A 72089-nucleotide genomic window follows, 5' to 3' on the forward strand; every position below is an offset into this window, starting at 1 on the left:
GGGAGACCAGTAGTAAATGGAAGTCAAAGGAGAGAGTGTCAAGAAAGAGATGGTGAGTAAGTATCAAAAGGCGCAGAGAAATGAACAAAGATGATGACTAAAAACATCCATTAGCCAAGGCTGCCAGGGAATTGGGATCAGAAGCCTCAGTGTCATAAGAAGCAATAGAAAATTTTATGTTATTCATTTGGGAAACTTGTTTCTTAGGTAAAGGAGACACAAGGCAGTTTAAAAATAGCTAGATGTCAATGAAAGACTGCATTCAAAATAATTTTTTGAGATGAAACAAACTTTAGAACACTTCTAGATGAAGGTGTAAATTAGAAAATCTGAAGGTGACCAGCAGCCTCTTCCAACCATGCTTCTTTGAATAATTATATTATAGTTTAATGACATTTTCTCTATTTATATTGTACCATATAATGTTTAAGTGTCTATAAAAGAGTTATCTTACCTTGTCTTCTCTCTTTCTCTCTCTCTCTGTCTCTCTCTCTCTCTCTCTCTCTCTCACACACACACACACACACACACACACACACACACAGAAAGCTAGCAATTTAGAAGTTTCAAGGGGGATATATCCACTTTACAGGCCAAAGCCGGGACTCAAACAAGGCCCCTACTCCGAGTTCAGAGCTCTCAGTACCATCCTGCAGCTGGCCTCTGAATCACTTTTTATCTATCTTCTTTTGCCTCTTGGTTGATCTTTGCTGTTAAGAATTTCCTTTATTCTTACTTTTTTGGCAAGGCTTATCTGTCCGTCTGCCTGCTGCTTTTATTTCCTTCAAATCCACAGCTATATCATGTGTTGACTAACTTCATCACACCATAAAGCTGCTGTTACTATTAAATCATACACAGATCCAGACATTTTGCAATGGAAAGAGATTCCCTACAGTTTCATAACCTATTTTGAGGACATATTTTTGTTTGACTGTCACTAGAAACACCATTATCTTAAACAACATGTGGACTTAGAGCCCTACATCAGGTTAGATGACAAAACCATTTTATGTAATTGGTGTTTAACATGGGTACTGATGATCTTTTGGTGCTAAGCTCAACCTGAAAATCTCACTAGGAATATATTTACCTCTCATTTAACTTTTTAAAAATGACTTTGGTCAACCAGAGCATGAATGGTTAGTTTATAAATTAAGTAGTGGAAATCAGTGATGGTTTTCAGTCATATAATTATTAATGAAAATATTTGATGATGTGTAGGTTTCTGGAGTGCAGGGTGATACATTCTTCACTCACTCACTCATTCATTCAGTCAGCCCACGAAAATTTCCTGAGAGTTTACTATGTGCCAAGAACTATGCCAAATGTATTTCTGCCTCCAAGAAGGTCTTAGTCTTATAAGAGAAACAAAGGAAGCAGGAAGTTGGATTTTAGAAAAGTTTGGGAAGTCACAAAAGGGCTTTGAGCAAGAGAGCCACATAATTCAATCAGTCTTTTAGAAACCCTAATCAGGAGGATGGATTGGTCACAAGACTGGAAAGCCAGGTGAGAAACTGCTCGAGCTGCAGCTAACATTATGTGGATGGGTGAATAGGAGGAAAGATAAGACAGACATTAAGAGAGAATCACCTGAGCTTTATGACAAATGTGGAAGAGAGAAAGAAGCCTTGTGAATTATGATGGCTTCTTAGTAATACCTCTTGTGAATTCCCAGAACGAATGTGCTGGGATGTACTCTATGGTAATCTGAACAGCTGTTTTGTATACATAGAAGTATACACACACACACACACACACACACACACACACACACACACGATTAATGAATTTCTGAATGACAATAACAGTGTCCAGTTAGCTAAAATATGTTAAATCCAATATTTTAAATCCAAAAATTCGCAAATTACTGTTGTGTTATCTAATGATACATATATATATATATTTGAGATGGAGTTTTGCTCTTGTTGCCCAGGCTGGAGCGCAGTGGTGTGATCTTGGCTCACTGCAACATCCACCTCCCGGGTTCAAGAGATTCTCTTGCTTCAGCCTCCTGAGTAGCTGGGATTACAGGCGCACGCCACCATGCCCAGCTAATTTTTTGTATTTTTAGTAGAGACAGTGTTTCATCATGTTGGCCAGGGTGGTCTCGAACTCCTGACCTCAGGTGATCCACCCTCCTTGGCCTCCAAAGTGCAGGGATTACCAGGTGTGAGCCACCATGCCTGGCCTATCTAATGATATCTTTAGCACTGCTGGATACCTAGATTAAAAAATCCTAATCTCCATCTGTATTTATGGCTGATGATTAATCGTATGCAAATGCTGATGTAAATCTGAAGTGAACTTTCTTGCTATTCTGTGAAGCAGCAATGCTTTGAATGATCAGGGATGCTCTGCCCCATGTTTTTGAAATGTATGTAAAGATATATTGATATATATATTGGACACTTTCTTTCTTTATCCACGTATAATATTTGATCCTAGAAATTGAAGTTTTTCATAAGTTATAACAATGTGAATATTTCAAACTCATCAAAAATTAAAAAAAAACCCCTCACTTTCTAAACTCTAAGCAATTGACCTTGGCATCCTGAAAACTGAACCAGACAATTATATTTGGTTTCTGCATCTTTGAGAATAGAATGACTTTTTAAAATTTCTTAGAGATGAAAGTATTCATATTTTTTGTTTGCAAACTTAATAAATGCTCATTACAAGCAACAGAGAATTAAATTAGAAATATATAAAATGGAAAATGAAAAGTGCCTTACAATCTGCCATAATCTCATCACTAGAAACAGTAATTAAAGTTTAGGGTGTATCTTCCAGATATACAAGCATACATATTTTTAATATTACCAAATTATACATAGTTTTTCATAACCTGCCTTTCTTAATAGTGTGTCATGGTTTGTCATGGGCATCTTTCTAATCAAATATATAGACAGCTGTTTTTCTATTGTGTTTTTAGTTATATGTATGTATAATTTATTTAGCCAGTCCCTTATTATTTTTCCCCAACATTATTTTCAGCTGACAAATAATGTTGCTATGAATATTCTTTTACATATATCTTTGTATATTTTTTCAATTTTTTCCCTTTGATACATTTCTGAAACAGAATCATTTAGTTAAGGTTGCACATATTTTAAATTTTAGTAGATATTTTCAAATTAATACCTAGAAGTTGTACTATCAGCTAAATTCCGGAGCAAACCTTTTCACATACTGTTACCTACCTTGGTATAATAAACTTTTGATTTTTTTTCTCTATCAGAAAGGAAAATAAATTCTTGTGACTATGTTAATCTGAAATTCTTTTATTTTTAATATAATGCTGTGTATCTCTTATGTTTATTATCCTTTAAAATTTTCTCTCTTATAAATTATTGTTAAAGTTCTTTGCTAATTTTTAAATTATGTTATTTATTATGTATTTATTGATTATTAAAAGCTCTTTGTATAGTGAAGTCAAACTTTTTCTTGTCATTTATGATTTGGAGTTTGCTAAGACCTCCTCTGCCAAGATTATAAGCAGAGTAATTTTTAATTAAAAACAAAAAACTAGGGATAAAAGGTCAAGTGAAAAATAAAAAGTAATTAGGGATTTATTGACAAAAACATACGCAATTGGAACAGATGTAGGATGGTCTCTAGAGAAGGAGAAACTTGCTCAATTTCCGAACAAAATAGAAATGAGAACTGGAATACAAATTGGATGAGGCGAGTAACCTCTGTCTTGTTCACTGCTGTGTCCCCCCATGGCAGCACTCAGAACACAGAAGTTGCTCAATAATATTTTTGGAAATAATGAATGAATGTATACATCTAAGCTTATATATAAAAGAATACATGAAAATTTGAATTAATAAAGCTCTAAAAATCAGTATGACTTCTACAGTTACTGAGAAGATAGGCAACACCACCATTACAAAGGCAACTTTACTCATCACTGTGGAACTGGTAGTGGAAGGTTTCAAATTCCTTTGTTTATTGAGGCATTGGTCGAAGATTCCCAGTCTTCCTGTTTGTGAGGACACTAAATTTGTTCCTTTTATACACTTAATCTTAGAATAATATAACTCCTAAGGAGCTTTGGAGAATTGGAAAAGAATCAACACTATGCTATGGAGTCATGGAAAAACTGGGCTGGTCATTAGAATATTTATGATTTTGTGATTTATTCCCAAATAATGACAAAATTGTCTTCATTTAGGATTCTTGAACACGTTTCAATATTTGACAAAAATGTACACTGTAAAAAGTATAGAAGTTTATCTAAAGAATTAACTTACTTTTAGAAAAGGCAAGTGAAAGAATAACTTTGTTTTTATCTTAACCCACTGTTTTGTTATCTTATTATTATACATATTTGTGCCTAAATTCTGAGTTCCAACTTATGAAAAAATAGAGTAACATTCCTTGTTTTGTTTTTATGTTTTTCTGTTTCTGACTTTTCTTGAATGATAGAAAATAGCTTTTTATAGGCTGTGTTCTCTAGCATGTTTTCCCTGAAAGAATAATCTATTTTTATTAGTATAATAGCTAATTTTAATTCTATGTGAGAGAAACCCCTTTTACTTTATATGGTATTTTATATAGTAATGTTTATTTTCTATACAAACTCGCTAGGATGTTTTATCTGTTTTATATCCCATTGAATTCTCCCTGAAACTGCACTAGTTTACAATAATTTTATTACTTTATTAATTAAACGTTTTCCAACAAGCTAGCTATGGCATTTCTTATCATCAAGGGTTCCATTAGTTTTTAATGGTGTGAGACAAAATTACCATTTACCCACACGCAATTTAAGAAGCATCATTAACACAGGAAAAGCACCAGGTGGGATTTCTAATAGTTACTGTTTCTCATTTTTGTTTTTATTTAAAAGGAATCACTGGTTTTGAGGTTTTGTTGCTATATTGCCAAATCTTCACTTGGATTTTATGATCGAGATAATTTAAAATAATGTTCTTCTATTTCCTTAGGCACTATTCAACAATATTTTACTTATGTGCACACAGCTTCAGTCTAGCACTTTTTTTCTACACAGTCGAGTGAGCGTTGTCTGCACAGACAACAGAACAAAGAGGGATCTTCACGAACTCCATCAGATAGTTCGACCAAGGGTTTGGCAGTGCCAGTGGTTTGGCCATAAACTGTCTCTGTTTTCAGAGAAGTACGAACACCAGGACTAAAAAGATCCAGGGGTCCTGGAAACCAAAATAAACTCTAGGACTCTTGCAAAGTAGACACTCGTTAATTTTTTTCCTGCAGATCATATGAACTCTTTCCAAGAGTTCACATGTCATACGGTAGATAATGCTTATCCTCTTGCGGACTGGAAAGTACTCATTCCTGTAAAATGAATGTAAGAGAACCAAGCAGGAATATTCAGGCTGCGAAGTTTGTAATAACACAGATACTCTCAGAAGATTGGGAAAATACTGATATCTTGTAATTCAGTGTATTGTAAAACACATAGAACATAATACAAACCCCAATTGCCTATAAACCCTCACTAAAAGAGGCCTATTCATTTAAGTCTTCAGAAAAATTCGTATCAGCCATTAACAAAAAACAAAACAAAACAAAACCCAGATTTGCAGAAAGGGGTGTTACAAATCTATTTTGGGCAATTATTTCAGCTTTTGCTTTTATTGGACAGTTACTGTTCTGGCATATAAAGGAACTGGGATAGAGAAGGAAAATTAGTTTCACAAAGTTAGGGTTTGGATAATACTTAAACTCTTGGACACAAAATAGAAAAATTTAGTAAAACTGATTAGTATTGCAAGATTTTTTTTCATGCAAGGGTAGGATATATCAAACAATAATTTACTCACTTGTCTCAGGAAAGGCAGATTAAAACATCTTTAATCATCTCCTAGAATATGTTCTATGAATTGTGTTATACCTGAATAATCTGCTGCAAAAAATTAAGGGAAACTGTTGACCTGATAATATCACCTTCATGTCTCCTTTCTTTCAAGTGGTTTCTAAATGAAGAGATTGATATTTTGAATTTAGTACATTGCAGGGGAACGCTGTTTAATCTACTTTCAAATAGAGTGGTTTATTTTGAAAGATTTTTTTATGTGACTGTATTAAATATTAACTCAATTTAATAAATATTGATAATTTATTATAGGTTTGTTGTACAATAAGTATTATATATTGCTTAGTACACCACATTACATAAAAAATTTGTTTCATTACAAAGAGAATTGCTCTAATAAGGGAGTTTTAAGCAAAAAGTGAAGAGAAAAAATATGAATATAGTAAAATATTCTAAAAGTGGACATTTTGATACATAAGAGTTTACTTTTTAAGAGTAAGATATTTTATATTAAGCCAACTCTATACTTCCCTCTTATACCAATCTACATTTTTAGTTAATTTCTCTATAAATAAGTGTCTGTAAACAGAAAATACTCAAGCTTATTTACAACAGTATTGTATTTGTGGCTTTTTTTTTTGTCTGCACAATGATCATATGGTAGATGGTTCTGTTAATAACATATATCAATTCTATATTTGTGTTTCTACAAAAGGAAAAAAATCAAAGTAATCAATGAGCTTCTGGGTTGCATTTTCTCTGTAGTATTTGTCTATTTTGAATTCCACCTGCATCGGTTATTAAAATTTAAATGTGTCACTTTGTCCATCACTTTGAATGAGAAATGTTATTTGGATACATTTCTTTCAGCATTGGTGTATAGGAAGAATTATTCTATTAATTCTTCTCTGGAACAATTATCACATAGTTTGTTGAAGAAGTTGCATTTTATTTGGCTGGCACTTATGAACACTAGATTTGCAGGGATCCAGTAAAACATTTTTGGTGCTGCTGGATTCCTGGTGTTTGTTCTATCTCCATTCAGTATACTTTTATCGTGCTCGAAGCTGACAGAAAATTGCTGTAGCCAATCACCAAAAAGTGCTTATTTTTTTATGATGTTTTATTTTCATTGCTCAACATTAACATAATGAAACTTTAGATTTTTCTATTAAAACAATGCAGTACATGTGAAGTGTCATGATGAATGACAATTTCTTCTGATATACATTTTGGTGCCTGTAAAATAAAGATTGACATTAGAGCTTCCTGGATTGTACACTCTCCAATTTTATTTAGAGGCTTTATGAAAAGCAAACACATACTACACATGCACACACATACACACACACACACACGTGTATGTTTAAATAGTATTACTCACCAAAGGAAAAATAATAATTACTTTTTAGTGCATTGTTTTTTGTATCATTCAACATCTATTAAACTTCCATTGCCAGAAAAAAAACTAGGCCTTACTCTTTTGAATTGATATCTTCCACAGAATGGGATTCCTGCAATTTGTGATTTTATGTCTTCGTAGATTCTCACAGGCAGCACACTTGGTATGGGATTTTTTGGAAGCAATAAACCATTAATAAAATGCTTTAATTTTATTTTGTATGGATAGCATCAGGTTTGTGAACTATAAACAATTTTTTGAGTTTGCCTATGATGAGGTTTAACTGCTTTTGTTTTGAACCATTTTAGTAATTTAAGACATAAATATTATATCTTAATAAATTAAGATATAATAATGGTTATGTGATTAGGCAGGAAGAGGTGTGTCATGAAAGTCTAAAATTAAAATCCAGACTGTGTGGAATGAAACTTTGAGACAAATAAGTGGTAGATGTCAAAGAAAAGAGGCATAAGCGTTAGAGGGATGAGGACCTTAAACTTTTGCTGTTACATAGCACATCCCTTGTTTTCTGTATGCATAGTTTGGGAACGTGATTACACACTTTCCAGAGCAGGGCATATTCAAGAGGAGGAAAAATCAAAGTGGTTTAGATAGAAAGGGCTTTGAAATGAGGCACCTCTTGTTTCCTCTCTTGTCTCCAATATCTGTAAGTGATCTTTGGCGAGTCATTTCACCTCTCAGACTTGGTTAACTTTTCTCATCTGCAAACAGAAAAACAGGTTCAACTGTTGTAAGGTTCAAATGGGACAAAACAACAATAATTCTTGCCACAGGGCTGGGCACACAGTGCTAGTCAATGAATGGCTACTATTTCATAAGACATGTTTGTAGCTCCAACTCTCAGGAAAACCATAGTGATCAATTAGGTGACTTGGTTTGTGACATTTATTTGTGTATTGAATTCAATTACAGAACCAAAATTTTGATAATTACATCTATTATTCTTGGAAATAACGACTGACATTTATTGAGTATTTACTATGTGCCTGGCATGGTGCGCAGCGTGTGTGCCTTGATGCACCTGGTACACACACACACACACACACACACACACACACACACACACGCTCTCTCTCTACTAAAATCTATAATCTCATTTTATTGTCTCCCAACATCTATTATGTAGCTACAACTTTATCACCATGTTAAAGATGAGCAGTTGCAGGCCAGAGAGATTAAGTCTCTTGTCCAACATCTGATAAAAGCAGGATTCAAATCCAGGTAGTCCCAGAGTCCACATATTTAACATGAGGAAAAAAGTGCAGACTGAATGTAAAATAAACACAAATAATTCATTTCAGCGATGAGTCAACAAGAAGTTTACAGCACTGAGAAAGACGAGTCAACAACAGAAGGAAGAAAAATCCAGAGAAAATGGTACTTGGTGCATTGGAATGAAAGATAATCTGCAGAAGGTAAATGGACAGGAGAGATGTTCATCATTTTAATTTGCAATGATCATGATTTATATTAAAGTTTCTCTTCTCTGAGGCTCAGTTTTGTCAGCTGAAAATGAACTTGTTGGACAATTGAACTCTAAGGTGCCTTCTCTGGTTCTATTCTACATTTCTTCGAGTTCTTATCAGCTACCAAGAACACTTTCCACTTTTCCATGTGTGGTTCAGAGAAGATCCCAAATAATGTTTGATCATCTCTAGTCATATCTCAGAGCTGTCAGTTGATAACTGACTCCACTACCTCAGTACCCATTTTCCAAGATGTTAAGAGGAGTTTGGTGGTGCTGGAGCGAGGAAGAGACTAAGAAACTTGGAGACCAAGGGGACCTCTCATTAGCAGTGGAAGCGAATATCGACATATGTCAGCAGAATTCTTTCTCACATGGAAACTCTTCTGTGAATATCCAACAAATAAATCCATGTTAATGGAATCTTCTCATATTTAATATTTTAAACTAGTAACCTAACATTTCCTACTGAGAATTGATGGATTGGCTAAAACAGAATATTTTAGCCCCATTTGAATGGTTAGCTTAAGTCTCTGCCCCAAAAAAGTGTGGTAATCAAAATCTTATCCATTGAAGCAGCCTGTTTTTTGAGATTTAATAGCAGCCTCAGAAATTGGACGTTTTATTTTGTCTGCACAAGCTGTGTCACAAAAGATGGCGACACAGTGACAGACCTTGTGAACGTGGAGCCTGGAGCTTGGAGGAAGGGGCACTCAGTGTGTTCCCCACAATCAGGTAAGGGATGTAGTGAAATGGACCCAGAGTCACATAACTTGGGCTCAAGGTCTGGGCCCAATCTTCAAGAGTATCTCTAAGCCAAAGTTTCCCAACACGGTGATAATTCGTGGCATGTGCTATGAGGTAACACATGGTATCACATACTGTCCCGAAGAGTGAGACGATGTCATGGAAGTGCCTTGTAAACTGTAAATCACAGACGTTAAGTGGTTCTGTGGCTGGCTTCATTGTGAGAGGGCTTAGGTGAAGGCATTTTTACACAACAATAGCAGCATTGCCAAAATAAAATCTGCATAAAAGCAAAATAAGTATTCATAGAGATCTATGGGCATAAATAACAAAACAACTTGCATCAGAGTGTAGTGGAATTTAAGTGCTGGAGAGGTTATATGGGATCTTTGGATTTTTGAAAAACAGGATTTTTGGAAAACAGAAATGTAGAAAACACAATTACACTGGAAAGTGTTGAACATTTTAAATACCTGAAATTCTAAATGCTTAACTACATACTTATAATACAAATTGCCATGAACGTTACTTATGATTATGGTAGAAATTACCTTAGAACATATTACTGTCTTCCTTGTACCTTGAATAACTATCTTAAGCACTCAAATAGAAGTCAGGTAATATATTAGCTCATCTCATTGGTGGACTTTACTGGTCAAGTATCTTAGATAATATTAAGCAAAGAACCAAAGTGACTTATAGCAGAGTTTCTTGGTGCTATTGACGTTTCGGACCATGTAACTTTGTGGTGGGGGTATCCTATGCATTGTAGGATGTTTAGCAGCATCCCTGGTCTCTACTCACTAGATGTCACTTATACCTCTCAGTTGTGACAACCAAAAATATTCCTAGATATTGACAAATGTCCTCTGGAGGGAAAAAATCATCCTCGTTTGAGAGTTACTGCTCCACAGTGACAACCTTCAGCTTTCATGACTCAGAATTCCAAAATTTCTAGGTTATTAAAATTAGAGATATTATATTATAAAGAATAAATGTGTAGACATTTAAATGCTTTGCATTGCCAACATTTTGCATTTAACTCTTACTCTTTTTTTCTTTGGTTTTGTTAGGAAGGTGCACTATTCTCTCTATGGTTAGACAAGGTACTTCTGAGGGACTAGGTTGTATGTCTTTTTGTCTTGTAGCTCTGCAGTCTTACATTTTCATCTACCTTCTGTGTTTTAATATACGTTCTCAGGTGCCTCCCAAAGTAGACAGAAATTGTGAGTGCTAGTGAGATAGCCATGCTTGGCTGTCTCACGAGCACTTTGAAATGATTTTGTCCCATCCAAATTCATCCACATCTGCATCTGCATCTACCTCTGACCTCCTCTGTTTTTTCTCCCTCGACTGATTGATTGATTGTTGTTGCTAGCTCATTGTCTTCCATATACCCAGGTACCTCTTAGGGTCAAATTTATTTCCTTGTAAGTCCACAGCCTCTCCCTAATTATTCATTTGAACCAACACTCTCTCTAAGAAACGCCCCTCCCCACTTCAGACTTTTCTGGGGCAACTATTATTACCTTCCACCTGCCCTTCCTGCCTCTGGTCTTTCTATATAAGGTACATTTTATTCTGTTACATTAATATCCCTGAAGCATTCCCATCCCAACAAATTTTTTACCCTTCTAGGGACTAACTCTTATTTCTTCAATCCTATATCTTACCACCAGAACTAAAAATAATTTCTCTGTATCCTGCACTTCTTTAGGACTTCATCTCTTAATTTCTTCAAATAATGTCCTTTGATCTAAACCTTTTTTTGGTGTGTGTTTTTGATAATTTAGACTAACATTTGAAAAAGAAACACATATCCCCTTTAATGTTCAGCGTATATACAGGAACCTGAGAATCTAGAACTTAAGTACTCTAAAGTTACTTTAAAGATTATTTTAAAGAACTACAATATGCAGATGGTTATAAAATACTTTACATGGAATTCATGCATCCCTGATGTTGATACTGTTTATTTTGCTTCTTGGAATTTAACATACAGCAGCCTTCTTTACCTCCTCATCTTATGGTGGGACATGAATATGTAAATGTAGTTTCCATATTTAAAAAAATTGTGCGTAAGTCTTAATCTGCATTCCACTTCAGTGGGTCTTACAAATACTTGCTTAAGAGAGGCTGACTCTACAAAGGTCAGATAGGGTGGTAACATAGAGAATGAGAGAGAGACATGATTATTTAGTGGCACTTATTGCCACAGGCACTGGTCCATTTATTGGAGTAGAGTGAGCACATATTGAACATGTTGTTTGCCATCAAGAATGCTGAGCAGTTCCATGGGAGAAGGTCTTGGCTTGAGCCCAGGTTGATAGTAAATGTAGGCCATTACTAGTTGATGTCTGTCTGATGGTCTGTATGAAATGAGTTGGTGGTCTCAGTCCAGTTATTAGAAGACAGGTGTCTACATCTCAGAACATCATGACAATTGGCACTAATTGGCATCTTTGTTGGGAATCTCAGCAGAGAAGCAGAGGAATAAATGGGGGAAAAGGAAAAGCTGTTGTTACCCAAGATAAAGAAGTCTTTAGGGATATAAGCAGAAAAGAATTATGTACTGCTCAAAGAATAGTATTTTCAGAAGATGACATTTCCAACATTGACAGGACTTTTTTCAGTTATTTGTCCATCATCTGTCTCTTACCTTCCTTTCCATTCCCACATCTTCTTGCATTTTGGAACTGGACATTTGGTCCCACTTTCTCCTTTCTTATCTCAGGGAACATGTTATGGGATGAAAACCTCTGCTTGGGTATCTACTATATTCTTTCATCAATGCAACCTCAGACTTCATGTTCCTGGTTTCTCCCAGGACTTATGATACCTCAGTTTTCATGCACATAGAAGAGCTGAGCATGTTGGTTCAATTGTTACCTGTTAATGAATTTTTCTTCTGTGCTGTACTTTACTTGGTGATACTGGGATACACGTCTCTTACACTCTGCTGTCTCCCTCACTGTTCTGAGCTTTCTGGGGTAGGACCCTTGCTTGATTCATTTTAACATTCCTGCAGTGCACATATCAGGTACTCAGTAAATGAATGAAAGAAACAATGAATAAATGAATGAATGCATTCTTAGCCTTTGGAGACACATACCCATATCTAGGAGTGAAGTGAAAAGTAAATATGAAAGAGACCGAGTCTAAGAGACAGAGTGGCAGGAATTCATCATTCTCTTCTCTTGGTGCCTTTGACATTCTCCCACTCTCATTTTGAATGGTTGCTTAGTGTTCTAATCTATGCAAGCCATCTTATACAATTGCTTTGTAATCGGCATAATTCAGCTTTCTAGCTGAGGAGCCTGCTCCGATGTGTGTCTATAAGGAGGATTCCGTGTTCTCTGTTAGAGTTTATAATTTCACCACTGCTATATCCAGTGTTTTTCATTGCATGTGAAATAATAATGTAATGAATGTGATTTTGATTATTTTAACCAATAAAATTATTTAACACAAAGGGGAGAATTTCTTAAACACAAGAAACCACGACTACATTTTGGCACTGCAAATAAATATATTAGAACTGTTTTGCTTATGTCTATTAGAACTGGGTAAATGTTTCTGAGTGTTTTGTTATTCTTAAAATATAATTTATTATTAAAATGTGAAACAGTACAATTTTTAAAACCATAAACCAAAAATAGCTGTCAAAATGTGTCAAAACGAGAGCTTTGATTCTCATTTTGATTATTTAATTGAATAGATCTACCAACATTTAATATAGGACTATTAAATATAGCAAATGGTGAATATAAATTAGTATATATTGATAAAATATGTGATAAAGCACATAGACAATACAATTTTTAAATTATAAAATTATTTGTTATGACTAGTAAAATGGTTTCCCTTTTTCTATATCTGTGAACTTTAACTAGAATATTTCCCTATTTTTTTGATAAAAAGTGTGTCACATGAACATTGATTAGAAACAACTTTACAAACGTGACAATTTTTATGTCAAGATATGATTCCTAAGTTCAACATTACTTGTTTTTTTTTGAACATTAGACTGCCAAATAAACAGCAAATTTTTACAAATCCTTTCAGTATTAGAACCAAATAACCCTTGTATTAGTTGTCAAGAGTGTGCCATGTATTACTGGGAATCACCATTGCAGAGTATTTATAAAAGGAAGGACAAAACCAGATACTCAGGTTTGTGACATAGGATCATGCACATTGGAAATCAAGAGAAATCAGTTCAGATATTGCAATATTTAATAGCAGAACAAGAAATGCAGAGCTACCATTGCACTTATTCATTCTTTAATTTCTTAGGTAATTTAAAATATCTTGAATTTTTCAAGTATCAACTACATGGTACATGTTAGGTAGGATTTTTACCAAGATTACAGCTTAGGGAAGCATTCACGTGCAGATCAGTGCTCTTAGGTAATGCAGACCAGTTTCAAGCAGTCAGTTTCTGCTAAGCACTTACTAAAAATTATTTTCAGTAAAGCAAATGACATTTCAAACCCAATGTAGAGTTTCTATTAACAATAAGCAATTTGTGAGCTGATCAATGTGGATTCACTATCTAAGGCATGTCAGTGTGTTATGCTTTCATGCCTCTTGATACCATCACTGGAAAACTCTTTGGATTTATTTCCTTGATGTTCATTGCAACAGTCTCTAGAAAGCATAGCTTATGGAATGGTTTTAAATTTCATCCTTTAATTCGGTTTATGGGCCCTCACCTTCAAAGTTTTTACATTCCCTTAAGACATATTTGTGCTCACCTTTCTTTTTTGATAGAGTTGCAATTAGTCCTGGGGAGCAGTTGTTTCCAATTAACCAGGAGGAGAAAATCACCACTGAAGTTTTATAACAAATCATTAGGCTTTCTGATATCAGACCAGTGTATTATGAATTTTTGTAATAAAAATCTGTTACATATTGTTAAAAACGATTCTGCCCATTCTTATTTATTTATGATCATTACATTTTAGTACTTACTGGCATTTCCTGAGAAGATAAATATTTTGGTGTTTTTGAGCTTCCCAGAGGGATAGAATTTTTACCATGCACGTATACACCATTTTCCTGGAGCTCATTTTATGTCACACAAACAATAAAATGCAAAATACCAAATACTCATTCTCACACTGTGGCTTGCACTGAATGGTCACAGCATTAATTTAAGCTAACACATTTTTCATAAAGGAAATCAAAGTATTTTTTTTTTTACAAAAGACAAGATAACTATTTTAATGAAACAAGTATCTTATTCATCTCACAATCATGGTATAGTTTTGAATAGTGGTGGTCTCTGCCTCTGTTACTTTTTTTTTTTTAAATAGATGTATTATGAAACAAAAGTTTTGGTTCCTACCATCTAAAACTAAAATATTTAATTTTTTGTCTGATTCCCTTTCTATATGACAAATAGTTCATTGTAGATACCAGTAAATATATCTAAATAGTAAGAATGTGCTAACACTTACCTTTGGTAATGATAGACTCTTTAAAGAGGAGAAAAATGAAAACTGCTATTTAGTAGCTTTTGATAAGATGCTGCAGTATATAGAGAGATCGCCTGTAGGTTCTTTTTGTATAGTTTAAAACATACCCCCTACCCCTCCACACACAGATGTAGACAATATACATTTGTTTTATAGCCCACGTTGATATTAATGGAACTTATGTAAGCATATCCAGGTCTAAAAGGTGGGCCCTAAGGGCTTTAAAAGATTCTGCTAAAGCTGAGAAGGGAAGCTAATGTTTCCTTGATTTTAGAAGTCAGGTCGACTCTTACAGTGCAAAAAGCCAGCATCATGTAATGAAAATATATCAGTAAATTTCATCCATAGGCATGTATTTTTCATGTTCAGACTTCAGATAAACACTGAACAACCTTTCGTTGAAGAAGATGGGCGAATACTGTAATTTTTGGAGAAAGTCATTAAGTAGGTTAAATAATTCCTTTGCTATTTGGGAACCAGATAAACAAGTTTCTGTAGAGCCCTTTATTAAGTGTGTGTATCTCCCTTCGTCTGTGTGTTAGTGTGTTCTGGGGAAGGGGGTGAAAAACAGAGTAGCAGGAGTTGTAAATCAGCAGTTTGTGCAATATGCCTATATGATGAAAAAATTTATGTAGAATATTACACTGTTGTTTTTCAGATATATTTCCCTCCAGATGCAACAAAAAAGTTTTCTTGATGTCTAATCAAGCAATGCTGTTTCTTCAGATTTGAAGAACTCAAAGTTTTTTTATTCTTCTTCATTTAAGTATTATTTTTTAATTGCAGCATATTAAACATAAAATCTGGTACAATCTTTAAAAATAAATAGGACCTAACTATAAATGGGCCCTGTTGTGTTTTTATCTTTGACAAGCAAGTAATTGCTTCTCAAATTTATCAGTTTGTTTATGCAAAAACCATTTACCAAGCCTAGCTCAAAAGCATCAATTTCATCATTATCATCTTATTAATTTAGCCAAGCTATAACACAGCTGATTATTCCTGAGTAATATCCTCTGCAGCACATCATGTGTGGCAAAACCATCTGTACAGTACCTATTTAATAAATAAACCCTCGGCTAAATGTCTCTGTTTATTGAGAACTAATGTTTATAGAAAATATAATGGAACTCAATAAATAACTCAGCTTCATCAACCTGCATATGAATCAGTGCGAAGAACGCTGACATCATCACCTTTCAAGTACCAGAGAAAGCAAAATTACCCAAAAGAGCTATAGAGTCAATATTAAGGCATTAAAACTGCAATGAAGGCATATTAATGCTTCAAACTTCATTGTTGGCAGTGGAATTGGCACAATGGACATATTTTATAACTCCAGGAATACTTAGGCTTTATGGCTGCTTCTTTGTTGACTGCCTTGCACTTAATGTAGTTTTCCACTTTAAATAAAAAAAACCCTCAAGATCTTAAAAAAAAAAAAACCAAGAAAATTGCTGATTCTAAGCATTCATTTTTAAAATAATGCAAACTGCTGATTCCAATTGTTCAGATTTAAGGAAAAAAAAAGCCAACTTCTTTAACTCCATGCTTCCTGAATTCATATTGGTAGCAACTAGATATTTTGTGGCAAAGGCTTTTTAAAAGTCACAAGTATTTTTTAAAAGAGATTATTCTGAGTAACATCATTAGTACTGAGAATGTGAGAATGATTTAGTCATTTTGCAAAGAAAAGTCAGCTTAGATTTTGAACCATTAGTAATATTCATGCCCAGTATATAAAAGTGCACAATTATTAACATATTCACACTGATTCTCATCACCACACGATTTTAAAAATTTGCGTTAACAACTTGAATTTTTAAGCTAGTGAGAATCCAGTGAAGCAAAGTGGATTATTTTGAAATAGATAATGAAAATGGATCCATTGGTTACAACCTTTTTCAAAAGTCTATCTGTCCTCATTTTACTTTCCAGAAACAAAAGTTCATTGAAAGAGAAAAAACATTGTCCTTATTCAAATCCAAGGAATGGACCTTATTGATTTTCGAAAGCAACTCTATTTTTGTGCATCAGCATAGCCCATTTCCACCTGGAAGCTTACTTGGCATGTAGCTTAAACTCTTCCCTTCTTCCAGTGCCCACAGGACTTTAGATTTTTACTGAGGTCCTACCTGTTATAATTCAAAATCTAGGGACTTAGCAGATGCTGACCTGTTGCTAAGGACATGTGGGCTTATTCTCCAGGCCCGGTTGCTACTTCTACTCATGCAGTTCTGAAACCCACCTGGCTCACTCTTCTAGGTGAAGATGGATATGTTCGCATTTTGAAGACATTTTTTTTAAGGCCACAAGATCTTTGTAAAGTTACAGTCAGGGAAAAGAGTTGTGAATATACCTTTCCAATGTTAATCTAAAGGCAGGGTGTTGTTTTGTTTTTGTTTTTGCTGCTTTTCAAAACATTTATTACAATGTCTCATGAGAGAAGGGGGCAAAGTGTGACAACCCAAGAGGGTAACCCCTTGTTACCCTGTAATCTGTAAACATCAGCTCGTTTTTGCCTAGATGCTGGATTCATTATGCTAGATGTACAGTTGTGTGTGTGTGTGTTTTTTTAGTGTTTCAATTTATGCAGTGGGCTCTGTGGTTTGTACAGAGACTACCCATTCTCCAACCCCAGGAAGGGTTGAGTGGTAATCCTAACAGAATCTTCATACCTCCTAAATTAGGCAAATGCCTCAAACAAAATGAATGCCACATCAAAAGAGCAGAAAGATAGTGAAATGCTGCCAGTAATTGCCTTTTGGGGCAACTCAGCTTAAACAACTTAAAGCTTGCAAACGCTGAACCCACACTACCCAGAAGAATACTTTTGTCCGAGGGTTTAAATTGCAAGCTAGGAAGCCAACAACTCTGAAATCCCTGCTTGGGAGCCAGAGCACGCAGTGTGCCTTTGACATATGTCTATAAGGAAACCTGTGTCTGGCACGTCAGCAGTTTTGAATAGCTAGGGTTTGGTGACCAAAGTCAACACCCCACATATTTTGTCACAATCAGTCCCAGATCAGCAAAAAGTCTGTTGGATTGACTAACTGGGTACATCTACTTAAGATGACCTGTGGTTTAAAAGAGGAGAAAGAAAAGAATGCTAGCCAATGCTCTGCATGCTGTCAAGTGGCCTATGCCCAGAGGACTCCTGAGACTAAGCAAAGTAAATTTTTATCTATTTGTTCTGAGTCTAATTCAGTGTCTAGCCTCCCATTGTGTAATCCATAAAGTCATTTTCATCCCATTTTAAGAAATCAATTTTAGATATTTCTGATGAGGGGTGATGTCAGACCTTAGCATTTTGAGGCAAGAAATCAAAATACCAATTCCAGTCATCCACCCTGAGATGGGTAACAGGGGGCAAGTGCATCTCTGCTGTATGTGGAAGACAGAGAGTATGTCTCCCATAAAATGTGAGTGATTTGGATATATTTGAATGCACTGGCCTAACATAGCTCTTAAATCCACCTTGGTCTAGTCCTTAGGACTCGTTAATGGAGTAGTAATTTAGTTGATATCTGTCAAGGACCAATGCTAGGGGCCACTGAATGTGACAGACCACGGTTCAAAGTTATAATGCCAAAGCCGAAGATGCAAAGATCGGCCTTTTCTATAGGCTGGCCATAGTCTTGGAGAAATCTGGGAATTGGTAAATCTGATGTATATCTGTGGAAAATTCCTGGTTTGAGAAAGGAGAAAAATTATGAAGTAGGTGGCACATTTTTTACTTTCTTGCATTCCATGGTGGTAGCAACTTTATAAATAATAGAAAAATTTATAGTTTCAAAGGCAACATTGCAATAAATACCAATAAGAAGATGGTAATATAATTGGATGATCTAAGGCACAGTAAATATATATTCATCTGTTCATTCATCTAATCATGCAACAATATTTATCAGGTGCCTACATTGTGCTAGGCATTGGGATACTATAGTGAACATAAAGAGATACTGTCCTAGTTTCACAGATGGCACGATCTGGTGAGGAATTGAAAGGTTATAGAAATAAATGCAAAATTCAACTGTGAGAAAGAATATGAGGAACAGATGCAAGATGGAGGTGTTGAGAACATTTCCAGCAAAGAAAATAGCCCCTTAAAACAACCACAGTGGTAAAGGAGTCCATGGTGCACTCAGAGAACTGAAAGAATAGTGTGAATGAACAGCAAGAGAAATCTGGCGCAAGGTGAACCTGGAAAAGGTGGCAGGGTTTGATGTTAAGAATTTAACATCTTTACAGCAATGTTAAAGTTAATCCATATTATCCACAGCTTTACTGTTCACTGGAGAATTTATTACTGAGTCCCATGACAGAAAATATTTGCCATCAGCTGATACTAAAATATTATTCACTTCTTCAACTGATATTTTATTGAACACCTATGCCATGCAAGGAACGGACATTGTTAATATCGTGTTGATGCACGATGGTCCATGCTGTCATGAAATTTTCATTCTAAGATAATTTTTTGTTTTTCAGTGACAGGGCCTCACTCTGTTGCCCAGGCTGGAGTGCAGAGATGTGATCGTAGCTCACTGTACCCTCAAACCCCTGTGTTCAAGTGACCCTCCTGCTGGAGCCTCCTGCGTAGCTAGGACTGTAGGCATGTGCCACCACACCCCACTAATTTTTAAAAATTTTTTGGTAGAGATGGGGTCTCACTACTTTGCCCAGGCTGGGTTCGAACTCCTGGCCTTAAGTGACCCTCCCACCTCCGCCTCCCAAAGTGCTGGGATTACAGGCATGAGCTACTGTGCCCTCCCAGAAAAGATAAACTTTGAATACAGGTGTAACAAGTGTTATAAAAGAGAGAGTGCAGGGTTTATGACAGGGGAGTCATTTCGATGGTGTGAGTTGGGGATGCCACCCTACAGAAGTGATTTAAGCTGACGTGTGAAAGATATATTCTGGTTAGAATGTCCACTATCAACAGTGAGAAAGTGGTAGGAGGTAAAGAGAAAGAATGAGGGGCTTAAAGCCTTAGTGACTGTTTATAGCTAAATAGTGAAAACCAATATGATTTTGTTAAATGCTGGATGTGGCAATTGCCTTTTTGACATTTTTCCTGTGAACCTGCAGGACTACATGAGTTTTGAGGAGTGAGGACGTCTTTGTGAAACTGCTCATCACAGCACACACAGTTTAACCTGGATTAGGTCCCTCAAACACACTGCCAGCCAGCAGTCACTCTGCCCCTTCAGCAGGGCTCGGTGGTAGGTATGAATGCTAAGACCTGAGAGCATGATCTTTTTTGATGAGCCTTTTTTTTTTTTTTTTTGTCCTGGGATCCCAATTAAATCCATGTGCATTCTGTCTCTGGGGTCAGGAGGATTACAGTTGGGGATGGAATGAGGCAGATAATTATGACTACTTCTCATTTACTCCTTGTTTCTCTTTTGGGGATACTCACATGGAAATACATAAGCTATTTTTCTTCCATTATCCTCCTGAGGAAAGAAGGAAAAGGAATGGGTTGGAAATCTTGGGATGAAGCAGAGAGAATTGTGGGCTGTACTGAGATGGTACTCTCTGGTTTATAGATTTCCAAAGTTTTCTAGTTCTCTTCACTGTTCTGACAAGGAGTAAGTAGCTCTGAAGCTCTCCATAATATCTGTTCCTCCTGAGTTGCAGCTCTTTTGTATCAGAGCTCGGACTAAAAACAATAGCTGTAGAAGGAGGTATTAGAATAAATGAAAATCAATCAAATACTGCAGAATCCTGAGCACTCTGCATCTGCAAGGCTCAAACACTACTGCACACCACGTAGGAGTTTGTCTTGTGTTCCACATCATCCTTTGAAAGGGAATAACTCTGCACTTCACATATGTACATGTTTATGGCCTAACATGTCTTAGGCCTTTGTCTTAACACATTACATCCATTGTTTCTGCTTTCTACTGGTTGAATGAAGAGATGGTTACATCAATGCATAGAGTACATTGATTGTGGCCCAGGTGATCAAAAGTCTTGAAAAAATAATTTTAAGAAAATGATGCATTTCATACGACCCCCCCCCCTTTTTTTTTTGACGTTCAAGAACTCTTAGTTTAGTAAAAGCTACTCAGTATTTTAAGAGTTTTCCATTGCATTCAACTGTTCGCACTGCTGAACTGAGTGACACGGGTACCACTTTTCTTGTAGAAAGGAAAATATAAGCTTTACAAATATTTTCTGTCATTTTTGATAACATGTACAACATAGTTTAGTTCAAGAAGGCATTTCTTACTTAATGCATTTTAAATTATTTGTGTTTACTTTTACTTCTTTCCTATAAATCTGTAGTCATTCTGGCAAGCTAAGTAATAGGCATCCTGGTGGTTACTTCTCATTAAAAGGGAAACACAAGTTTGACTCTAGGGAGAGGGCTTAGCTGAGAAGAGCCATTCCTTGTACAGTGACGGTCTTCACACAGTATGGTGATAAAAGCTCAGTGGAACTACTCTGGGTCATTCCTTTGTCATCATTTGGTGTCATTTTTGCTTCTTCATTTGCTGATAAAGCATATTTTCTAATGCCAAAGACTGATTACTCCTGCTATACCTGAATTACAAATACAAGGGCTGTATCAGTTGCTGTTGTTTCAGCATCAGCATAAGCCAGAGTAAGATACGTATTTAAAGATATTGCAGTAATTATCATTTATATAAAGAAAGTAGAACTTTGTTAGTGTCTCTGTGATTTAGAATTCAATGAAGAAAAGAGCTCCCAAGCTATAGAATTATTATTGCTTTTTAATAGCATCTGAGTAATTTTCACTTCTTTTCTTTGTCCTTTAACTGTAAGAAAATATCAAGTATATGTGTTCCTTGTGGGATAAATCTCACCTACATTTTTTTGTAATTTTTGCTTGCTTCTTTGGAATGTAAAAAGTCATTTAGAGAATGATCACCACCTAGTTGGTCAGAATGTTCTTAGGGTGATATAGTAAGTGCTGGCCATAGTTAACTTAATTAGCTGACAAACCATGAAACCTCTTGGTCACCTAGTCGAGGAGACATGGTATTAAACTACAGACCACTATGCATATATCTGAGAACTATGTGAAAGCTTTTATTGACTAAAGGAAAGTTTACAGCACAGTCAAGAGGTCACCAGTGAAATTATATTACTTAATCCATTAAGTTACGTGTTTTTATAAATACTTTGTAAATGTCTCTCTGGTTAGTGCTAAGGAAATCTCCAAGTTAATATTAAAAAAGTCACCAAGTTAATGGTTTTCAACCATATTATACCCAATTATCCATTACAAAAATATATTTTATGATGCCCTATATAGTAATCTTAAATGAAATTAACAGATAATACTTACCTACTTGTGCACATCATTGAAAGAGGATCTATGAGGTTGTAACTGTAATATATAAGAAATACAAAAGGGAAGTATATAAGGAGATACTATGTATGTAAGCTGTAAATGCTCTGACACTACTATTCTAGTAGATGGAAATACACACTATAATTCTAAATTGCCACTTCGGTATGGGATTATCCCTCCTGAGAACCATTCCAGCACTCAAGGGGTTTCTAGTGGTCTAGAAATATGTCTCTTTTATTCTTGCTCCATATCAGTTCTAAACATGGCATTTGGCATGGAGTACATGCTCAATAAACACTTATACAATGAATGTTTAATGAGCAACAGAAACAAAACAAAACTTTCTCCTGCAAGAATTTATCTTCTGGTTAGAATGTCAGGTCAGTTCAGTAACACACAAAGCGAGGGTTCCTCGGTGCCCATGCATGCCCATGCATCCCATCCCACTGGGTGCGTGGTGCATGCTGTGGGGAACTTGAGCATGCGGGTAGCCACCCTGACCAGCTGTGAGCTGAGAAGGACTGCTACGGTCTCAGGTAATCCAGGCAGGAGGCCAGTTATGCATCTCAACTACATTCTGCTCAGTGCACTTCTGTGCCAGGTCCAGGTCCAGGTGCAGGGGGCAGATAGGTTAATAAGGCCCTGTGCTCCTGAAGCTGCCATTTGAAGGCGTTTCCAACATCAGAACGTGTCAGAAGCCCTTCAGGGATGGTTAATGAATATTCCCAGGCCCCACCTCAGAGATTCCAATCTGCATTTTAACAAGTTTCAGAAATAAATTATGATGTAAGTGGTTCGTAGACCTCACTTTAAGAAGCATCAAATGAGGTGGACAATAAACCTAAAATGTGTTCTTTATGAGAATTTTCAGTATTTGGGAAATGAATGGCAACCATGGGTGAATGTTGAGAATTCTTTTGAAAGGAAATTTCTTACATTCATTTTATAAATCAAGTGAATGCAAAAGATGAGAGTGTGTTTTTAAGACTTCCTTTATAAGACTGATGCTATTTGCAAGACATTATTGCTTTAATATTCATGTGATAGTAACAATGGTCTTGATTATAGGTGGCGCACTTATATTTGTTTTCTTTTGTTAATATTGCAGATGGAAAGGTAAATGGAAATATATTGAGAAGTATAAGATGGTGTAATAAGACAGCTTTTAAGTTTTCTAATATCTTATAACACCATCTTATACTAAGATTATTTCTAGGATTTTAAAAGAATCACCTTAAAATTTCTTTTTAAGAAACACCTTAGGATTAGCCAAAAGTGTTTATGGTTTATCTCCTTAGTTTAAGATTTTATTTTTATGTACCTTGTACCTTTTATGTACCTTGTCTGAAGTTTTTAACTGTAATCAAACTGTATGTATTAAAAACATACACTCTTATCTTTTGTGTTCACCTGATTTATAAAACGAATGTAAGAAATTTCCTTTCAAAAGAATTCTCAACATTCACCCATGGTGGCCATTCATTCCCCAAATACTGAAAATTCTCTCACAGAACATATTTTAGGTTTTTAACTGTAATCAAGTTTTAAACTGTAATCAAAATAAGAGTATATCTCATGATACTTGCCCTTTTAGTGGTATATATCTGACAATATTTTAAATATAGGTAGCTATCTTAGTTACAAACAGAGAAGCTTACATACCTAAGACTAATACTGGTTTTCTGACTATATATATTTGAATCCATTTTTAAAAAGGTAAATGGGTGAAAGCAGAATAAAAGACTTTCCAAGTTTTATTATGTATATTTAATAGCTCAACATAAGGGGGTAAATGGACAGTTACTCTGGTATAAAAAGACCTATAGCTGTGGATAATTTCATTACATCTCCCTCTAGGCAAGGTGACCCACCCCCACTGATGCCTCCACACATTCCCAGGCTTCATCCTTATGAAAACAAATCAACCAACCAACCAAAATAACCCTAATTTTGAATCACAGATCATTAGCATTACTCACAACCATATTCAAATTAATCACAAATTCACAAAAAGCAATAAATTCATAGGTCAATTAATAGATTTGTCTACATGATGTCAAACAAGGGTTTTATTATTATTTCTGAACTGAATGTTTTCTTCTTAAAAAAAGTAGTTTCAATGCTATGAATACTTAGCTTTTTAAAAGTCAAATAATTTACAGGGCCACAAAGATTATAGTTTTCTTCTTTTAAAATTAGTAATTATCTTAGCACATACAAAGTAAACAAAATGAGAAAACAATTGTTCAGTTTATTGTCTTAAGCTTACAAATGATAAGAAGGCTGCCTTTTTATTCTTTGGAGTACTTCTATAGCTTATTAAGATAACAGAGGACTAGATGAATCTTTAGTGGGATACATATTTACAGAAAGTTTTCTAAAAAATGCTTTCTATGGAGGAAATCTTTTTGCTTAGATGTGCTATTTTGTGGGTATAAATTCAATTGGGAAGAGAGTATTCTGAACAAATCCTGATTTGTTCATTTGTTAAATTTGATTTCCTCATTTTTTAATTTTATATATGACCACTGAAAAACCACAAAACAAAAATTTGGTTTAATTTCCATTTAGACCTTTTCCAAGGAGACTCAGTAATACAAGTGAGCAAAGGTCACATTTTTGAAAGAAACTTCCTCTTTCTTATGTATTCTCAGAGTGTTGCCAACATTTATAAAGATGACCCAGCACATGTTATATTCAAATAGAAAAATGATTATAAACATCAACATGTGTAGATTTCCATAGACTTCCTGATGTTCACAGGATGTGAAATACTGAAAAAATGAGGTACTGTTACACACGCACAGGCACACACAAAGGACTCAAGCACAGCAGAGTCACGAGCAGTGGACAGTTGTGTATGGGACTGACTCAAACGAAACTGATAAAGTGAAAGTGTGTGAAGGCTATGCCTGGTGAGATCGGCCCATAGTTACACCACTTACAATAATAGGACACAGGCGAAGGTCCCTTCTGCCTCGTGTTGCACTGAGAGTCCAAGAAAGTTTGGCAAGTAGATCCTGAAGTCCTGTCCAGATAATCCAAAATCATCACCCATGGAGCTTAATTCTGAATTTCCGCCCCAGACGAAACTCCGATTAAATTCAATGAGTGTTTCTCATTTTAGAAAGTTGTGCATGTGCATGCCATATTCTTTTCTTAGATAAAAACATACCCACAGCTCCTTCCATACAAAACGAAACCAAACACATTTAGAACACATGTAAGCCATTTCTCTATGGGAAAGGCCATTTGTGGTTAACACAGAAAGTATTTATGGTTTCACTGTTAATTGTGGTTTCTTTGTATTAGCCAAAAAAGGTAGCATTTTTCATGTTAGAAACAGTATGAAAGCAATAGCCTTTCTAAAAAATATCCGCATTTTCTGGGGCATGAGGAAGTAACTGAATTTATGATATCTTCTAAACGCCAAAGGAGTATATGCAACATAAAATTGTGTTTTCAATTTGAATAAAAGTTTATTCAAAATTATCTTAATTGTACTTTTGTACATTTCCACAAGATAAGACTCTATAATCGACATTGTATAATATTTAAGGCATTTGATTTTTTATTCATATTTGTTATCTAGGAATAATAACATTTATTTTGGAATCAAAGTGATTCTTGTAAATTAATTCCTTCTGAAAATTGTTAATTTTACAATGTGCACGTTTATAAATGTTGATTCATTTACCTAAATCAGTTGGCTGACTTGCCTAATTCCTTCCCTCTGTCTTCCTCTTTCTCTCTTCCTTCTTTCTGCTCCTCTCCCATCCCCTCCCCTTCCCTTCCTCTTCCTTCCTTCCAAAATGCAATACTGCATTTTGGCAAGGATTCTATAATGAGAGTGAGTGCATTCAAGAGGTTAATTACATGTAAAAACAGTTTCATTAATTCGAAAGAACTGCACATTTTGGGGGCCTATATGTTAATATTTTTTAACTAACATTTCCACAAGTACTGCATTTTAACATCTGAATGCATCACGTATATATTATTAGAAGAGGGAAAGAAGAGACAATTGTGATTATTAGGTCAATAAGCAGAACACTTAGGAAGATTAATACATCAAACAGTTTTTTTGTAAGTACACTGGCTTTTATTATCTACAGGAAAGAATATATTTTCTAATTTCATTATTATGCAATTTAAAAAATTTTAGAAGAAGCAATATATAAATATTTGATTATATCTTATTAAATTCCATAAGAAAAAGAAGCCATCAAAACATGACCCTAATTGCCTCTTTCTGAGTGTGAAAAACATTCTTTATGAAAATGCTTGGAAGTATAATTTATCAATTTAATCACATACATTTATGTATATCTCCTGAGTGTACGTGAAATTGAGTCTAAATGAACATTTTATGATGTTAAATGCAGTTTTCCAAAGATCTACATTTATTCAAAGATCATATAAAAGGCTGTTAATTTGGATAAATACTATTCTGTCCATTGGTAAGGTTTTATACAATTCTGAGTTTAACTTAAAGACATCAAACATATTGGTACATTTAAATTGCACCAGTATTAGTTTTTAAAAATCTTTAATAAAAATTTTAAAGGTTTTGGTATATATTTTGTCTCCTTTCTCTCACAAATGGAAAATTAAACTGGAGTATATTGTTATATATGAAATTTATTAACTATGATAAGGTTATATACTATATAATTTTATGCCTCTCAAATATTATTGTAATATATTCTATATAGTGTGTAATATTGAATATTAGTGTAATAATACATTTTGACATTTATATATAGATTTATATATTTTTAAATCTATTGCTAACCATAGGATATGTTTTTCATGACTTTTTGTGATTTTTAGTTTGAAAATCATTAACGTTTTAAGTGATAAAATTCATAGAAGGCAAATACTTCTCTGTGGAGTCTTTACAAAAAGGAATATAAAACCTCAAACTAGAATTCATTTACCTTCATTTTAATAGATATGTTACATTTTATTTTTGTTGCTAACATCTAATGTCAATAATTTCTGAATCCAGGTAGTTGTTTTTGCACAGCAGAATAAAATGCCTTTTTACTATTTTCATTTGTATTCAAATATTGATATGAAGTAACCAAAGAACAAAACAGACTTTACTAATACATTGTGTTTTCTTTAGTTGCAGGCAATAGGTGGTGAGAGTCAAATAGAAGAAAAGTCCAAAGGTTTTTCATTTCTTGCTGTTTACAAATATGTGAAAACAAGAATTCATAGTGTCCATATATTTCCTAGCCTTTAGTGTCACATTTTGTTCAGCAAAGGTTTCTTACCTTTTTTCATTGATGCCTTATTGAGAATCCTGAAACACTGCTGCTCAATTCTTTCCTCTTCATCTGCTTGCATTGTGCATATCAGTCTGTAGGGGGCACTCCTCAGCTACCACAAAGACTTGTGATAAGTCCTTTCTGTGGTCTGAAATGTATTTAATACTCATTATTTTATCAAGACACTTAGTTTAAAGAGAATTCATAGTTTATCTTTAAAGTATATATAGCCATAATTGAGGGAAAAAACCCCTCAGGTATCAAGGTGGACATTTTCATTTCCGAGGATGTTAATAAAAATTTACAAAACTGCATTGTACTTTGGTAAATTAGTACTTTTCAGAGCTTCCTTCTTTCTATTCTTTTCTTGGAGCTCAGGGTGGATTTTATAGTACCCAGACTTTTATTACTATACCTCGAGCCGTGTTGTCTCTTTGCCTTGAGGGCTCCCAGAGAGCAGAATGTAGAATGATCATGATTTACATGTGGAAAGAGGAACCACAGAGTTTTTACATAGAATTACATGCCCTACACTGGAGCTTATAAACAGCTTATCTTTAAGGGGAGTGAAATATTGAATTTAAGATTGTGTGTGGCCTTCTCCACTCCCTTTCCCCCTTTCCTCCCTTTCTCTTCCCATCTCCGACAGAATCTACTTGGGTGGCAATTCTAAGAACCCCTTCCATAATAATGACGTGGTCCTCTCACATGGCTGTATCTTCCAGGTTCACATCAGCTGTGGGTGCAGCTGCTTTGGCTTATTATAGATTTCCATAGTTACCTCTCAGAGAGACCAGCAGCATTAACTGGTCTAACACGTTGAGGGTTGACTTTCTTTCCACATTCAGCCTCTTACTTGCCTCTGTGCCAGTGCTTTTGCGTCCTGCTGTTACCATGGTTGTTCTCGCCTCACCGTCTCTGAGATCAGCCCCTCCTCTTGGTCAGAGAGCCCATCACTCCTCTGGAGCCTGACACTGGATGCTACTTCAGCAGTTGCTTCGTCCTTTTCCTTATCATCAAATGCTCCCTTTCTCTGCTGTAATTTCTCTTATCTCTCTTCACCCCACTTCTCCTGCAGCCTCTCCATTTCTTAATCCATTTTTTTTTATTATTTTTAATTTTTGACACTAGCTCTCACTATGTTGCCCTGGTTGGTCTTGAACTCCTGGGCTCAAGGGATCCTCCCACCTCAGTCTCCAGCGTAGCTGGGACTACAGGCGTGCCCCACTGTACCTGGCCATTTTTCAGTCCATTTTAGAACAGAGCCTCTCAAAGGGTTATCTGTATCTGCTATCCTAAGCTTTCCACCCCTCCTTCTTTCCTTTCCTGCTCCACTGATGCTCTCTTCCTAAACTCAAGGACCTCCATGATGCTAAACCTAATGGTCAGTCCTCAGCCCTCATCTTTTATTTTATTTTTTTTTATTGCTGTCTCTATATGATGACTCAGCCCTCATCTTGATTGACGTAGAAGCAGCATTTTATTTTCCTCATAGGGGATCACTCTCTCCTCTTTAAACGATTTCTTTCACATGGCTCTGGTTGTCTTCCTCCCTTACCAGCGGCTCTTGCTCCACTCCTTTGCTAGCTGTGTCTCATCTTTTTTTAAAAAACTTAAAAAACTTTTTTTTTTTAAATGAAGACGGGGTCTTGCTGTGTTGCCTAGGCTGGTCTGGAACTCCTGGACTCAAGCAATCCTCCCACCTTGGCCTCCCAAGGTGTTGGGATTACAGGTGTGAGCCACCACACCCAGCCTGTATCTCATCTTCTTGAACCCAGGGAAGCGCAGGTGTCTTTCTCTACACTTGCTTTCTAGGTTCACCTCATCTCTCAGGCTTTACATACTGTCTATATTCTGAAAAATCCCAATTTTTTCTTTCCAGCCAGGACTACTTCCCTCAACTCCTGGCATGTGTATTTAACTTTTATTTATTTATTTATTTTACTGGATATTGCTGTTTGGATGTCTAACAGGCTTCTCAAACTGATCTCCATCCCAACCTCACAAAATAAGCCACTTCTTAAGGGTCCCTCCTGTCTTAGAAAAGGGAATTTTCTCAGGATAAAATCTCAGTTTTAAGACAGTAGTCCAAGCCGCTGTCATCATTTCCTGTGTCCATTTCTCCTCACTCCAATACACCCTGACATCAAATCCGTAGAGGTTAAATATCAGTTCATTTCTGTCCCTTTCTCAAAACCTGCCAGTGGCTTTCCAGCACAGAGTGATGGCCACAGTGCTGTTAATGACCCCCGGGCTCTACTGGATCTGACCTCTGAGATACCTCTTGGCTTCTTCCCTTACTCTGATCCCTGGCTCACTTCATGCCAGCCACATGTCCCACTTTGCACTTGCTTGATAATCCAGGAAAATCCCTGCCTCCAAGAGATTTGTTATTTTCTCTTCCTAGAGTGCTCCTTTCCCTGATACCTTCATGACTCACTTCTTCATCTTTCCCCAAAGTCATCTATGTACTGGGTAGGACGTCCCTGACCACTCTTAAAAATAGCAGCCCTCAACTGGGCGCAGTGGCTCACACCTGTAATCCCAGTACTTTGGGAGGCCAAGGCAGGTGGGTTGCCTGAGGTCAGGAGTTCAAGAGCAGCTTGGCTAACATGGTGAAACCCCGTCCCTACTAAAAATACAAGAAATAGCTGGGCATGGTGGTGCATGCCTGTAGTCCTAGCTACTTGGGAGGCTGAGGCAGGAGAATCGCTTGAACCCGGGAGGCAGAGGTTGCAGTGAGCCAAGATCGCACCACTGCACTCCAGCCTGGGTGACAGAGCAAGACTCTGTCTCAAAAAAAAACCAACCAAACAAACAAAAAAGGAATCCTCCCGAGTGGACTCTGCATTTCATGCAACTTTCTGGCTTTATTTTTTTCCATTGCACTTATCACCATCTGACTTGCCGTATCTCTCACCTGTGTATCATCTCTTGTTGCCATCCATGTGTACGCCCCAAAGGGTAGGGGTTTTGTCTGTTGTGTCTGCTTTTGCTTCCCCAGTGCCCAGAGAGATAACTGACATGCAGTAGGCTCTTCATAATAGTTGCTGAATGAACAAACCCATTTTAGCATATCATCTGTGAAAGGATTTATGTCCAAATTTGGAACTCAGCCAGGATTTGAATTGTATTTTGTCTTTTCTGTTTTAAAGCTTGCTTTCTGGTTTAAACTAGTTCCTCAAAGTGATGCTACTTTATCTTGTGTTTGCACCCTTTGTTTTCTTTAATTGACTTTGAACACATTGGTCTTTTTGCCTTTAATCAATATGGGATGCAATAATTTTAATTTTTTATTTAAAAAATGTTTTATTTTAACATTCAGCCAGACAGTTGAACATGTAGTAATTTTTGGAGGCCTCGCCATCCCCTCCCCTTTTGGGGGCCATTTTTTTATGGGATTAGGAATTTGGGGAGTTTAGGAAGGTCAAACTTCTTGAGGAATTTTTTAGTAAGGATACCTTTGGGTATTTTCAAGGACTTCTCCACTTTTGGTAAAACGATAAATCTCTCCTGACTTAAACAAACTTTCTTGAGGAAAAACTTTTTTGTTTTTAATAGAGAAAAATTCTGTAAAAGGCTACTTTTGGAGTACGTGGTAGAAGCAGTTGGTCACAGGCCAACGACTTAATTTTCTTGCTCCTCTCTGCCTTCTCCCAATACCCCAATAACCTCAAGGTCATTGTGACCATACGGGATCACCTTTAAATATTTAATCTATAAGAGGTAACATGTTTAATTCTGTGCATCAAATTATATGAACAAATTGTCCTACTCTACCTAAGTAAATGTAGAAAAAGCTGTGGAAAAAGAAATCAACATTTGTTTAGGTCAAGCATTGTGCTAGGACTTTTTCATACATCAACTTATTTAATCCTATTTTTTTTTTGAGACAGTGTGTCACATTGTTGTCCAGGCTGGAGTACAGTGGCGTTATCACTGCTCATGGCAGCCTCAACCTCCTTAGGTCAAGTAGTCTTCCCCAACTCAGCCTTCTGGATAGCTGGGACTACAGATGCACACTACCATGCCAGGCTAATTTTTTATATTTTTAGTAGAGATGGGGTCTTGCCATGTTGCCCATGCTGGTCTTGAATTCCTGGGTTCAAGTGATCCTCCTCCCTTAGTCTCCCAAAGTGCTGAGATTACAGGCGTGAGCCACCGTGCTCGGCCTTAACACAACCCATTATACAGACAAAGAAATGCACATTTGGAGAAATCATATAAGCTTCCCAAGATCTTACATCCAGAAAATTAGAATACTGGGACTCAGAGATTTGTCAGTTTTTCAGACTTCTGTTTAAGAAACTACTTAATTTGCTATAAACTCTGAAATGCTTTTTAGGCAGTTTTCAGAAAGCATAATGGGTGTATCCTAAATTTTCAGAAAGTATTGTCGGTGTATCCTAAATTTTTAAACTTTCTTACAGACATTAGCTCTAATTTTTACAATAACCCCAAAACAATGATGTTATCATCATTGCTATTTTACAGAGAAGAAAACTGAGGCTTATAGAAGTTAAGTAATTTTCCTTCTGTTAAAGATGCTGATACCTGGGCTTCTACCTAGGACGATACATCAGATTTTTACATCTTTTACCCCCTCACCTTATTCAGACGTCTACTCAAATATCATCATATCAGAAGGGCCCTCTCTAATCAAGCTGTCTAGATAGTTCTACCTTTAGTGGGTGTCTTCTTAGTCTGCTTAAGTTTTCTTTAAAACCCATTACCATCTAGACATTATATATTTATTTATTTGTTGTGTGCCTTTCCCAGCTAAAATATAAGCTATGTGAAAGTAGAAATGTTGTCTATTTTTATTCTCTGCTGTATCTGCAGTGCTAGGATACACAATAGTAGACACACGATAAATACCTGTCAAATGAATGTGAACAAGCATGCCACTGAAAATGTAGGTGGTAAAATCAGATTAATGTTGGTGAGTTGAGAAAAGGAGATAAAGGATTCTCTGAACAAAAGACAGTACAATAGAGAGGACTGGAACAGAATAGAACATTCAGATAAGAAAGATTGAAGAAATGTGAGAACTTAGGTCCACCTGAAAACAAACCTTGAGAACATAGAAAGGAATGTCATCCTTTTACACAAGGCAATGGAATTTCTAGAAGAAAGTAATATATATTTTTGCATTGAAGAAGATTAATAAACCTCTCAGCATCTGTTGTTTAGAAAAGTCAGATTTCAAAGTAAAGGGGTATTCAGAGCCTGGACTGATACTTTGTGGAATAAAGAAAAAAAAAAGAGACTATTTTGGGGGCTACTTACAGGAAGAAGTTTTGGTTGTAGAGTTAATCTGAAGACATGCAGGCTACTAAAGAGTTGATGATATTTCTAATATTTTATACTTAAAGAAAATGGGACATTTTAGTTTTTAGGCAGTTGCAGAAAATGAATATTTCTTGAAAAATAACAGTTAGAAGGCTTGCCATTGACATATTGTTTTGAGAATTTTAGTGAACTACTTTGTTCATAAGTTTTCCTGTGTCTGTGGGGTGGGAGATAGATTTGAATTAAGCACAACATGATAGCACAAAGCAGCCTTTGACCGTCAAAAGCTTTGGCCGTGTTTTCTCCCTTTCCCCATTCTGGGCTTTTCTATATCTTATTTGTTTTTCCTTTTTGTCTTCAAAGCAATAATAATAAAAAATAATAATTGTAATAAAAATGATAATAACTGTTAACATTTGAGTACTTTGTGCCAGGCACTATTCAAAGCACTTCACATTATTCAATGAATTTAATTATCTCGTTAGCTCTAAGAGGTAGGTACAATTATCATACCCATTTTACAGAGGAAATTATGACACAGAGACAGCAAGTCACTTGCTAAAGGTTACACAGCTAGTGAGTGGCCCAGCCAGAATGACGAACCCCGGCAGATGCTTGCCAGGGTCCATACTCTTAGCCACTGAGTTACCTGTTTTTTTCCTGATAACATTATATTTACATTGAGCTTTTAACCTTTGTGAAATGCTGTTACATACACCAATTTTCTATTTTCTTCCCCTGCCATGGCTTGCCACTGACATTATTCAGCTCCTGCACAGCGACTAGATGATACTTGGCATGAAGGAACTTCCCTGCTGTGGCTCTCTAGGCACGAGTCATCAAGAAGTCTTTGAATGATTAAGTGATCATCATTACTTGATCATTTAGCAGAGAAAAATCAGAGCCCTTGGCAGAGGCAGCTCTTAGGATAAATATTTTAATTTTGTTAATAGGACTTAAGCGGATAGAAAGGTGTATGCATGAATGCAGAGTATTAAAACTCAGGTCTTTTATGGCAGGGAGAGGTGCAATAGGGGCTACTTGTGCCCTTTTTTAGGAGCTGAGAAATCCTGAATGTACCGGATGCATTGTGGAAGAGTGGAAGAAATGTAGCATTTGAAAATTAATAAAAGAGTAGAAAATAAAGTTCTTAAAAAATGTCAGGGAATATATTTCAGATAATAGTGGAAAGTTTGGAAATTTAAATGAATAAATATTGAGAGGCAAATATATAATTAATCACAGCTAATCATCCATCCATCCATCCATCCATTCATCCATCCATCCATCCATCCACCAAGTCACATTCTATACACTTGGCAACTGGAGATAAAAAGGAAAACAATGAATTGATCAAGAATGACATCACAGGCATCCTGTGAATCATTTACTTTAACAGAATTAAAAAGACATTTCTTTTATTAGAAATAAAATTTTCAATATTGTTATAATTTAATATACATGGACACTATCCCACATACATTATCATTGTCCAGTTTTCTTGTCTAATTTCGAACATGGGGCTCTTTCTTTTTTTCTTTTTTTTTTTTTTTTTGAGACGGAGTCTTGCTCTGTCGCCCAGGCTGGAGTGCAGTGGCCGGATCTCAGCTCACTGCAAGCTCTGCCTCCCAGGTTTACGCCATTCTCCTGCCTCAGCCTCCTGAGTAGCTGGGACTACAGGCACCCGCCACCTCGCCTGGCTAGTTTTTTGTATTTTTTAGTAGAGACGGGGTTTCACCGTGTTAGCCAGGATGGTCTCGATCTCCTGACCTCGTGATCCGTCCGTCTCGGCCTCCCAAAGTGCTCTTTCTATCCTTCATGTTCAATATCAAGAGCATGCGCTGGCTGTGAGAACTGACATGCACAAATTTGGGTCATGTTTGAGAGGGAGAATGATGACCCAACCTTTATAGGCACATACTTATGACTGATGATAATGTAATATCTGTTCCCTGTAAGTCGTATATACAGTTTGGTCTATATTGGGAACTTGTCCATAGACAGGTAGATTTCTTTTCCCATAAGCCCTCCATACTTGTGGAGAACCATTTAGGAACACGTAAAGACAACTGTGAAACTAACACATTGTAAAAGGCACTTGATAATAGTGAAACTAAAATCAAAGTCACTGCTACCTGGTGCCAAGAGCAACTTATCAACAGAACTTTGTATGTCTTATGGGTCCAGCATGTAGTATTAAGTGAGTATTTGTTGAAAGTTTGGCTATAAAAATGAAGAGATCTTTCCCTGTGCAAGAACAAGCATTCATGCATTCTGTGTCTTTTAGACCAGAAGCACGCATTTTGCTATTCTCAGCTTTACCTCTCTTCCTTTGTCATACCATTTTCTTTTGCACGTGTACACCATTCTTTGCCTGCTACATAACAGATGTGTTTCTCAGCTCATTCTTCATAGAGCTAGGACATATTTCTGAAATTGAGCTGGAGTTTATCCTTACACAGTTGTTTCTTCTTGTCTTGACTATAGTTTTTTTCCAGGACAGCATGACTTGGCAGGTATTTGGGAGTGTCCACGAGGTCTGTAGCTTTCTGTATTGTAACAAGCCTACATTGTGTATGAAGGGGCACACCTGTAGTCCAAGGCCTCTGGGTTGTTGATCTTCATTTCATTTGCATTACTTTTTTTGTGAAGGGGGAGTATTTTTATTTTTAGTTTTTTGCCCACATATGCCTAGGACTATAGACTTTTGGTTTTCTAGGCATTACAGAACAATAATAGAGGCATGCTATATATGACACCAAGACAGCATGACTTCAAAATGACAGGTGTTTTTCTTCCATTTAGGAAAAGATGTCAACTCCTTTTGGTTGCTCTTCTTCTGAATTCCATTGTGTGAAAGAAAAGTGACTAACATATAAGGATGATAAGAGATAAAGAAAAGCTCCTGAAGTAGACTGTCTTATCTAATATGATATGACACTGAGATTTAGGTGGGAGAAGAAAACAGATGTAAAATGGTACCTAGAATAACATGGGGCAGGAGCGAGAAAACTGTTCCCAACAGGAGGCAATTAAGTGTTTGCTGTATACCATGGGTCCAACTGAACTTTTGACACTTTTCCAAAGGGGAAGGCAGAAGGGAGAATATAAATGCCGACCAAAGCTAGTGGCTGGCTTTGGAATGGGCATCTCATACGGTCTCCATTTAGTAATGCTGTAATAAACCAATGAATAGCTATGACATTTTGGAGGGTTGGAGAAGTGCAACATAGAAATACAGAACACTTTGGAAGCAAAATCACCATTCATCCCAGACATGGAGAGGTGCTAGTCTGACAGAGCCTGTATCTTCCAGTGATATCCAGACTGTGGGCTGAGGATGGGTTTGCCATGGTTAAAATCAGTACTCCAAGACTTGTGTGTTTAAAATGGAAAAAAGACTGGTGGTTGGAAACCTCATTTCTCTTTGTTACTGTTTTTGAAACATCAGGACATCAGCTTGTCTCTTGGGACTGTGCCCAGGAGGTCTAATTTTGCTGAAGGATCCAGTCAAGTCTTTGGAGTTAGTTTAGTATTCTAAATTAGTTATATTTTGATTTTACTTGGATTTGTGGAAAAACTAAAAAAGTCAACATCTAAGAGAGGCAATTCCAGGTTCTTCCTACCTCCCCTGAAATTGTATTTTAGTTGTTATGTTGAACACACAAAAGTAAAAAATATCTCTCTGAAAATGTTCATGCAGCACAAGCAGTTCCTCTTTGAGAACTAACTCATATTCCCTTGGGCTGAATGGCATAATTTCATTCCTAGAAGTATAATAGGAATTTCCTTCTCCTGTTCAGCGATTAGAATGTTGAGATAAATCATTTCCTTATTGTCTCCATGGAGTGTAGGTACCTGGAATACTATACAGATTTTTTTTTTTTTTTTTAAATCACCGGTAGAGTCAAAGAAAATGGGGAATGGAGGAAAGGAAACAGAATTAGAGATTCAAGTTACAACCACAATCAGTGAAGAAAGAAACTAGTGAATCAGAGAAAGTCAAGAGATGGTCTGGATCCAGGAAATAGTCAGAAACTGGAAGTCAAAGTAGAGAAGTGAGTCAGAATCAAAATGGCAATGAACATAAACTAGAAATGGAGATAAATGAAGGTTTATAAAAGTAAGTGAACAGAAATAAATATGCTTTACTAGGTAGATGTACATAGGACTTTGACTAACCTTATCATCTTTCTGACAGAAAAAGGACCAATGACTTCTGGCTGTGGTGTCAGGAGACTGAGGGCTCAAAGACCATGCAGCCTGCAGCTGTACACTGTTACCCCAGAGGTGGGAGTTCTAGAATGCTCCAGAGGTTTGATTTTGGAAAGGATGACTATGTTGTGAATCCTTATACTTTCTGTAAATTACATCACCATTCCTTGCTCCATGCCATTCGGAAATATGTATTGCAAATTTAATTTGGTTAATTCACAAGTCTATTTTTTACCTGTTCAATTTAATACCGTTCAGATTTGCCAACAAGTGATATGCCAGTTTCCTGCCAGACTACTCAAGGCAAAATGTGAATCATCAGTGGCTAAATGGCTTTTCTTGACATTGAATAAACTTCCAATTTCCTATTTAGCAATGATGCATGTATATAACTGACCTTAATAGGAAAATAAGGTCTCTCTACACTTTATCTAGCTCAGGTCTTCACATAAGTTTGCTCCATCGTGGACATTTGTGTATGTCAGTACACAAATGCTTTCTATGGAGTGCATATGCATACTATGATATGAACACATGTAGATTTACATATAAAATATCTACAAATATGTAGAATAAAAATGACAAAACTTTTAGCTTGCTGTTTTGTTTAATATTAATTTGTGTGTCCAAGGTATAAGCAGTTTTTGAGCAGATTTCAGTTGTTCATTTTAACAGCTCTTAAGTGGGTAATAGTATTCTCATTTTCCAGTAGAAGAAACAGATTTTGAGAGATTAAATAACTTTTTGTAAAACTCTGATTCAAACTAAGTCTGGTCATGCCAAAGCCCATGCTCGCTTCCACTGTCTCACATTGCTGCCTTCTTTTTTTTTCTTGAGCTGGAGTCTCGCTCTGTCTCCCAGGCTGGAGTGCAGTGGCAAGGCCTTGGCTTGTTGCAACTTCTACCTCCCGGGTTCAAGCGATTTTCCTACCTCAGCCTTCCGAGTAGCTGGGATCAATGCCTGCCACCATGCCCGGCTATTTTTTTTTGTTTTTGTTTTTTTTTGTATTTTTAGTAGAGATGGGGTTTCACCATGTTGGCCAGGCTGGTTTTGAACTCTTGACCTCAAGTGATCCACCCGCATTGGCCTCCCAAAGTGCTAGGATTACAGACGTGAGCCACCATGCTTGGCCGCATTTTTTATTCCTGTTGAAAACATGGATTACTTTGCTTCACTATTGTAACCTATAGACCCTGAATCTTATTATTAAATTTATTTACATAACACATTCATTATAACTGCTGCCTTCTATTTTTAATACCTGGGACTGAAGGAGTGGAGGAAATTTTGAAGGAAAATTTTGCATGCCAGGTTTATCTTCCAAAATAATTTTCAAAGTATATGGATAGTACATATTAGAAATATATGCCTATGGATACTAAAACTGCTGATTTTTTTTTCTTGATAACCACATCAAAGGTAATTCTTGAGGTTTAGAAAGACAAAAATATTCCTTGGAAAAACAAAAGAAAATTAGCAAAAATTAGTACAAACACAAACACCACAAGAAAAACTTTATAACTATATGCCCTTAAGTATATGTTAATAAATTTAGCAACAAAAATATACAGTGCTTCATGATGTGACTCATTAAAAATGAATTTAACTAGATGGTGGTAGAATATGAATGCATGCACAATGGTTACAGTAAATGTGCGAGTGTAGGCTTTCTTTTAGACCAAGTATTAGGGAAGAAAATTGCATACTTGATGTCTGGTGGTTTCTAGAATGCTGTTTTTGTTTACGGCTTGGGCAAATGCCAGTGGTTTCAACAAAATAAGAATAGAAATCATACATTATTGTGGAGTTATTTTAAAACAACAGATGCAAGGGAGGTCATAGAATGTTTTTGTGACTGTTGGACATGAAAATGGAACCAGACTCTATGAAATTTTTGAAGGGCTTAATTTTTATGAGAATATCCTCAGAATTAATATTGTAAATACTTCCCCTGATGCATATATTATGGAGAAATATCAGATTATTGGAATATTTGATCTGAAGGTTAATTGAAAATGGAAAAGATTTTTTTTCCCTAGATGTAAAACCTGGGAGATTGCTTATTTCAATGAAGCTAGCATAATGTTAAAATCTGTACATCTTTTTTTACTTTTTTGAACTTTTTTTCCCCTTAGTGCTAATCTCACTAAATTTGTAGATGACATTTTAACTTTGTAGAAGCAGCTCCTTAACTCATTTTAACTATGACTGGGTGAGACCTTCTGAGTATTTGGTGATATGTGCACATTTCATCATCACAAGCACTGAGATAAAGTAGTTGTACCCTGTGAAAAAGGATTAGTCACAAAAATTATTTCCAAAAGCAAATTCTGTTGGTTTCTAGCCCATGGTATACATTGAAAAGGACTACTTTATGGGAAAAATTTATGAAACTTAAGTGGATAAGAGCTGTTCATAAACTGATGACTGGCCAACAGCAAGTGTCTCATGGAATGGTGGGATTCCTTGTATGTATATTATGGTCTGAACAATGGGTTACCGACCTGGTCATGTCTTTAGAAGCCATTTGCCAAGTTTTTAATTCACTTCTCAATTAATTTACTTACCATAATGGTTGCCTTCCAGTGAAGATAAAGGTTAAAAATATAACACGTAATTTTTATTTTTTGGAAGGATTTCCAAATGTATGTGGTTATTGCAATTTCTTTCTCTCTCATTTGTAACACCATTTCTGAACTATTATTTTGTCTTCCTCAACTCCTCTCACAAATACAACATTTAAAATTTGATTTGTCATAGTTTGATTGCTCAATATGACCCCTAACTGTTCCATGTATTTCCTGGTTGGGTCATCCCTGGTGAATGGGATAATTTTCCCCCCTCTGAAATCTGCTGTGTCTTCTTGACTTATCTGTGGAGAAGGCAGCAAATGGCAGTGCTGTCCTACCTAACTGGTTCAGGCCAAGCCAGGGTGTTCATGCCTTAATTCATTCCAGCCAATTCCCCCAAACTACCAGAATGATTGTCCTAAAACAGAAATCTGATTAAACCATTGATTTCAATAAAAGTCTTCAACAGGCTTTAGGATAAAGTATAAATTCCTTCCTGTAGGGTAGAAAAACTTCATCACCTGGCTTATAACTCTGGAATTATCTCGAGTGGTCTGAAAAACTGTCTTTGACTGCTCTGAGCTGCCGTAACTATCACCAAAGCTATCCTCTTTGTGCCACAGGGACCTGCGTTAGTGCAGCTGCTTAGCAGTCTCCACCATGATGAGCACAGAACTCTTCTCTCTCTGGGGTTACCCTCAGTAAGAGGTATCTGCAGGAGGTTTGCTTGGGCTCTGGCACGCTGTAGAGCTTATGAAGTTCCTTCGTTTCATCACAGAATTCTCCCTTTCCCTTGTGCACACACGCCACCACATTTGCTGAGTCTGGATGGGCTCAAGTACTCACCAAGATGCCTTACCTGCAAGCTTTCCTTTCCTCTGACATGCACCTTCACTAGTGGACATGCACTCTTCCAGACTCTAGTCCATATGATACATTCTCTCAGGGATACTATAATCCTGGCTCTGGATTTTGACTTCCCCCTAGGCAGGCAGATAAAACTAAACACCAATTAAGAGACAGTACAAGTTGGCTTTACCTACTTTGAAGCTCCTCAGCTACCGTGTGAATCAGTGGATACAAAACAGGATATTTGGAGAAAGGAGTGCACCTACCACCACATGCTGCTGCATAATTCTCTTACATCACACAACGCATTGCTTTACACTTGTCTACTCTCTTTCTCCCCCAGCAAGCTGTAAACTCTTCGAGGACAGGAGAATTACATCAGATTCATTTTTGTATTTTGGAGCATGATAATAATTGTATTTGGAGGTAATGAACATTGACAGAAATACTGAACTGCCTCAATATGTTAAAGACCAGAGCAGAGTGGATTACAGGGGTGGATTTGAGGTAGAGGGAGAGTATTGTACCTCTGGGAATGAATCTTCAAGGTATTTGCTAGTTCTTTTTGTTTGTTTGTTTGTTTTGCAGAACAAAGTGAAAAAATAATTTCTGTGGTACAGATCCATTCTCAGTAGTCAGAGTGTGCACAAAAGTTTATTATATTTGTTCCAATTCTATATAGGACCTACTCAATGGCAATAAACATTGGCATTCTTGGAAATGGTGTTTGCCTAAGAATCTTCTGTCTGCCTTTGTTGCTTTGGCCATATTATGATAAGGGCATGACTGGATTTACCAAAATGGGCATGATTGGATTTACTTAATCTCTCCTCAGGTAAGAAAGGTACATTTGGTGTACATTTGATCATGAAAGATTAATAATGTGTTATGGCAGCAAATGTAGACTAATGATACTTTTAAAAAAGATTAGTTATGTTAATGTCAGAGATGAGCACATATATGTATTATATATATAATATATAATATATATATGTTCTGTGCCTTTTGTCTTCATGTAGGAATGGGTTTGTCAATAATCTTATCAAAAATAAAAGTGCAGTACACCAAAAATCAGTTGACAGGAACATAAATAATGTCATAATTTAAAATAAATGCTGAAATAAGTTTATATTTTTAAAACATATAGGTCAGATTACATGCAGAAAAACATGAACAAATAGACATCATTAATTCATTGGATAGAATTATTTCCAGTCAATTAACTTACAAATTCCAGATTATTTTTTGTTTCACTGCATAATATGATGTAAATAAATACCTGCTTTTCAGAAGGCAAACAATGCGCTGTGGATATTGGCCTGAAGATGTAAGTATCTCTCTATAATTTGTGTGCTGTGTTTTTCTAGCCATATAATTTTACTTTGATAAATAACACATGATACAGTTGGGCTTACTGGCTGACCACCCCAAAGAAGATATCTAAAAGACTCTATAATATTTGCAAAGGAGTTGGGTCAGTAACCACAAAACAATGACTATTTCAAAGCAAATAAACAAGCAGAAGGCCAGTGGTGGTTACTGTCTGTGAAGAATAGGCAAGTCAATCTACAGATGATAGAAAGTAGAGAACAATGAGTAGGGAGGCCCATTCAGAAGGGAGGAGTGCTCCATCTACTGTGCCTGCCTTCTTTCCTAAGAGAAACCTTTCTTTCATTTAAGATTTAAATGAAAGGTTAAAGCAGGTGGATCTCTTGAGGCTAGGAGTTTAAGAGCAGCCAGGGCAACATAGCAAGACCCCCATCTCTATGAAAGAAAAAAAAAAAAAAGCCAGGCATGGTGGTAAAAACCTGTAGTTCCAGCTACTACTTGGGAGGCTGAGGCAGAAAGATCAATTGAGCTCAGGAGTAAGGCTGCAGTGAGCTATGATCATGCCACTGCATTCCAGCATAGGTGACAGAGAGAGCCCCTATCTCAAAAAAAAAAAAAAAAAAAAGAAAGAAAAAAAAGATTTAAAGATAGAATTAAAGTCATAATGTAAAAAAGAACAAGAAGTTATCTAGCTCTCCACTCAAATCATTGTTTTCCCAGTTTCTAGCTCTTTGACCTTGGGTCAGTTCTCTTTATGCCTCAATTTGCTTATCTGCAAAAATGAGATGATACCTAAATTTTGGAGTTGAAGGATAAAATCAAGTAACATAGGTGAAAGTACCTAGCACTTTCACCTATGTAGTAGGTAATCTACCAGTGTTAGTTTTCTTGTCTTTCCCCGTTCACGCATGCATGTTTCCATTCAATGCATTTTTACTGAGTGATAACTTGGCCCTTGGAAGCTATGGGACTATAGTCTCCAACCAGATCTTCTAGTTCTTATTATTGTAAATACCAAGCTTCTAAGAGACACTTTATATTTTTCAGCCAAATAAATGTGTGTAGCATTCCAAACAGGAGCATAAACTCTTACAACCTGGGCTTTGCATATGGCAACTGCTTCATTTTCATGGTCCTCCTCACTCTTCCCTTTGACTTCTCCTAACTTTTTATTGAGAACTCTTTCCTAAGCTCACATCTTCTATTGGTCTTTTTAGACTAATTTCACTTAAATCAGTGAGTACTGTCATTTTGGCAACTCCCTAGAATGTTGCGCCTGCTTGTGTACAACTTTAATTAGCAATACATATTCGATATGTTTTTGGCCATTTGAAATACTTTCCATTTTACATTGCATGCAGTGATGTAGAATATATTTCCTCTGTACTCCCAAACCAGGATAGCTTATCTTAAAGCAATGGGTTTTTGCAAATGATGACTGGTCATCCAATTGATTTTCCTCTACTCCTGATCTTTATCGTCATCATAATAAGAATGGGATGTTCTTACTACTCTTAAAGTTGGAGTAGTTTCTGTGCTTTCACCTTATTACGGAGCCTCCTCCTTTGTTTATCAACACACTTTGCCTCAATGCTATCCACAGTCTTTAGCTGGCTTGAAATTAGCTTTCAGCAGAGTCCTCAGCAGCCCTGAGTCAGGTTGACGGTTGTTATACAATAAATGGCCTGATATCAGTGGTTATTTTTTTTCCATCTGAAATATTTAGTCATAAATTTTAATTAGAAATGATGGCAGAGAATGATTTATTTATAAAGACAATGGCATCACATGCCAGATATATATATCATGGGATATACCTTGTGGTTGCTAATCAAAGCATTTGGAATGAAAGTCATAATTTAAGTAAATACAAACTCTGCATTGTTACATTTTAGGATTTATTACTTAAAAATAGCAAACATGCCTTTCCATTATCCATGTTAAAGTACACGGTCAAGATAGTTTATTTCGTCAGGAGCAATGGCCCACACTATTGTTCATTAACCTTCTAGAGAACCTACTTACAAGTGATCACTTCCTATATGATCTCCAAAGGAATTCAAGAAGGATTTAACAGTAAACCATGAATACTTAAGGTTTGCTCTGTTTCAAACGTGGTGATCTGATGGAAACTACTGAAAATTTGATGGGCTTCAACAGAAGAAGTGTGGGTTTTCTAACACTTAAAAAGTCATAAAAATGAGATGAGGTAGGAAAATAAGAGGAGCTTATGTAAATCCATGGAGTTGGTCAATAGAAGCACAGTCTGAGTAGCAATGAAAACAGTGATGAAACATACAAACACAAGGCCAGTTCTGTCCTTGGAAACACATGCATAGCCATCAAAGGGCAGAATTTGCCTAATAAGCAAATGTGACAACAGGCAAAACAACCAAGAAACTGACAGCTGATTAAGGAGCCTATTGGATAATGCTTTTTGAAATATTCAGATAACTGAATTATTCTCTAAGCAAACCTATGAGAGATTTAGAGACAAAAAATTAGGAGATAGGAGTGAAGGAAAAGGAAAGTCAACATATTTTTAGCAATAAAGGAGTAGTTAAAATGTTTTCTAAGTTTCTGCTATTTATATTTACATTACACTTATTTCTAGGTGACTAATGAGAAGCAGGTTTAATCTAATATTATACCCATTGAACATTATATTATCTGGTAGCATCATTTTAAAAGCATATATAGTGAATAACATTAGATTACATGCAGTATTATATGCAGCTTAGTTCTATAAAATCAATTTGATTTTCTCATACTGGTGAGAATATGTAGCAACAGTAATGTGTTTTGGAAGGCTGAGGTAGGATTATCATTCTTAGATGGAATTTTTTTTTTTTTTTGATGGCATCTTGCTCTATTGCCCAGGGTGGAGTACAGTGGTACAATCTCAGCTTACTGCAAACTCTGATTCCTGGGTTCAAGTGATTTTCCTGTCTTAGCTTCCCAAATAGCTGGGATTACAGGCATGCACCACCACACCCAACTAATTTTTTTATTTTACTTTTTTTTTTTTTTTCAGGGATGGGGTTTTGCCGTGTTGGCCAGGCTGGTCTTGAACTCCTGGGCTCAAGGGATCCACCTGCCTTGGCCTCTCAAAGTGCTGGGATTACAGGGGTGAGCCACCACACCCGGCCTGGATTGATTTTTAATATAGCGGGACTCACATTTGCTTGGCTTTGAAAGTGTGTATAAGAGAGATACATAGCAGCCAGGGCCTCATTTATTCTCTTACGTTTCCTTATGCCTTGGAAGTTGTTGGTTGATTTAAGACCTGAAGTTGGTCCATGAGAGCCAATTCTGGCATGTTAATAGCTGGGACATGATTTACCTTCTGACCCTTTGTCTTCCCTAGAGCCCAACATGTCTTCGTTTCCTAGACTTTTTGTGATTCAAACCAGACAACATTTGACTCAGAAAATTGCTTAATTAACACAGAAATACTAGTCAAATTGACCAATGCTGCTTTTCTGAGTGTTTTCAACATATTGAATTCATCTTATGTGTGTTTGTTGCAGTATGAGCTTGCGGCAAACACAGTTCTCTATTATTCACTTCCATATTCTTGCTTAGGTAAAAAACCCTTTGGCGTCATCTTTCATTTCTTTTTCTGAAGGAAGGTTAAGGTCATGTGTGGTCTCTGGTTAGAGCTACTTATATTACCTTAACTTTTTTTTTTTTTGAGAGACAAGGTCTTTGTTGCCCAGGCAGCAGTGCAGTGGCTCAATCATAGCTCACTGTAGCCTCAAACTACTAGGCTCAAGCAGTCCTTCTGCCTCAGTCTCTCTAGTAGCTGAGATTATAGGTGCACAGCATCACACCCAGATATTTTTTCTTATTTTTGTGGAGATGGGTGTCTCACTATATTTCCCAGGCTATTCTCAAACTCCTGGCCTCAATCAATCCTCCTGTCTCGGTCTCCCAAAGTGTTGGGATTACAGGCATGAGCCACTGTGCCTGGCCAGCCCTAATGTTTATACTCTCCCCCTGGATACTATCTTGTTGTTAATGTCAGAATGTTATCTACATAGCCTTTCTATTACTTCTTCCCTATTTCTAATTTATTGTTCTATGACTTCATTATCTCTCTTTCTCGTTTGTGGTTGCTGCTCTATCAGCAAGTTCACTCCTTTAATTTCATGTCTCTGTTACACAAGTCTACCCTATTAGTTAAGATTACTTGGTACAATGGTAAACAAGACATACCTGTTGCTCTCAAGGAATTTACAGTCTAATAAGGGAGAACGAAAGGTACGTAGAGTGTTATATATGTGATGAGGTGCCACGACTGTTGTAAACACAAGGTTGGAACACATATGCAAGGGTGCAAGAATAAGCACAAACTGATGCCTTTACTAGCCATGATAAGATGAACTGAGCCAAACAGATTTTTTCCCTCCAGGAATTTAACCAGAAATACTGAATTAGCCAATCAGCAGCAGGCATTTAATCAAAAAGGTCATGAAAAAAGATAAGCATTTAGGATCATTATGACAACAGATAATATATGAAAACAAAGGATACCAGTCAATGTAGGGAGACATCTAGAATGAGGAAAATCAGAATCACCACGAGTGACCACTGCAGCTCCTCCTAAAAGAAGGACTGGAAGGGCTGTTGGGATGGAGGGCACATGGGGAAGGAAGAGTCTCACTAAGGATTTCTAATTCATGCATCTTGGAGACTTTTATATTTTTCAAGATATGTTTGTCCAGTGAAAAATCAGCTGGATATAATGGTGTGCACCTGTAATCCAAGCTACTAGAGAGACTGAGGTGGGAGGATTGCTTGAGCCTAGTAGTTTGAGGCTACTGTGAGCTATGATTGGATGAGAGGATGAGATAGGAGGTAATAGGATGTAGCAATTATCATCAATTATTGTGTCTAGAATGATATGGCTATGTTGTGTCACCTTTGGCAAACTAACTGACTATTCTAACTCTCAAGTTCTCTCCTCTACATTCTATAGGAAATAATCATTGTACTTAATATTTAGGGTTATTTTAAGGATTAGATGAGATAATTTATATAAAGTGCTTAGCATAGTTCCTTGTGCATACATTCTGAAAAATGTTAGCTATTATTGTTTTGTTTTGCTTTAGTGTACTAAAAGGCACAGTAAATTGCTGTTTCTTTCAAATTGCGGGATGTAATCATGAGTATGTAACATTATAAATTTAGGGAGAATAACCAACAATCTAAGAAAAGGTATAGAATAGAGTATGTAAGAAACACTTTCTATAGTAAAGGAATGTTTTGCAAAAACTTTTTTTCAGGGGCACTTGTCCATGTGTTTATATATAACAAAGCATATAATAATTTGGAGACCACTGTATTATATGAATGCCAGATGGATAATAGATTGGATCATGATATATACAATTAGTTGGTTTTCCAATTCTTGCTCTGAGAGGGGGACATTAATCTATCCATTAGTGAGACCTAGGCCATGTGCAGGGTTGCTCCAGACTTTCATGTTTACATGTGTGTATGTGAATGCAGTTATCTATAACTCTGCGCCTCTTGCTGTAAGGTTTCTGGGATCCTAATGATTGCACTTTCTTCTACTTGAAGAATTTTGATATTTCTGTTGGGATTCCTCCTGTGCCAACTCTCTATGATATCTTTTCGATAAAGAAATAAAGGTAGATATATTGAAGAGTGTCTATTTCTGTTCCTTTTATAAAATGTGCATACAACAATACGATGGACATCAATAGTGAAACCCTAAAATCCCAAACCAAGCACAACATCATTGTTTTATCAGAGCAAAATATAGACAGGTGCAGATGTAAGTAATTTAGATAAAAGATTAACCAAATACCTGTAGTCAAACAACATATGTGTTGATAAAAACAGAGACCCTGAGGTAAGGTAAGGTGAAGATAAGAGGAAATGTGTAAATTTTTTTCTTTTTGAGACTAGGTCTCACTCTGTCATCCAGGTTGGAGCGCAGTGGTGCAATCTTGGCTCACTGCAACTTCTGCTTCCCAGGCTCAAGCGATCCTCCCACCTCACACTCCTGAATGACTGGGACCAGAGGTACATGTCACTGCGCCTGGCTAATTTTTGTATTTTTGGGATAGAGATAGGGTTTTGCCATGTTGATCAAGCTGGTCTCAAACTCCTGAGCTCAGGCAATCCACCAGCCTCGGCCTCCCAAAGTGCTGGGATTAAAGGAGTGAGCTACTATGCCTGGCAGAAATGTGTAATTTGTACAGAACATATACCTTAATTTAAAGAGTGCCTGAGAATGTATACTATAAAGGATAACTAAATTTCTTAAAATAAAAGTAATAATACTTCAAGAAGAAGTTTAATGATAGTTTGTAATCATTGGCAATAAACAACTTGAGCAAAACTTAGGAATGATGGAGTTTGGAGTGTGGGATAAGAAAAAGCCTTGTAGAAGTCTCATTAGATTGCGTTGGAGTTGTGAGAAAGCATCTTGATTGTGGGAAGAAAAACCCCTTTGCTGGAGATATACAGTCAGATGTCATTAGCATGTGAATGACAATTGCGCCAAGAGGAGTGGCTGCACTTTCCCAGATAGAACACACCTACTTTTCTGTTTTTTCTTCTGTCATACAAATAGTTCTTTGGATATTTTCTGTTTTTTAACTAAATTCACTCTCTTCTCAATTTTACCTAATCTCATCACATTGAAAGACATTTTACATTGAAAACTTCCCAAATTTATAAGTATTCAGCTCTGACCACACCCCTCAATTCCAGATTCTCAGCACCTCCCACATCTGTTGCACCCAAAGCCTTCTGTAATACGATTACTGGTAAATCCATTATTCTGCTTGCTTAGGTCAAACATCTTAGAGTCTTTTTGGACTTTCTTCAATTCCAGCCCACCTCTGATCTAACAGTAAACTTTGTTGATCTATCTTCAAAATATGTACAAAATCCAACCACTTATCACACATTTATATACTCTTATCTGGGTTACCATCGCCTCCTAAGTGGTCTCCCATTTTGTGTCTTTTTTTTTTTTTTTTTTTTTTTTTTTTTTGAGATGGAGTCTCACTCTGTCACTTAGGCTGGAGGGCAATGGTGCTATCTCGGTTCACTGCAACTTCTGCCTCCTGGGTTCAAGCGATTCTCCTGCCTCAGGCTCCCAAGTAACTGGGATTACAGGTGCCTGCCATCACACCCGGCTAATTTTTGTATTTTTAGTAGAGACGAGGTTTCATCATATTGGCCAGGATGGTCTCGATCACTGGACCTCGTGATGCATCTGCCTCAGCCTCCCAAAGTACTGGGATTACAGGAGTGAGTCACTACATCCGACCCATTTCATGTCTTTATCCTTTCAACAATCTATCCTCCACAGAACAGTCAGAGCAATCCTTTAAACAATTAGGTCATATATTTCCACAAAAAACCCTCCAGTGGTTGTCCACATCAACAGAAGTGAAACTCAAACTCCTCACTGTGACTCTACTACCCTACATGCTATGCTCTTTTTAACACACTAGAATTAATCTTCTATTACCCTGTCCTTTGCTCTCTAACGCTCTCTTCCTATAGATAGTTTGATGGCTCAAATATTCCCACATCTCTTCAAGTTCTTTTAGAAATGCCATCCTCTCAGTAGTGGACTTTGACCACATTACTTAAAATTGTATTTCTGTGTTCCCTGTCCTTCTTTTTTCTTTATTGTTTTCATCAGAGTTATTATCATTTAACATACTGTGCATTTTATTTTATTTTTCCTGTATATTCTTCCACTAGAATATAAGCCCCAGGGATTTTTGCTGGTTTCATTCCTTACGAGTTTCCTAGTGCAATGCCTGGCACATAGAAGGAACTCGCTAAATAATTCTTGAATTAGTGTCTGTGTCAGTAGACAAAAGAGCTCTAGGGAAAAATATATGCAAACAGATGGCAAGTAAAGGATTAATAGCTACACAGAGAAAGAGTTCTTATAAATTCATGAAACGAAGACAATAGAAAAAAATGAGCAAAGAATATTATTCTAATGATAAGTTGTCTATCTAGCGACCATTCTCTGTTTTTCTTTCTCTTACTATTAGAACACTAATTGCATTTAGGGTGGAATGGATCCAGCTAAGAGACTGCACCTTCCCCTGCAACTGGAGTGTCCTTGTCATGTGGTCTTGGCCAAGGAGGCATGGAGCACTGGTTGCTATGTGAACTTCTGAAAAAGTGCTTCTTGCCTTTTGCATTTTACTTTATTTTTTCTCTGATTAATTGGAGCTCTGTAGCTACTTTGTGAATGTGGACAGGGGTTCATGCCCCAAGGAGGGACGAGCGGGAAAGCTCAATGCAGCCCAGGTCCCTGGTAATCTAGCGGAGCCACTGCAGCAGGACTGGGCTGCTCACCTCTGCACTTGTTTATGTATGAAAGAAAATAAGCCCTTGGAACGTCACTCTTATTTGGACTTTCTTTTAAAGACTCAGTTTAATCCCTAACTGACACAAACATGAATCAATAATTTATTAAAGGACATAACTAAATGAGAAATAAATATTTGACAAGATGTTTCACCACTTTAGTATGAAGAAAAAAAATGGAATTAAAGGAAGAGAACATATCAATTTATATCTATCACATCAGAAAAAAATTAAAAGAAAATAACACAAAATTAAGAATACCAACTATGAAACCAAACAGCCTGGGTAAATAAAGGATTCGATATGTAAGAATAGATATACAAGAATAATTTGTTTGTATCAGTATTTGAGGGAGCAAGAAAAAAGCCCTTCAAAAACTGGAAATCAAGTGAATGCCTGTCACTAGAGAAGTGTTGAATAATTTGTGCTACATTTTCAAGATGAGATATTATACAGCTGTTAAAAAGAATCAGTTTGATGTATCTCTGTTAACTTGGAGAAATATCAGCTATCTACTGTTATATGGGGGATAAAAAAGGTTCAGAAAACCCACATAATGTACATATGTATCTTTGAAAGCAATTATATTAACAAGAAGACTTAAAAGAAGGATTTAGGCTGGGTGCAGTGACTCATGCCTGTAATCCCAGTATTTTGGGAGGCTGAGGCAGGTGGATCATCTGAGGTAAGGAGTTTGAGACCAGCCTAGCCAACATGGTGAAACCCTGTCTCTACTAAAAATACAAAAAAATTAGCTGGGTGTGGTGGCGGGTGCCTGTAATCCTAGGTACTTGGGACGCTGAAGCAGGAGAATCACTTGAACTAGGAGGTGGAGGTTGTAGTGACCCGAGATTGTGCCATTGCACTCCAGCCTGTCCAACAAGAGCGAAACTCCATCAAGAAAGGAAAAAGGATTCAGACCAGGTTAACATTGGCTACATGTGGGGTATATTGTCATTTTGGAGGGGGAGGAAGGGAAAAACCCCTACATTTAAACAAGGTGATAATAATGAAATATGAAAATTATAGATATTCGTGGACTCAAGACATATGAACTGAAGCATGAAAAGTTTTCAAAATGTTAATGGCAGTTATCACAAAGAAGTGGGGTTTAGGTTGTTATTGCCTTTTTGAAAATTAGTGTATATTTTATATGTCCCAAATAGTTTTAGTGTTGTACTTTTTTTTTTAAAGGTAGTTCAGACAGCTTAAGTAGTTCTGTTTTTTTTTTTTTTTTGAAATGCTTAGCTATAAAGAGAAATGAAAGTGGTATGGAAGCCAGAGGTGAATGTAGTTGTCAGTGGAAGTTTGGTTGAAATGGTACCCAGACGAGTTTGAATGCTCAGGGTAGTGATTTTGTAGAATGAGAGAATTTGAAGATTCAGGTGACAGAGGATAACTGAAGACAGGAAATCCTGGAAAAGGTGAGAAGATATGAAAGGATGGGATCCAGAACCAATGTGGAAGGCCTGGGTTTGGCAAAAGGAAAGACACTTCCTCAATTGTAAGGGGGCTGGGAGCACTGGGGAGAAAGAAAGAGGAGGAGGAGATGGCAGGTGGAAGAGAGAACAATATGGCAGTTTGGAAAGATGTGGAAGTTCCCAGCTGATGACCTCAATTTTCTCATGAATTTTGAAGAATAAGGAACAGCAAGGGGTCTGGAAGGAAATGTGATGAGAAATGCAAATAGTCCTGGTGGAGAAAGGGAGAAGGAGCTCACTAGAGAGATGTAGAAAAGTTGCCCAGCAGAGAGCAACCCTTGTGTAGTGATTGTGTCCTCTGTTTCCCAGCCAGCTGCCTTTATGTTCTGGCTCTGCTGGACCAAGAAAAGGTATCGGGATCTGACACAAGGATGGGATGAATGACTCCAAATTGGATGTAAGCAAAAATAGGAATTCCTCCACTGTGCAGAAACGTGGATGCTACTTTTCCTATACAACACTCTTAAACACCAACCCGTTATTGTGTGAGCTGCAGCAGAAGTGCCCAGAAAATACAAGCAAGACATGTCTACTGTTACAGGGGTAAAAAAACAGCCGTAATTGGTAAAATATTTATTGAGAAGCTTTTATATATGCAGAGTTGTAGGAAATAAAGGTGTAAGACTTAGCATCTGCTCATCAAGAATCACATGAGACAATTACAAAATAACCAGTAGGAGAGCTGATGCCTGAGCCTGATTTCAGACTGTCAGGAACCCCAGTTTTTATAGTTCTAGATCCACCTCAAGCTATACAGTCTTAGGAAAGTTGTTCAGAGTTTTGAAACTCCCATTTGTTTTCCCTTAGATGGTTAAACTCAATTATGGGAGTATACTCTGACATTGATGTTCTACTAGCTATGAGTGCTGTAGTTGGTAGATTTTGCATGGCCGAGGGCTTCTTCAGGTGTTGGCTTTAGTGTTGCCTCCTTAGTAACTGTCCTGTTTAAGTAAATGCTCCTAATATTTTCTCTAGCACCATCTCATGTTCATTTCCCTTGTAACGTTTATCATGATATGTGATTATTTTCTAATTTGCTTCTTGATTTTTGGCTATTTATCTGAAGCCAGGGGACTATGTCCTTTTTGAAAATTTACCAATTACATACCAGTGACTAGTACAATGCTTGACACATTGAAGTGACTCAACAAGTGGCACATAATAGTGGGATATAGATGCAACAGATACTCAGACAAGCCAGAGCCCTGCAGAGCTATAGGAAGAATCAAAGGGTTCATCAGCTTGCCCTTGAAGGATAAGAGAGAGGAGGGATGGTGTCCCATGTGTAGAGGAGGGGATGGGCTGTGATATGAGAGAGAATGGACATGTGGTGTGCAGGGATGAGGAGCAGACCTGGTGGACTGGACTATGAGACTGTAACAGATTGACTAGGAGGGGCCACAGCAAAAGGAGTTTGGGCCTTAAATGTGACAAACTTGAACACCCTTGTTGGTTCTTAAGAGATGGATGTGGCATGACTCATAAGATAAAACTGGCGTTAGTCAAGAGGACAAATCGAACAACCTCCTTGTGATGAGATTGTTCTTTTGCCTGGCTGATAGGGGACTTAACGAAACTAGCGGGCATATAGGATGCTGGGGATCTCTTTAACATACACTTAATCCAGAGAGATTTTTTTTCCCCACAGAAACCTCAAATCTACCTCTTAGAATTCCAAACATGGCATCTTTGCTTTTAAGTGATCTTCAAGCTCCATATAGGTTGTCTGTGCTAATGGTGTTATCTGTGAGACTGGTATTAAAATGTTCGGACTATGTACACCTTCCCTCATCATCTCATGGACTCCAGTAATCTGCAGGGCTGCCCTATTACATGAAGTCAAAACTAGGAGACTAGAAGGAATAAGGTGAGCCATGGCTTCCTTTTCTCTTTCTTTAAGAACACATTTTCAAGCAATATATCAATATGTAATTTTTGGTTTTATAAGTATTGCTGTGGTTACTCATTAGATGTGTTTTATGCAAACTAGAATGGAAAGTAGAGGCTGCCTCCATGTCCCTTTGACCCTCAGTTTTCTGCTTGCTATTCCAAACACCTACCTCAATAGCTCTGTTTACAGAGACTTATAATCCAAATAAGGGTATCTGTGGAGAAAAAGAGGACACTGCTGATAAAAGAAAAGCTGCGGTAATAGTCATAAACCAAGACTGCAACGGGCAACATGAAGCAAATAATTTCCTTCTAGTATTATACTTTTTCCATATACTCTATGGGAATCATATCTATTTTGTTAATTTCTTATTGCTGCTCTAACAAATTGCCACTAACTTAGTGACTGAAAACCTCAAGTTATTCCCTTACAGTTATGGAGATCAGAAATCTGAAATAAGCCTTAGTGGGCTCAATCAAGATATGGCAGGACTGGTTCCTTCTGGAGGCTCCAGAGGAGAATCAAGTTCCTTGCTATTTTCAGTTTCTAGAAGCCACCTGCACTCCCTGGTTCACAGCACCCCATCATATCACTGTTCCTTCTCCTGCTTCTGTGGTCACATTGCTTCTTCCTCCTTTGATCTCCCTACCTCTCTCTTTTAATGACCCTTGTGATTACCTTTAGAGCCTGCCCAGATAATTCAGGAGAATCTAGGATAACCTCTCTGTCTCAGGGTCCTTAATTTAATCACACCTACAAAGTCCCTTTTGCCATATAAAGTAACATCTCCAGGTTCTGGGGATTTAGGAGCTGTTATTTAGCCTGTCACATGTATTATTCTAGGTAACATTTTACACAAAGCTATGACCTATTCCCCTCTCCAAGTGACCTTTCCCAGTGCTGATTTCTAGTAGCATCCACTTGTTCTCTTTTTAGGACACTTGTGAGTTCTTGTGCTGCACTGGAGTTAGTTATGAATCTTCTTTTTCCCCCCTAAAAAGCACAGTGTAAAACACAGGGATACATTTAATGTGGACCCCATCCTCCAGAGACATATAACTGAGGTGGAGAATTGCTAGAGGTTTACGGAATATTCATTTCCCTTAATGTTTCTCAGGTAAAGAGAAACTCACTTTTTAGCTGGTCATGTTTTATGACTTTCCCTTGCTCTCATTATAAAGTCCAAAGTCTTTATATTGACCTACAAGGTCTCTGGTCTCGCCCTGCACCACTCCCTCACTCTTACATTTAAGGAATAATGGACTTGTTTTATCTCCTCAAATGGTTTCAAGATCTTTTTCTTTCTCTTATCTGTCCTTCTGCCCTCTGTTCCACTGTAGGTGTTTGTGTATAGGTGAATTTGTGAAAACACACACACACACACCACACACACAACCTGAACATTTCTTCTTCAACCTTGAGGTTTCTAGCACTCACGTACACAAACCTTTCCTGATCCTTCAGTTATTTTGAGTACACTTCTTACACACTGCTTTTGCAATCTGTACACCTCCCTTAACATCTCTTTGTACAATGGTAATTAATTTGTCATCATTTATGTGTCCTTACTCCTTCATTTCCCTACCAAACTGAAAACCTGTCTAGGGAACCTCTGTGTGTTGTTCACCTTGACCTCTAGCACAATGCTTGACATATGGAAGAAAATATTCAGTAAATATTTCCTGATTAATGTACTGCCACAAAGACTCTCACTTTGTGGATAATTATCTCAATATCTGCTTATTCAGTTGACTGCAAGAGAAATTATATTTCTTCTTTTTTTATTAAAAGAGCCAGCCGGGTGCGGTGGCTCACGCCTGTAATCCCAGCACTTTGGGAGGCGGAGGCAGGCGGATCACGAGGTCAGGAGATTGAGACCATCCTGGCTAACATGGTGAAACCCCATCTCTACTAAAAATACAAAAAATTAGCTGGGCGTGGTGGCGGGTGCCTGTAGTCCCAGTTACCTGGGAGACTGAGGCAGGAGAATGGTGTGAACCCGGAAGGTGGAGCTTATAGTGAGCTGAGATTGCGCCACTGCACTCCAGCCTGGGTGACAGGGTGAGAATCTGTCTCAAAAAAAGAAAAAAAAAAAGAGCCTAGACAAATTTTGTAACTTTTAAGATACTGAAAAACTGTTGCTGTATATATTAACAAGAAACCTGCCTCATCTCAGAGTATTCCTGTTGTCCCACCTCTGAATCCAAGAGGAAAGCAGTAATGGTATAAGCCTAGGGTAGGAGTAATTTTTAAGAAATCGAACCATGGTCCAGGCTTATTCCAGAACAGAAGATAATCATAAAGTTTGCAAATTTGTTCTGTGTGCTTTGATGATTTTCATCCACATAAACGTAAAGACAAATTTGAGTTCATGAAGGTACCTAACTGGCCTCTTTGACCCACTGGGAGGGGTCACTCCAGGTTTGTACCAGGCTCATCCTATGACTGTAATGTATTACATCTTTAAAGAAAGCTGGATATTTTTCTGCCTAGTAATTGTCAACCTTGTTCTGCTATTGACCAGTTTTTCTTTTGTCTGTTCACATCATACTATACTCAAAGTGTTTCCTGTTTTATTACACAAATTTTATTCTTTCTCAGTGTTAAATATGTGTGCTTTTGCTATAGTTGCCAAAACCAGGCATGTGCTAGTATCATATCTCTCTTTCTAGTAGATAGTTCTTTAAATGTAGAAAACTATTCATGTTCAGCTTCACGGAGACTCTAACAAGGGTCTATTCTGCTTTCTGAACCTTTCTGGGTTGTAACAATGTGTGCCATATGGCCTCAACAAACACTCCTTTGCAATGCCTAATTTTTTTTGCAGCCAGCTTTCCCTCTTGAATGTATGTACTCGATGTGATTTTGCATATGCTTCTTTTATATAATGATCCAGATTCTTTGCTCTTCTGTTATATTATTTCGCCATTGCTTCAAGGTCTTTAGCTTAAGCAAAAGATGACAGTGTCATCTACATATTTGAGGGGTCTCCAGTCCTTGAGTCCTTCTTTTTATCTGTAGAAACCTTGAAAGTTTTCTCAAGGCAGGAGGTGAAGAGTCTTAGTGAGATACCATCTATTAATTCTACACTACAAACTAACCTTTACCACCCAATTTTCGAGTTAAATGTAAGTGTATCATTTGTGAAGATATGTTTGGGGCACTTACCATGTGGATCTTCTATTGCTTCTTTTGTTCTTTCAACAAAGCATCAGTTTCCATTAAGTCAAAATTCTTTTCAAGTCCCACAAAAGCCATACAAAACAACTTGTTTATTGTCTATTGTTCAGCCTGCTCTGCAGTTTGAAAGCAAATAAAAAAATAATGCCCACTTTAACTACCCATACATGTTGGGTTATATCAGTTGTTACATGCTTGTTTATTGTCTATAAAAAGGTGTATCTCTAATTGAACTTCTGGGCCACAGATAATATTAATCAAATGATTAATTAAGAAGCAGCAATCTTGAAGGTATAAATGTCATCTAGGAAACGGCCACACTTTCAAATTGCTTCAGCCAACACTGTCACCCCGTTCAAAGTGCAAGCAGGAGAAAATAAAAAATAATAAGTAGAAGCTACTTAAACGTCAGGATCACAATACATATCCACAAAATGCAAATAAAACTCATGTCCAGGTGGACTCTGCGTACACACAGTCTCACACATTTGTTAGTTTCTCTCTGGGGCAGAGGATTATGTGCAGAGATGCCTTTGCCATATCTTTTTGTTCCTTCCTCCCTTCCAACCCCTTTCTCTCTTCTTTTCTGCCTTCTTTCTTCTTAAAAAGGGTTGCTTATAAAATGGGATTCTATGATGAAAATCTGTATATGGGTGGTTCAAAATGGAATAATAATGAGACAGACTGAAGTGCTGTAGAATGCCTTATTTGTTATCCATGGCTAAGGAGCGCATTACTCCCAAACCACAGTTTCAAACAGCAAATATTTATGACCTCACAGTCTCTAGGGTTCAGGAATCTGGGTCCAGCTTAGCTGGGAGCTCCTGACTCAGTTTTCTCATGAGATTATAGTCACCTTGTCGGCTGGGGCCTCACCTGAGGCTCGCTAGGGCAGGGAGCACAATCTACTTTCACATGTCCTCACCTGGTTGTTGGCAGGTTTTGGTTTTTCACCAGGTGGGACTCTCCACAGGCCTATCTCATGATGTGGCAGCTGATGTCCGCTGGGGTGAGTGTTCCAAGAAACAGTATGAGAACCCAAAATGGAAGCCACATATCTCAGAAATGACTCTTTTTCACATTTGCCATATTCTGTTCATTAAAAGTGACTCGATCAGTTTGACCACATTCAAGGAGAGGGTTGCACGAGGGCATGAATATCAGGAGGTGGGGATTAGATAGAGTCATTTTAGAGGCTGCTACCCAATGTCCAAAGGTTTCTGCCTCCTCTCTTCTTCCCCTTCAAATAGAATGTAAATTTATATATTTTCTGCAGTTAAATGCGGAAGCAATCATTTGCTCTTGTTTTGACATATTTATTAATATAGTGACTTTCATGGGGGAAACGCTCTTTTCTTCCTAATCCCTATCCCGCTTCATCTCTTCTTATTGAAATACTACCTACTCATCAGTTTGGCTTATCTAATATACTTCTGTTATTTATTGATCAGTATATTGCTAGTGTCTAGCATAGTGTCTTCTGACACCCAACTGACACTCAATAATATTTGTTAAATAAACAAAATATGCCAACTCCCTTGAGTCATTACCCACAACCTCTTCCACTCGTGGGCTCTCCTTCCCATAAATCTGCTTGCATTTTGAGAGACAGTATGGTTAAATGCCCAGTCTCTAGAGACAGAATTACTAACTTCCTTTCCTAATAGTGTCCTTTGGGAAGCTACCTAAATTTTCTGTGCCTCAGTCTTCACCTGTAAGTGGTGGTAGGATTGTTCTAAGAGGTAGAATAACACATATAAAGCTTAGTATATTTCCACATGGCTGACACTTATTGTTTACTATATTACCTCTTGTTATTTGGGTATTTCTCATCATTACTCTATTATTTTCAATGCACTTCTCTTATGAAATCTTGCATTATTGTGGTTTATACATCATTTTATCCCAACAAATAGAATATGTCAGAACTATTACAATGAAATTGCTCATCCATCTCCCTTTTCTACACTGCAAAACTGAGACATGTCTGATTTGTCTTGGTCTTCCAAGTGCAGGACTGACACACAATTACTTTTTAACATACATTTTTGTACTTTAGACAAATTATGAGTAGAAATGGTGGCTTATAATTTTTTTTTGTAAAACCCTGAAGACGGTAGTAGTGCAGTGCCTTTTATAGAGATGCTTGATATATATTTTTTGAAGTTTTTGGAATTAAGTCGAAATCTTGTCCCTTTACTTCTTCCTAACCCTAATTTTCCTTTCCCGCACTCATAATGGATTAACACAGTAAATCCAGACCTGCCATATATTATTTTAAGCTGCCATAAATATTTTTTAAACCAAGGTAGGGCATGCCTAAATAAATGAAACTAATTCATCATGTATATCTTTGGTTTCAATTCCTTATTTACCTTGGAACATTTCCTCTTCCCCCATAATCTCAAGAACACATCATTAGGATTATTTTTCACTTTTTTATTAACCCCAAATGCTTAATTATAGTTATTTTCAGCATAAGTGATAATGGTTGAATATTCGTGAGTATGGCAATAAACTATGGAAATGCTGTTCCAAACAGATACAAACAAGGGTAAGAATGTATGGTGTATTAATATTTTCCATAAGAGGTTTCTCTCAATCTATTTTTTCATGCAAAAATTATGTTGAAAATATACTTGGAGAATGAGAGCCTCCAGGGGCTAGTATATGATGTTAGGCTTGATTATGCATATAATAAGCTGAAACTTTAGAGAATTCAAAAATATAACCAGGATAAAACAAGAAAACATTCAACTATTTCCAATGTTTTAAAATGAAAAGAGAAAATGGCGGCTAAATAAAAACTAAACTATTCATTTTATTATAAGTACAAGCTACAGAGCCTGGTTAGATGCTGCATTTAGAAATTGTTTAGAAGTTGAATTCATTAAAATATTTCATAGTGCAAAGTTAGTATTGCTTCAAAAGGGAGTTCCAATGAAAATTCAAACAAGAGACATGCCTAGGTGTTCAAGAATGTGGGACCAAGTTTTAAAATAACGTTTTACTAAAATGTAAAGTATAAATTTCTCATTTGGAGTCAGTTTCTACCAGCTGTCTTGTAAGTATTTATGATGATAGCATAAAGAAAGCTAGAAATGAATAAAGTAGCATGATTCACTTTCTATATCTCAAAGATTATAGACTTCCATTTGAGGTTTGTATTAGAGACACATTTTACTTTTGATCATTGTGAACATGTGCAGACTTACAATTAAAATTTTGAAAAATGTTGGTGATATGTGAAAGTAGGAAAAATGGCACAATGATGCCTGCTTTTTTAGCGCTAGGAAAACCATATCCTTAACTGTTCTAATTTATACAAAGAGAGTCTGAAGTCTCCCATCAGAGTCATTCCAAGACTATTTTGAGTCAGTATAGTTAGTATTGTCCAAGTGTTCCAATATCCTTGAGTCAATTGACATTACTGGATCCCAAAGCAGCTAAAGAAAAGGACATGTAAAACATTACAAGAAAAAACATGAGTATAGGAAATTGATGCTAAATGCAACTTATAATAAATTAATTACCAATATCGAAAGATAAGAGAAAAAATATTTAAGTGAAGCTTCTATAGTTTGGTCCTAAGCTATAACATCAACTGAGGGAAGTGTGTTTACAGTCATTTACTCAGCAATTTAAAAACTGCAGCTTCTTCATTCTGCCTGTCCAAGGTTTCACTGTGGTATCACTATAAGCTTTTCCTATCAAATCGTATTCACACTATGCCTTATTTCCTTAGGGATCATCACAGCATTAGGTGAGAAATTACGAAAAGGGATCAATTAATTCCACAATGTTAGCACCTTCAGGAAATTAAAATACTTATCCATTAAAAGGATGCTTTAGAAATGATGTTTATGCTGGAAATTTCTGACCCTGTAACAGGATCGAGGGAATCTTTCTTTACTTTTCTGGAAATTGAGCCTGAGCTACTGAAGACTTCCCTGTCTTATAGCACTATTGAGGGAGAGGGTCGGAAATGATAAAATATTGGTTTTTAGAAAAATGCAGTATTTTGAATGCTTACAAGAGAATTTTAAGTTTCCTGTTGTTGTTATTGGGAGTTAGGATGTTAGTGGCATGAATAAAACACTATTCCTTTTATTCAGTAGTTTTGACTTCACGTAATTTAGTAGAATCACTATTAGACAATCCAGCATTATGTATTGGACTATCTTAAGTGGAATGATACATGAAGTATAATCAAAATTATGCTTGAAAATACAATATGGGCTCTCAACTTGCTTCATTCTGCATTGCTTCTAGTTTGAATTTAATTTTTGAGTGTAATAATCCAATATTTGGATTGTCCTAAGTATGCACAGTCATTTTTAGAGAGAAATAGTTTTCATCAAGTCGTCAGGCTTATATTAGGAATGTTAAGAAACATAAAATACATTGTGAGTTGCAAATTGACAGTCTAATTAATAGGGTCTTTCCTGCCAGCTGATGTTAAATTCTAGGCACTAGAAATTTTCTTTGCTTCAATTTGGCTTTTGGTTAAAAGCTGGAACCAAGATGGTGTCGAAACACCAGTTTTTCCTGATCTCTTGTTTCAGTTATTGTAGAAATAGCAAAATATTTTAAAAGTTATAACATTTCATGTATTAGATATTTTAAGTATCAGATACAGATCAAACTATTTGTGGGGGAATGATTCGCACTCATTTAAAATTTCACCCCAGCGAGCCCAGAGGGGTGATGCCCAACATTCCTCTGCATGTAGTTGCTGCCTAAGTGACACTTCTGAAGCAACACTTCGGGGAGCCGATGGCTGCTCGCAGCTGTTCCTTTTCACTCTTACTGGCTCCCAGATGCCATTGCAAAAAGAAATAGCCTCAGTTTGGATTAATTTATGTTTTGATCAGAATCTCAATTTGGCCCCTGAGATACAAGAATTTCCAAATTATTGGTTGCAGCTGGGCATCACAGAGTTTTCACTTCTGTGCGGAGGACAGGGAGGTAATGGGAAAGTGCACGGAGTTTGTAGCCACGTGCTTGGATCACTAACTGTAAACTGGTTAACCACTTGGACCTTCAGTGTTTTTATCTGTAAAATGGAAATTGGAGACAATAATATGCTCCTCATTGGGTTGCAGAGAGGAGTAAATTAGGTGGTAGACGAAAAAGACCTAGTCTAGGCTTAGTTCGTTGTAGGCATTCAGTACTCTTTTAGTCTCCATTTCCTCTAAGATCTCTTAAGAATCAGTTTAATTCACTGTGGGAGACCTTGGTTTGGTATCCTTCTCCTGTGTCTTTGTGCCTTTCTTCCCAGGTAGTAATATAAACAGCACTCTAAACGTTTAGTAAATTCGAGTAAACTGACACTAATCCTGAAACAAAATTTGGGCTTTCTGGAAAGTACAACTTGTTTTTTTCCCTGACTCTAAAATAAATTCATGTTGGGTAAAAATTTTTTAATTCAAAAAGTTATAAAAACTGAAATAAGAAGTACAGTACTTAGAATTTCCCTACCCCAAATTAACAACTGATAATATTTTGGTAGTTTTCCTTCATATCTGTATTTTGATGTCTGTATATATATAAATACATATGTGTAAATCAAATCTTTCTTTACAGGCATGTATTCACATATATGTATATAAGTGGGTATATATATCTGAATATATATACATATATAGGTTTGTATATGTATACATATATAGGTTTGTGTATATATATACAAAATAAGGATTGAGTATATATTGTCCTGTTTCATAGCTTTTTAATTTAATATTCTACTGTGACCATTTCCTATATCATTAAATATTCTTCACAGTGGATTTTTTACTGGATGATAATATTGCATCATATGACTGGGCTGTCATTTTTTTTTCCTATTAGTGCCATTTAAGTTAATTCCAGTATTTTGTGCTATTAGTAGTAATGCTATGCTAAGCATCTTTTCATGTAAATCTTCATGTATCATTCTTATACCTTCTTAAAGAAAATTCTAAAAGTAGGATTGTTGGGTCAGAAGAAATGGACAATTTAAGGCTGTAAAACATATTGACAATTTGCCTCTAAGAAGCAAAGATTGTATAATATTAACTTACATTATCGTCAACAGAGTATGAGAGTGCCTGGTTTCCTAAAATGCTCATTGACACAGGATATTTTAAATAAATATTGAAAATGTGATGGCGACAATGGGGGAGGTATAATTTTTTTTAGGATTAAAAGTGGTATCTTGTTACTATGGCTAGTATACATGAGAGGTGTTGGTTTCTATATGTTTTGTGAATTCACTCTTAGTTTGGAAGAGGTGTTTAATTTTATTATACTTAGGTTCTTTTTATTGTATTACATCCTTAGATTTCTAGGAGTAAATAGATACTGAGTTTTACTAAGTATTTGTTCATCCTCTATTAAGATGTTTTGTCTCCCTTTATTTCTTAAAATAAATGTTAATATTTTCTTACAATTAGTTTATGTCTATTGAAACTGTAGTGCAGAAGCTGTAAGTTCCTTAAGGGTCTTGCACAGTTGGGTTCTTATCAAATGGAGTTTCTACTTATCAAATTTCAGCTTCATTCTCTGAATATTCAAATACATTTTTCAAATGCCTTCAGAGGGGAAACAGAGACTGTGAAAGGATGATGATACAACTGAAAATCTAATTCTAATCTTTCGAAATATAAAATTGTGATTCAAAGAGCAGTGGTCCAGTGGTTATAAATATAGGCCATGTTATAATACCGGGAAGACATGAAAACATACCCAAGGTTGTCCCCACCCCACATCAACTAAGAATGTAGGGTAGGGCTGAGATGTTGGTAGTGTTTTCAAAGCCTCCCAGGTGATTGCAGTGAACAATGAGGGTTAAAAAAACTATTAAGGAAATTGGATGCAGGTTCAAGCTCAAAATCTGCCCCTACTCAGCTGTAGCATCTTAGACAAATAGCCTATAAGGCTTGGGCCTTCAGAGAAGTAAGCAGGGTAACTAGCTGTTGAAATTTAAGCTTCTGCGATACATGAATGTCCCCAGCCTGATGGTATTAGGAAGAAATGTTAACATCACAGGTACATGTCGATATATTTGATAGAGCATGTAAGTGTGGTTTATATACAGAATATATCATTTGAAATTAAAATAGAGGAAGTTTTAAGTGATTTCACTTCAGGGTCCTTGCTAAAGGCCGGGTAACGCTGCCAGTTCTTCTGTGAGAATTACAGATTAGCAAAGTGAGAATTGTAGCAGTTTGGCTGTAAAGATATTAAAAAGTCTAGTAAGTTTAAGTTATTTTCACTCCAGGAAAACTATAATCATTTGAAAGACCGAAGAACAAGAATGAAATTTAAAATAAGATTACATATTCACAAAGCACTGTGTTGCTTTGTAGAGAGACATTGATGATTTTTTACCTGCATTTTCATTGTACTAATGGGCTAATATCTTCATATTAAGAACAATTTGCAGTAGCTACTGTGAATACTTTAAACCTATAAGATTAAAAACATTTGCTTGACTGACATTTTTGTTATTGTAAGGAAATCATCTCATTTCATGCTAAAGGTAACTTCTGCTATATTGAAATGTAAATGTATTACTGGACGTAAACGTTCAAATGGCACAGAGCATCCTCTCTGTTTGGCTCTCAAGATAGGCGCTAATACAATTACTCGTAATTAATTGTTTGTATAGAAATTCTAGAATTGAAAGTTTGCTGATCAAACTACTCAAAAGGAAACACACTGTAGCACAGCATTTCTAAGTGAAGCCTTAAAAAAAATACTAGCAGTTAAAAAGTGTCTGTGTGTCTGAATTTATAAGTGTGGATGTGAGTTGATGTGAATTTCCATGGCCTTATTACTTAATCTTTGTAGATGTGCATCATTATTAACTTTTTATGCAACAACTGTTCCTGTGTTGAGTGCAAACAATGGAAGAGGTGGAGATACCATACATGGCAGGCACAGATTTCTTGATCCAACTCTTAAAGGGACGCTTGTGGGGAAAGTAGCATAAAAGATAGAAGAACCCAGCTTCCTCATGAAATTTAAATTGTATAAATTCGTAAGCTAAAATTACTGCTTTTAGCTCCCCTGTTTTACCGGTGTATTTTCTAAACTAGGGCAAGTAAAAACTAAAATTCATAATTTATAAACAATGTGGAAAAATTAGTGAATTATTTACAACACTTTTGAAAAATGTGTTCATATCTTATACAAAAATTAGCCACTCTGTTAATCACAGTGGTGCCACAAATATGCTGGAAATTAGGACTTCCAATGTAAGTTTGGAATAAATAGTCCTGTAACTCAATCTGTGATTGGAAAACCAAACCAATCCTGAATGGTCTATTTAAACAAGTGCCAATTATTGAATAATTCTCTGACCTACACAGAAAGTTATTGTATATGGAAAGATTTTTTTCCTTAGAGTGCTTTATTCCAGATGCCCTTTTAAATTGTTTTTAATTCTCTGTGGGCAGTAGATAACTAAACCTACAGAATGTAGTAATGGCAAGGAGGAAACAATCACGTTGGCCACTTCTGGTTAAGAGTCATAGAAAAGGCATCTGTTATATATGAATTGCAGACTAGAAGGACTTTGACAGTTCATAGAGCAGACCTAATTTATTAAACTAAGTTTCTAATATAAACAGTAATTTGTTTCAGGCACTGACACTGAAGGTCTGGATTATGTGAACCAGCTATAAAGAACTGTATTTCCTTTTTGGAAAGTGTGGGTCTTTCGAACACTGAAAGAAAATAATCTAATATGTCATAATTGTAAATATGATGAAGATGGCCCGCCTTCCTGAGTATGGGCTGATTCACACTCTGCTTTTTAAATTTTCCAGAAGTTATTTTAAAAGTACTGAGGCATGACTTATGAACTTCAAAGCACACCTGTGCGTAATATTCCAAATGGATGAGAAAATGGTGAGGCCACTCGAAGAGGTTCAAGCTTTCAAACACTTTAATCTGAGGTATATTTTAGTTTAAGTCATTGGTGAAAACATTCTCACTATAAAATCAACTGTTTGATTAGAACAGTATGAAGATTCCATTACTCTGCTGCATTATATTATAGACAAAGCTTGATGGAACAGGAATCTGGTATTTACATATTAAAATACGCTGGACATTTAAAAAGGAATATGTACTAAACGTAGGTTCATTTCAAGACTTTTTAAGGTACGTTTTAATTAGGCTGAGTAAAATGTAGCTAGATTTTTAAGTGGACATATACTTTGTTGTTTGTGAAAGCACTAACCTGTATTCTCACATACACCTAGTACCCATTCTTAAATTATTCGTATGCTGCAAATTCCTATGTAAAGCAAGAAAGAATCTACAAGTGATTACTTTGTTCTTATTCTGAAAAGAAGTATATTAGTTAGGATGATTTTGGCTACACATAACTCATTCTAAAATGCGGTAAAGCATAAAGGACATTTTATTATCCTACATAACAAGAAGTAAAGTGAATGGCAGGCACCTCCTTGACTGGTTGGTCCAGTGGCTCGATGCTTAATTCACTGACTTTCTCCTTGAGTCCTCACTCAACATTATCCAAACACATGACAGGGTGAGGTTCTGTCATGTATCACTCTGCAAAGAAGAAGAAAACTTTCCCTGAAATCTTAAATGAAGTTTATCAAATATATCTTTATGACTGATTGGTCAGCAGTTAGGAAATGTAGCTATGCCTATATTGACTACAGCCAGGAGAATGGAATTACCCTGATGGGTTTAAACTAAAGAACATATCACCTTCCCCCATGAGGGATAAGGCTTTCTTTACTTTTCTTTTTAAAGACAGGTCTGGCTCTGTTGTCCAGGCTGGAGTGCAGTGGCACTATCACAGCTCACTACAGCCTCTGCCTCCAGGGCTCAAGCAATCCTACTGCTTCAGCCTCCAGAGTAGCTGGGACTACAGCTACTCTGTAGCCACCATGCCCAGCTAATTTTCGTATTTTTTTTTTTTTTTTTGTAGAGACAGGGTTTCGCCATGTTGTTCAGGCTGGTGTCAAACTCCTAGGCTGAAGCAAGCCGCCTGCCTTGGCCTTCCAAAGTGCTGGAATTATAGGAGTAAGCCACTATGTCCAGCCAGCTTTCTGATATCTAAACAAAGTCGGTGTACATTTAGCAAGGAAAAAGTGGGAAATTACCATTTGGTAGGCAACCAGCAATGTCTGCCAAAGGTAGGAATAAGAATAAGAAATAGCATTAATTTATTAGTAACACCTGAACAATAGATGTTACGCATATAAGGAAAATCTACACAACATTATTTTATTATCTAGACAAGTCTGTTCTATCTTTCCATGACACATAAAATGTAAATAAAAACATTTATAGCATAATAAATTTATGATAAAGTAAAATCCAATAGAAGCTGTGCGATAAAAGTAGACCGAAACATTTAGATTATTTTATATTATTTTGTTGAGCTGACTATGCTGGTTAGTCACAAACAGGGTTAGTTTTCTCAAGCCATTTTGGCTTAAGCAACTCTGATTTGACAAGTTATTGACTAAATACATCCAGGCAATGGATTGTTTTCATGTTTCAGAGAGGCAATCTGAATTGTCCTCTTACATACTCATCAAAGGAAATGTTACCTTAGGGTGGAGAAAATGAGAGAAAGATGAGGGGGGCACCTGGGTCAGGGGAGGAGACAGTGAATATGATACAGAGGGAACCAATTGTTGGGTACCGTGACTCATTTAGTGTTCCTCTCTTTTACTATATTGAGTGATAGGTACTTTTATTCTTGCTTGTAACATAATTTAAGTAACTTTCATTTTTTAAAGTTAAACTCTAACATATAGCTTGAAAATATAATATATTGATTAGTCTTAAAAATATGTTGTCTTCTTAGTACATGGGCTGTCCTTATTGAGAATGACATTGACCCATTTGAAGTGATGATTTGCTACCACATTTTAGTATCTTGGAATAATAGCTTCATAAAATTATCTTCTTTAGTCAATACATATTGAAGCCCTACTAGAACTACAAGGAGCGGTACTAATCCTAGGCACACTCCTTCTATGGTTTGAATGTTTGTTCCCTCTGTAATTCACGTGGAAATTTAATCCCCAGTGTGGCAATGTTGAGAGGTGGGGCCTTTAAGAGGTGATTGGGTTATGAGGGCTCTGCCTTCATGACTAGATCAATGGATAAATGGATTAACAGGTTATCATAGGAGTGAGATTCGCGGCTTTACAAGAAGAAGAGGGACCTGAGCTAGCACACTCAGCCCCATCGCCATGCGGCCTCAAGAGTCTGTAGGGAGTCCAGTAAGAAAGCCCTCACCAGGTGTAGTTCTTCAACCTTGGACTTATCAGCTTCCATAACTATGAAATAAATTCCTTTTCTTCATAAATTGCCCAGTTTCAGGTATTCTGTTGTAAGCAACAGAAAACAGACTAAGACAACTTCTATCTGTGAAAACATTTTAGAGGCATAATAGAGATTCAGAAATTTTAGAAAAACTGCTTTACTCATGGACACACTAATTCAGGGTGTATCTTTAAATAGAGAGATGATTTCATGATGAATAACTGCAACTGTTACCAACCACACTCAAATAGCACTTGCTCTTTCTGTTAAATGCGTAACAGTGGTTCACCTGTCCGTTGGTTTGACTCTGCCCACAAATGGGCTGTGTCCACGAAGTGTGGTGTACAAAGTGAGAAGACTGAAAAACATGCAAACAACAATGAAAAGCAAACCCAGTCTTATTTCATAGCTACATAAGTTTTGGGATTTAGATGAGCACATTTACATAATGCAGGCAATTACTTGGGGAAGGCACATGAGTTGCATACAGGTTCATAGCTCTTAAGACTAAAATTTGCTCTGTAGGGGTTGTTAATCTTTTTGTTTATAATAACTTGTTTCTTTTGAATGTAACTTTTTAGTATTGTCTTTGTATTGAAAAATTTGACATAGTAGTGTCAATGTATAGGAAGTTTAATCTGGGATTTAAATCAGGAGTGGACATTAAAATGAGCTAATCTAAAACACCAGTTTTCTCGGTTGCCTCTCTGTGTGTCTCTCATCCCACCCAACATTCTCCTTCCCTTCAAAAAAGAAGAGAAATAAGTGTTTAGAAAAATTATGTACTTGGAGTTGGATATTTAAATTCTTTTGGATTTCTCGATTTTTACTTCCACTTTTGCCTTGGTTGGAATAATATAATTATCTGATTCATTCACACTGATCACCATTTTGGACAAGACAGTGCTTCAGTTTCCTCATCTGTAGCAGTAAAATTTCATGATTCTTGGATTCCTATTTATTGACTCATAATCTTTGTTTTACATGATGTAACACCTAGACTCAGAGGAATTTTTCAGATTTCAATGGAAGGATTTCAATTACCGATTCATTTTTACTACTAAGTAGCTACATTGCTGCTTAATCCATGGAATTAGGTACACCAGTCCTGAATGTTAGTTGCTAATTAGAAGAATAGCTTATTTCAAATATAGATTTTTCTGAAACCAAGATATTGCAGATGTAGAATCACACCTGCAAAAAAAAAATTGAATTTGAAAATATTCTGTGCATGTGTTTAGCAGTGAATTTGGTTAAAAATAAGTAAATTCTATAAATTCACGATGGCTTTCTTATATTAGAATGCTTTTTATTTGAGTCTCTCTTTGCCACAGTGTTATTTCTGGTTTCAGTGTAAAACTTTAAAAGGAATTTTGAAAGTTTGGTGTTTGCATTGCTTGCTTCCTTTGAGAAAGGCAAAAGCAAAATGAGCTAATTTTTTAGGATTATAAAAAAGTTGTGTCTTTTGTAAGTTAAATAAGCCTTTAACACGTACAAGCTTTTAAAATGTATCCATTTTAGCTTGGTATTTAAAAGAATTTCCATTTAATTTTCAGACATTATCTTTTTAAAATAAGAGAACAAAAAGTAGATACAAGTGTATTTTTAAGACCGTATGACTTTTTTTCCCCTTCATCTCATATAAAATGAAAAATCATTATTGTCCATTGGTTGTTGCTTAGAACATGGAATGCAATCAACCTCAATGTGACTTTTTATTTGTGATTGTGTGCAACCAAGGGGGATCTTAATTGCATTTTAATTGATTATTAACTTTTTGGTAGGACATAGAAAGCAGGTGTAAATGATAATACATCAGATTATTGACAAATTATATTTAAAAGCTCTGGGATTAGTCACATCAAAGAAGAAACTCAAACAGCACATTATAAGCTAGAAAAAGAAAACATTATTCCAAAGGGTCTTTTTATGTAGTATTGAGGGGATTAAATATGATGTGTTAAATTTCTTAAATAAATCTCCAGATTTGGCTTCAATAACATTTTGACTTTATTTTCCCTTGATTCTTTTTCCATTCATGCTTTAGTTGGGATAATATAATTGATGTATTTGCAATTCATTCTGCAATAAACTCTGTATTTTTCCTTAAATCTAGTGTCCGTGTTAAAAATTACTTTAATAGCTGTATATTTCTTACCAATGGCCATATTTTGTCAATTAAGAAAGTATTTAACCAGCAAATTGACATGATATGCTAAGTGTTACAGAGTTGCTATCAAGTCACACTACAGTTTGAGAGTAGAAAATTGTAATATAGGCTAATCACTGGTGGGTCTGCTTTTCAACCTCGGTGGTGGAATACCAGGCACAGGTGTGGAATTAAGCACCTTAATCTGTCTCCACCTCACATGATCTCTAGGGTCAAAAGCCTGAGACACTGTAGTTGCTTCGGGTTTCCTGGAGAGGACCTTGTAAAAGCAGGCCATTTTTTTCTTTATGCATTCTCTGGCCAACTCTTATACTACTTGAACTTGCCCATCCTGGGTACTTGGGACCCTTGGGATGTGTTTCAAATTTATTTTCACAGTGAATTGCTCCCTTACCCCACAGAACCTGCTTCCTAAACTCTGGGAACACCACACCAGGAAATACCTTGAGTAAATGGTGGTTATGGAGATGAGAGTGGCATAGGGACTGGTGAGGTTTACTTCTTTGCATAAGATCAGATGTAGTAAGTGGATTATCCTCCTAATTTTTAATACTATTCCCAAGAGGTATAGCTTATAAGATTACATTTATTGTAAGTTAAAAAAACTGGAATAGGAAGAATAAAAAAAATTGTCTTTACATCTTTTTGCTTATGCATTAATATTTTGTAACTGGTGTCTCTGAAATCTTTGAAAGCAACCAATGTGGAAGTTATCTTCTGGAAAGAGGAGAGGGAGAGGAATAAGACCTTATAAGAGTAATCACAATGAGCACAATTCTTCCCTGCTTGGAGTGAGACAGATGGCTGTTTTGGTTGCTCCAATGCAGAGAAGAAAGACTTAATTTTCCCTACTGCATTAAACCTAGGGAAGAAGAGAGGAGGTGAAAATAACCAAGTTATAATATTGATGGATTCTAATCCCTACTCCAACAATGGATTTTCCTGGACCCATGCCCAGAATGCTGCAAACACTGTAACAGTGGTATAATAGTTTCTACACACTTAGACCCAGCATCTCGCATGCTCCTGGCACTTATGTATCCAGTACACCTAAAGTTCGGGGATAGCAAATTCAAATGCCCCCAAGGGCCCAGGAAGTTAATTTGAGTCATGTCTTGGGTGCAAGCTGTGGCCATGTGGGGAACACAAGTCATTTCTTAACTGGGTTCCGATGGCAGCCTTTTGCTGCCAAATGGGAATGTAAGCCTAGTGTTACCAGATAATCCAGTTTTCAAGGGAAACCACAAGTTTGGATTTTCATGCAAAAGATGGACATTTTATTGTGAAATATAACAATTTTTAAGTGTTGGCAACCGAATACAATTTTTAAAAAACATTAAAAAGGACTCACCTATCAGTCAGATTGGAGCAGTGAGTTTGATGTATCAGACATATATACAGTCTTGGCTGCTAACAGTGCTAACTAATGTGCAATTTGTGCCCTGCCGAGAGGGAGAAGTATAGTCATAGGCGTATTCACTAAAGCAACCTATATGCTTGGAAACATACGTGGAAAGTTTTTGTTCATATCCATAAAAGGAAAGAATTTGACCAAATCTTTCAGATTTTTAATGCCCAGAGTTAGCAATACTAGTTCTTGGTATTTCACTATATACTTTTATTCTTTGAAATATTCGTGTTTTTGTTAGAATAATACCATCATTTGGTATTAATAATCTAAAGCTCAAAGCATTTACATTTTAAGGCATACCTGGAATTAATTTTTTGTTTGTTTTTTGAAAAAGGGTTTCGCTTTATCACCCAGGCTGGAGTGCAGTGGCGCAATCTTGTTTCATTGCAAATCTTGCCTCCAGGGCTCAAACGGAGGTTGATCCTTTCATATCAGCCTCCCAAGTAGCCAGGATTACAGGTGTGCACCACTATGCCTGGCTAATTTTTGTGTGT

The 72089-nt window shown here is 36.5% G+C and overlaps 1 long non-coding RNA gene across 2 annotated transcripts; it reads right to left on the reverse strand.

The window, feature by feature from the left end:
* Positions 1-6573: 6573 nt before the first annotated feature.
* LOC139357180 (uncharacterized) lies at positions 6574-28133 on the reverse strand. 2 transcript variants are annotated; one of them, XR_011609958.1, is made up of 5 exons: positions 27940-28133; positions 27531-27672; positions 22243-22284; positions 7846-7930; positions 6574-7045 (listed from the first exon to the last, which is right to left on the reverse strand). It is a non-coding gene; the product is annotated as an uncharacterized lncRNA (long non-coding RNA). The 2 variants fall into 2 exon arrangements; XR_011609957.1 differs by having other exon boundaries at positions 6574-7930.
* Between the last annotated feature and the right edge of the window lie 43956 nt (positions 28134-72089).

The sequence above is a fragment of the Macaca nemestrina genome, chromosome 11, assembly GCF_043159975.1.
Source record: "Macaca nemestrina isolate mMacNem1 chromosome 11, mMacNem.hap1, whole genome shotgun sequence".
In the NCBI taxonomy this organism is placed as follows: Eukaryota; Metazoa; Chordata; class Mammalia; order Primates; family Cercopithecidae; genus Macaca; species Macaca nemestrina.